Raw genomic sequence first — 72089 nt, forward strand, 5'->3', positions numbered from 1 at the left:
CAACTCAATCCATCTCCTTTGCCTAAGGTTCAGCTCCTTCTGAGTCAACAAATACTTAAGACTCTTATGGTCAGTGTATATAATACACCTTTCTCCGTACAAGTAATGTCTCCAAATCTTAAGTGCAAATATCATCTGCCGCCAACTCTAAATCATGAGTCAAATAGTTTCCCTCATGAGGCTTAAGCTATTGTGATGCATATGCAACCACCTTACCCTCTTGCATTAACACGCACCCAAACCCACGTGTGATGCGTCCATCGCACACAAGAAAATCCTTCCCAGACTCACCGAATTAACACAAGTGCTTCAGTCAGAACTTTCTTCAACTTCTCAAAAGCTTCCTGCTGTTTCTTAGTCCATACAAACGGTACTCCTTTCCTTATGAGTTTTGTCAAAGGTGTTGCCATTACAGAAAAACCTTCCACAAACCTTCTGTAGTATCCTACCACCCTAGAAAACTCCGTATTTCGACATCGACCTAGGCGGCGTCCACTCCAAAATCGCTTCAATTTTCCGAGGGTCCACCTTAATCCCTCACAGAGACCGCATGTCCTAAAAGGTTACCTCCTCAACCAAAATTCACACTTGCTGAACTTCGTGAAGAGTTCCTTCTCACTTAACACTCGTAGCATTATACGGAGATGCTCATCATGTTTCGCTTCAGTTTGAGAATATACCAGATATCGTCAATAAAGACGACTACGAACCGATCTAAAATGGTTGGAACACATGATTCATCGATCCATAAACGCCGCAGAGCGTTCGTCGATCCAAATGGCATAACCGAAACTCGTAATGACCATACCGAGTCACGAATGCATCTTATGGATATCCGCCTCCTTGACCCTTAATCGATGATCCAGATCGAAGGTTGATCTTGGAAAATACAGAAGCTCCTCTAAGCTGGTCGAACAGATCATCAATCCTTGGCAATGGATACTTATTCTTAATCGTCAGTTTGTTCAACTGGCGATAATCAATGCACATCCGCATCGTACCATCATTCTTTTTCACGAATAGCACCGGTGCTCCCCATAGAGACACGCTTGGCCTAATGAAGCCCCTATCCAACAAATCTTGAATTTGAGCCTTTAACTCCACTAACTCTTTTGGTGCCATTCTATATGGTGCGATAGACACTAGTGCCATTCCAGGCAATAAGTCGATTCTAAACTCCACTTCTCGGTTCGGAGGTAATCTTGGAAACTCCTCCTAAAAACATATTGGAACTCCTTTACGGTCCCTAACCTTATCCACCGTCGGTCCCTCCTCTTCCGTCGACTTACAAATGCCAAATAGGCCTTACAACCTTTCCGAATCCACTTTTCGGCTCTTAATATCGACACCACATTGGACAAATAATCCCTTCGCTCACCTATCACCATAACCTCCTCATCCTTTGTGGTCCTTAACACCATTCGTTTAGCAGCACAATCCAGAGTCGCTTTATGCTTAACAAGCCAGTCCATTCCCAAAATAAGATCAAACTCTCGAATGGTAACTCCATCAGATCTCCAGGGAAAATCTTACCTTGAGTTTCTAAGGGTACATTCCTATATAGTTTGTCTACCCTAACCGAGTGACCCAAGGAACTTAGTACAGATACCCCACTCACAATCTCCTCAGAGCAGTCCAAGTCGTCCATAATCCGTTCTGTGGCCTCCAACCAATATTCCGCCACATTCGGGGCTATACCAGACACACCCTTAAAGTTCTCCGTTCCGTTAGTCCCGAAGTCATTCAGAAATAGATCCCTGAATTCCATTGCCCGTACTTGCCCCGGTAACCCTTTCCAGAACACGAAGCATTGCTTGTGATCCTCGGCACCGCGGTCATGAGACTCTACCTCTATTGCCAGTGGTACCGGTGCATCCACCACCGGCATATGTCTCGAAGACGAAGATCTCGCTCGAGCACTTCCTCGGCCCCGTCCACGGCCTCTTGTACTCATATCGTATTATCTTGATTACGAATTTTTATGCATCAATTAATATTCCAGTGTTTATTATAGATGTTTTATGAATCAGACAGTAGTTCAGAGTTTGTCTTCGCAGAATCGAAGTCTAGCTACAGTTTCAATCTCTTATCAGATTTTCCTATGGTTTAAGTATCATCCTATCTAGAGTGTCCTAGTAGGGTTTCAGTATAGACAGATAATTCAGGAAAATATTCAGAAAAATTCAGAATGCTTACAGACTTGAGCCGGAGATTCGGAATGCCACCTTCTAGAGATCTAAATTTTAAAAATTGAGTTTTTCGCATTCTTTATAAAATTTTGTTTTCGAAAATCTTTGTTTTATAAACCCATTCCACAGTAGAGTTGTTGCAACCTAAGCTCGATACCACTAAATGTAGCACCCCAAACCCGGCCAGACGTTATGGCGGATCCGACATGCCACATCGAGCGCTCAAAACATTTTATATTGTTGATCCGAAAAACCTACTTAGTGTTTTAAAAGATAATTTCATTATAGGTTAAAGTGAATGGAAGTCATGCACCGGTAGGAAACCGGAAAAGAGGAAGTGAGTCTATCGGACTACTTAAGTACCAAGCTCCTTCGGATCTAATCCTAGACATGCACACCGCCATTGCCACACCTTAACATCATGTATATTTCTAGGAAACCGATTTGATTAAGTCATTTTAGGAAAAGTGATTAATTTTGGAAAATACTTTCATTATGGAAGCTTTGCTTGTTGTCGTGTTATTTTGAAATCAATTGTTGTTTTTTTTAAAAACATGCCCTAAAGCTATCCAATTTCAACAGCTTAAAATAAGTAATACCTATCTTAGTAATACATATTAAAACCATCAAAAATAATTAAGCGGCCTTATTACATTTAAAACCCAAACCTCAACGTAAATAATAGGATGTCCAGTTCACCGAAGAAAACCAAACTTTCGAATCGGGTGGCCACTCCGAATTTCCTCACACTCAAGCCCACTATGGTTGGGGATTTCTGCGTGGATGAAAATAAAAGGGTGAGTTTGGGAAACTCAAGATGTAAGAAAAGCCCATTCAAAGCCCAAGTCACTCAAGCCTATTGGGCCTAAGCCCATTCGTGTAACAGTGGTAATGGACCGAGCCCTTTTCAGATTATAATAAACGGGCCTTAGCCCTTATTCAGATAATGATGATGGCCCATAGGCCCATTTCAAAATACATGCAACATCAATAACATATGCAAGCCCATTTGAGGAGACTACTCAACCCACCAACCACTACACTCCACCGCACCACCCCTACACTCCATGTGGGAATAGCTCAACCCACCCAAATTTAACACTCCACACAGCTTGCCTTTGCTGCTCGCTTATCAAGAATTGAGGCAAAGCCTCCAGTACGTGGACAAGCCACTTTCAGTACTTCCTCCTTCAATATCCCAATCCCATGCATCAGATAATAACAACATGGCATGCAGTAAATAACAACAGTCAAACATGTATTTAGGTCAATTTAACCCTAGGGGTATTTCGGTAATTTATCTACTAGGAGTAAAACTGTAAATTTTTCACTTTTAAAGGTATTTCAGTAATTTATCTATTTTAGGTTTTTCATGCATATTCCTACCTTTCACGTACTACAGAATCACGTACCGAGGGTTCTTACCGAATTGGGCCCGTTGGCCCATCATTCCAATTTTCACCCATTAAGCCCAAAAATATCGAGGGCAGAGAAATCATGCACTTTGCAGTCCAAATTTTGCAGCTTACCAAAAACATTAATCGATTTACCTCACGTGCATTCGCACACTCGCAAATCTACAAAATACCAGTTTTTGGCATTTCAGCTTTTCGACTTTTGCCGATCCAGACTAAGAAAGAGGGTGTTAGTTACACACCTATTTGCGACGATATATGTCGATTTAGATCCACACACGAACCGCCTACAATTGGATTACTAACACGTTAATCTAACTATTCAAATACAAACTACGTATTAACCCCTTACAATATTCGGCCAACCACACCTATAGATCATAGTAAGCTTATAAGAAATCAATAAGCAACTCATTAACAAATTTTTGTCAATGTTTACCACATAATCATAATTTCACTGCAAGTTGTCTTCCTGAGCAATAGTCACTAAATCATTTATAACTGGAGGTACAAAACTCCAAATCAAGTGCCGTTAATTTTCCCTGAAAATAGACTCATATATCTTCTATCCATAAAATTTTCAGAATTTTTGGTTTAGCCAATCAATACCAGATTTTTCTCAAAGTTTCTCATGTTTCACTGTTTGACTAATCTGACCACTCTTCATTACGAATCAAATTTCTCATTGTACAGAATTCAAAATATGTTCTTGTTTATTTCATTAGAAACTAGACTCAACAAGCTTTAATTACATAATTTATTCAGCTTCTAATTCATCTCCCACAATTTATGGTGATTTTCCAAAATCACGTTACTGCTGCTGTCCCAAGCAGATTTATTACCAAATCACTCTTTCACACCTAACTTGCATGCTTGTTATTTAAACATGTATATCACCAATCAATCATCACATATCTATGATTTTTAATTAAGCATAATCTCCATTTCATCATTTTAAAGCACAACATGTTAGCCGATTTTTCCCTTTAACATCTAAGGCACATGCATGCTCATTTGTTTGGCTCAACTTCACCTATCTTCCATTTTTCATCAAAAGAACATGAAACAACAACCATTTCCTTCATTTTAATTCATGACTAAATGCTCACAACACAACTAAAAATCAAAATATACTTCAAGAGTTAAGGTAGAATCAAGAAGAACTCATGAACCTCAAAATAAAAGCAAGGTACCAAGAACTTACCTTCAATTTTCCTTCTCCTAATGACCGAATACTCAAGAGCTTTCTCCTCTCCTTTCTCTTCTCTAACTTTCAGCTATGATGAACAAAGATGGACAAAACTTTGTTCTTTTCACCCCTTTTTCTTTTAATAAAACTTCATATTTCATCCATTTAATTCTTTAATACAAAAGACATGAAATTCTTATCATGAAACATTTACCTAACCCATTATCATGAAACATTTACCTAACCCATTATCATGGAACATTTACCTAACCTATTATCAATTTGTATCAATTTGTACCATAAATTATGGATATCAAGTGCACATTTTGTCTACAACAACATGATGGCTGGCCACTTCATGTAAATGGGAGGTTTGTCATGCAAATCCTCCTATTTTGCACTCCTATTTATTTGGCCACTTCAATTTAGCCTATAGCATTTTCAAACATTTTCACATAGGTCCTATTTCATAATTTCACTCCCTTTTTCTTATGGAACAAAAATTAACTAAAATTACCGGGTTCTATCTTAAGCTTGGGCCTTCTAGAGGCCCACTAACATAATTAAACCTATGCCAACATTCACAGGATTCCCGAAAATTGGGGCGTTACAATGCATCATATTATTTAATTAATATAGATCATTAACTCATTTCAGTAATAATTTAATTTACGATAAAACTAATTATGAGTTAAAGGTGCTCATTAACATATCCACAATTGATCAAAGGCCAACTTGTATAGTTCATAAAAAATTTTGAATTGTCGTCATGACATTGGGGTTTCCACGTCGTGACATGGCGAACTTGTCCTCGTGACGTCGTCTCCATTTTCCTACAAGTTCCATGCTTTATTTTTATTTATTTATTTTTTTATATCATTACCTGAACTGTATTAAGCTATCATAATCACCACTTCATTTTACATATCATCCACTTACATCTATTTCTAATCTCAAGCCTTCATAAAAACATGATATTCAATTAAAGATAACAAAGTTTATAAAATTAACACAAATATTAAAGTTTTACAAATAAGACTATTGGAGGACTTGCACTTTCAAAGTAGTTTACCCACTTTATGTATATTTCATATTTAGTTCTAAATTGTGTCAATCAATTTAATTATTCATAAAATTTTAACAAGAATTCAATATCACATCAATTAACAATTATTCACTTATTATTTTATTAATTGTTTAAACATATTCACATGTATTAATCATTCCATCACTTACAACCATTTCGAAACATTTCAAATTCATCTACTATATATAGATTTATATTTTTTTCGCCCTCCTCCCCTCCATTCAACATCCTTTATGTATATTTTTATTAGAATCTTTAGCTTTTAGTATATAACATGCTTATATGTAACAGTCTCTATAATTCCACTATTTACTTATGTGTTCATATCAAAGTTGTCTACTTGAGTCATAGTCACTAAATTATTTATATCTTGAGCTACAGAATTCGAAATTAAGATCCGCTTGATGTTTTTGAAACTAGACTCAAATATATTTTTTTACCATAAAAATTTCAAAATTTATAATTTATCCAATTAGGACAATAAATTCTTCAAATTTGTCCCTGTTTTGTTGCTTGATAGCTTCAATCTTTCTTTACTAAAAATTAATTATCTCTTAGTACAAGGTTTGGATGATGTTTTAGTTTGTTTCTATTGAAAATAGACTAATTAATGATTTTAAAATTTAAATTTAAACCCATAATAAATTTTTTACAATTTTTTTATGATTTTCCAAAGTCAGAATAGGGGAACCTAAATCTACTCTTACCTTGTTTAACGAAAATTAATATATCTCAAACTATAAAATCTCGTTTCTTTCACCGTTTCTTCCATATGAAACTAGGCTTAATAAGCTCTAATTTCATATTTAATTAAATCTATAAATAAATTTCTATAATTTTAGGTGAATTTTTCAAAGTTAAGTCACTGTTGTTATCCAAACTGTTTTAATGAAAATATTTTCTTTTCCAAGGTTCTTTGCACTATCTTTCATTCAATCACACATAATTGCCATACTTTGGATTACTATACAATTCAGCCACTTGTGTTTATGTGTAGATTACATATTCATTTCTTAATCTTAGTACTTTTCACCATACAAATCACATTCTCTCTTACCAATTTAGTGTTTTAAGTCTCTATTCTTCATCAAATACTTTCTATTTCTAATATTTAGATTAAATTCATGTTTCATACATCTCACTCAAAACATCTTTTGACTCAATCTATTGAAATACAAGTAGGTTTAATATGAAACTTACCTCCTTTGTCAAGAATTTCTTCATTTCTTCTTCATTTCCATGCATTTCTCATCTTCACCACTTTCCTTCCTTTTTTTTTTCTCATTTTCTCCACTTTCATCTACTATTTTCTTGCTTCTAAATTGATGAACATATTTTCTAGAATCTCTACTTCATCTTCTCTCTTTAATATCTAAGGAAATTTTCAAAAATTTTAGGTAAAAATTTAAGTTTTCATAGCAAAAGACTAAATTGTAAAGAAAAAAAAAACTTACTTTCTAATCCTTTCACTCACGTTGGAAGGATGATAAATTTCCTTCATCCTTCCTTTCTTTTTACTACCATTTTCTAAATAAAATAATAACAAATATATAAGTAAAATATTAATAAAATAATATTTAACTAATTAATTAAAAAAATCACCAAAATATTATCAACATCATCATTATATTCTAGAATTCTCCCTTTTGCTAATTGACCATTTTACCCTTCATGATTTTTTAAAATTTCATCATTGAATCATCAATAATTTGGTAAAATTTATGATTTAGTCCCTCACAATTCTTCACATATTCAATTTGGTCCCTACATGTCAATTCCATATCTTAGTAAATTAAATTATTTTCACTTTTGGTCCTTCAAAATTTTCATTTTTACACTTTAATCCCTTAAATTTTGAATATTTAGACTTGAGCCAAAAACTTTTCACATATTTACGATTTAGTCCCTTCCTTAATACATCATGTCATGCTTCTTGATTTAACTCTCGTTTGATATATTGCAACTTTCATTTTCTTTGATCTTATAATTTATTTCGGTAAGATTTTATCTCATATTATTTACGACCAAGAGGGTTTTGAGGATATTACATGTCAAATGTTATTAATTTATTACATATAAATTATTAATTTTTTAATGAGTTGTTGTTGTGTTCTAGAAAAATAATATGATGCATGAATTTTAGTTTAATTAGTTGATTTTAGTTATGATTGTTTCGATCCTTAGTTTATTTATATTATAATAGTTTGATTCTACTTTTTGATTGTTTGAACTTGTATTTGTATTTTGGTTAGATTGTATTTATAAAATTTAAAAAAAAAAGCCAATGTTACTCAATTTTACTAAAATATAAGGCTTAAGTTCACATTTGGTACTTGAATTGGACACATCTTTTGTTTTTTCTAATTTGATGCCTAGACTTTTTTAACCCAATTTAGTACTTGAAGTTGATATTTTTTTTTTTCTAATTTGGTACTTAAGCTTTTTTTTTAAGGTTAATTTGGTACCTAAACTTGTCAAATGTCATACAAAGTAACTAAAAAACTAATGATGTTAATTTTTTTTTACAGGGGGACAAAAATAGCTAATATATAATTGATATGTGGCAAATGACTTGAAATTTAATAGTAAGAATTATTACATTTATTTGGAGTTTCTTATGTTCCGCTAAACAATATGGTCAAATTTTAATTTTCATTGGGGTTGAAGTTATTTTATTTTTTAATGCCATGAATGATTCAAGAGGGACTAATGCTTTAAAGTATAGTTTGATTTTCACAAAGCCCTCAATTCCACAAAAAGTATTGTCAGTTTTAGAGGAATTTTATGTTAAAAATTATGCATTGAGATATGCTTAACAAATTAATATTGAATAAAAATATAAATTTTAAAACTCCAAAAAGAAATTCATTATTTTAAAATAATAAATAAATATAAAAATAATTAAACATTTAAAATACAAAAAGGAAAAAATTATGTCATCTAGTATATGTAGGTCATACATAAATTATTTTTACTAGTCATAAAAAATAGCATTGCTGGTATATCGAAAATAATCTGTGTTACGTCTAGGATTAAATACCAAATTAGAAAAAAGTGTCTAGGTGATATTCAGGCCAAAATATAGGGATTAAGTTTTTAAAAGATTAAAATAGAGAAATTAATTCTCCATTTTTTGTGAAGTAAAGGATGAAATTTAAAATTAAACCATATATTTTTTAATTTGCTGTTTGACCCTTTTTAATTTCAAAGAAAAAAAGAAACTGAAAAGCAGAAGAAACAACTCTCTCGTTTTCGACAATTTCTCTCATCTTCTTCCTACACTTTGGTCTATAAGTGGCCATATGGTTTGAAGATAATTAATGGTGATTATTCCATCCTAATTGTATATAATTTATAATTTCTTTCTTTTCTCATTTTATCTCACCCTTTCTAAATTCCCTTTCAGGTTTTTTTACTTCTCTTAATTCGATTGCAAATTATTATGGATTTTGATGTGTGTTATTATTATTTTTTTGTTTTAAATGCTTTTTTAATGAATAAAAGAATCACCTTTGGAATATGTTTTCCCATTTTTATGAAGATCGAGCTTCAACTTTCTGAGTCTGGTTTCCAAAAAGAGTTCTGGAAAACATTATACATAGAAAAAGAAAAAAAAAATCTTGACTGTCTTTAGGTCCTCGAGAGGTTACGAGAAAAGAGATTTATGAAGCGCCTTATTATTTTATCGCTGTGTTTTTTCCTCCTCTGCTACTATTTGGTTGGATACGGAGTTTGAATTTCATCCTTGGGATTTACTATTTGCTTCGTTTCCCCCCATGTTTTTGATTGACATGTTCTTCAATATCGGGGCATAGCTTTAGGTTATTCGGTGGCTTGATTTGATTGTTAAGATAGTTCTTTTTGCTAGTTTGAGAAACTAAAGTCCCATGGGCATTAGGTTAGTTTTCATTATTTTCTGATTTTAGCTTTATTCATGGTTAAAGAATAGAGAATTAGGTTAGTTTTTGTTTAATCTTTGAGCTAATAGCTGCTGAATGATATTAATATTATTGTTTTCTTAGGTTGTTTTTGTGCAATTCTAATTTATGAGTTGAAATGGGGGTTTCCGATAATATGTTGCATAAAGAGATATCAATGGTGGCGAGTAGTAGCCATTCTGAGGGAAGATCAGGAAGGGTGCCAACTGAAAATGGACACGTAGCCCCTGCCCCCAGATTTAAGCAGCGTAAAGTTTCGGCTGTTCGGGATTTTCCGCCAGGGTGCGGCAGGGTGACTGCACCAATCACTAGACCAAGTGAGCAAGCACAAGGACAGGTAGTATCCGAGTCTGAAAACCCAGCATCATTGCCTGATTCTGTAGAGAGAGTTCAGTGTGAAACGAAGGTTTCAGGAGAATCTGAAATTGCGACGAGTTCAGTAAATGAAGTTTCTGGTTCGCAGAAGGATTTGCCTGAGGAGAATGCTGCACCAATCACTAGACCAAGTGAGCAAGCACAAGGGCAGGCAGTATCTGAGTCTGAAAACCCAGCATCATTGCCTGATTGTGTAGATAAGGTTCAGTGTGAAACAAAGTTTTCAGGAGAATCCAGAATTGCGACGAGTTCGGTAAATGAAGTTTCTGGTTCGGAGAGGGATTTGCCTGAGGAGAATGCTGCTATTTGTGAAGAGGAGGTTCCAGAAAATGGTGTGGAGTTCCATCCTGGTGAGAGCAGTTTAGCAAGAAACTATCGTCCTCGGAAAGGAGTCACTGTTGTTAGACACTTCCCTCCATTTTGTGGAAGAAATGCTCCACCTCTTAGTGATGAGGAGCGCATGAAATGGCTTACCTCTCTAAAGAACAAGGGTTTCAATCTAGATAAGTTTGTAAATAAAGAGAAGCCCTTGGAAAAGACCTTATGTACTGATGTGAGACAAGTGATAGAGGATGTTCAGGAAATAGATGCTCTGGATGGTAAAGTAGAAGGTAGTTCTCCTAGGCTCCCTGTAGAAGAAATTCAAACTAAACCTGAAGAGTCAGCTTCTGAAAAAGTGGGAAAGCGAGGTGCTTATGAAGAAGCTTCTTCCAGGAATAATGTGGAGGAGGATGTGGAAAATACGAATGAAAACAACATCAAGCCTTCTTGTGAAACTTTTCCAAATGAACCTGATAGCAACTCTAAGAAAGTAACTGAGCCTAGGGATGATAGTAGAAGTTTGGAGGAAAATCCTATACGTGATATTGTAGTCTATGAAGGGGGAGATAGTTTTGAGAAAAAGCTTTCTGTTTCATCTGCTTTTGAGGGTCAATTGATGGAGGAGGATTGCATTTTTGTCAATGAAGAAGGCAACAGTTTTGAGAAAAAGCTTTCTGATTCATCTGCTTTTGAGGATCAACTTTTGGAGGAGAATCATGGGAGTCAAGAAATTTTATCAAATTCTCCTCATCGGCAAGGGAAAATCACCTGTAAACCTGACCTGGTTGGTGGTTCATTAAAAAGAAAAAAGAAGAGCAATGCCACCAGGAAGAGTTCTTCCAGAAAAAGGGCTCATCAAGGTCAGGTCATTGTTTGGAACAAGGAAGACTCCTTAGAGCAGGATGAGCAGCACAAAAATGATAATTTTGCTCGGAGATCATACAGTTATGATGTGAGTCTTCTGCCTTGCCCCAGTAGGTCGGATCATGATAATGATGAAATGACTACTCGGAACAAAGTGAGAGAGACATTACGCTTATTCCAAGCCATTTTTCGAAAGCTCTTACAGGAAGAAGAATCCAAGATGAAGGAAAAAGGAAAGGCTCCTAAGAGGATAGATATTCTAGCTGCAAAGATTCTCAAAGAAAAAGGGAAATATGTTAACACAGGCAAACAAATCATAGGACCTGTTCCTGGTGTTGAAGTTGGTGATGAGTTTCAGTATTTTGTTGAGCTCAATCTTGTTGGCCTTCATCGCCAGAGTCAGGGTGGTATAGATTATGTAAAGCAAGGTGATAAGATAATTGCTACCAGTATTATAGCTTCCGGGGGCTATGAGAATGATTTGGATAATTCAGATGTCTTGTGTTACATGGGTCAGGGAGGAAATGTTATGCAGAAAGGCAAGCAACCAGAGGACCAAAAGCTCGAAAGAGGAAACCTTGCTTTGGCAAATAGCAGATTTGTTAAGAATCCAGTGAGGGTGATTCGTGGTGAAACAAAGTCTTCGTCTACTTTGTTGGAAGCTAGAGGTAAGACGTATGTTTATGATGGACTTTATTCGGTGGAGGAGTTTAAGCAAGAACCAGGACCACATGGTAAGCTGGTCTACAAATATAAGTTGGTCAGAATTCCGGGTCAACCGGAGCTTACATGGAAAGTTGTCAAGAAATCTAAGGTGCGGGAGGGGCTCTGCGTACATGATATTTCACTAGGGAAGGAGGTAATCCCAATTTCTGCCATAAACACCATAGATTGTGAAAAGCCTCCTCCATTTGAGTATGTATGCCACATGATCTACCCTGACTGGTGCCGCCCTATTCCTCCCAAAGGTTGTGGTTGCACTAAAGGATGTTCAGAATTAGGGAAATGCTCTTGTGTGATGAAGAATGAAGGAGAGATCCCGTATAACCATAATGGGGCCATTGTTGAAGCAAAGCCCCTTGTTTATGAATGTGGTCCTAACTGCAATTGTCCTCCTTCTTGCTATAATAGAGTCAGCCAACATGGCATAAAAATTCAGCTTGAAATCTTTAAAACTGAATCAAGAGGCTGGGGTGTTAGATCCCTAAATTCTATCTCTTCTGGAACTTTTATCTGTGAGTATGCTGGAGAGCTCCTCGAAGATAGGGAAGCTGAAGAAAGAAAAGGGAATGATGAGTATCTGTTTGATATTGGAAATAACATTGACAGTTCTCTCTGGGATGGTCTTTCAAACCTATTGCCTGATGCGCATTCAAGTTCTTGCCAAGTTGTACATGAAAGTGGTTTCACCATTGATGCTGCACGGTGTGGCAATATTGGGAGATTCATAAACCACAGTTGTTCACCTAATTTGTATGCACAAAATGTCCTTTATGACCATGAAGATACGAGAATCCCGCACATAATGTTCTTTGCGGCTGAGAATATTCCTCCTTTGCAAGAGTTGACATATCATTACAATTATATGATAGATCAGGTCCGTGATGAGAATGGTAACATAAAGAAGAAAATATGCTACTGTGGTTCTTCTGAGTGTACTGGTAGGTTGTATTAAGGCATGCCAGTAAAAACTGCTTGGATTCCTGAAGAAGCATTGAACGTTTGCACTGTATGTGTTTTTTCCCTCGTATCCTCTTCATTTATTAGGTATTTATGCATTGACATAGTGTTATAATATATACATGTGCGTGTATGTATGTAGTTCTTAATCAAATTAGTGCTGGCTGTCATTTAATACTAATCCTTGTTGCTTGCTGGAAATTACAGTCATATGACACAAGATGTCATTTCTGCATATGTTAGTACCTGCTAATGTTTCTGCTGCATATTTTTTTGCAGGCATTTGAATATTCAGAGGCTTTACTATAAGTAAGCTTCTTCTTGTTGTTCAAATTTTGTGCTTGAAAAGACCAGATCGATCATCCATGCCATCAATTGCTGGGATCAATTTTGAGGAAACGGTTTTACGTTCTTATTCTTCTCAGCTGTTTATGGTATTTTTTTTTTCTTTTAAAACTATTTGGCAAAATGCTTGTAGCAAGCATGTAAGGAAGGTTCGTTAATTGCAGTCTTGTATTAGGTTCTATCATCTAATGTTATGGATATACTAGTCACTAAGCAATTTGTATGCCCGTATCCATGTTGCTGTGTTTTGTAGTGTCTTATGTGTTTAGGCTATTTTTATTTATATAAATTTTGATATCATCTACGTTTTGAGATGATGGTTCTGTGCTTGTTTATTCTTTCACGTCATGTTTTATGGTTTCTTTTTTAATGGCATTTTCTTTTTAATTGCAGAAAATGATCGAATTTCGACGTGAAATGTTCCCTTACTCGACGTATTTGCCAGGGGATTTTGACCTGTATATTGCAAGGCTAACAGTTTTCAAGTGTATTAACAAAACTTCATAAATGCTACAGTGAATAAATAAACTTTTATTAATTTCAAATTTGTTTTTAGGAAAATTACACCACCAGTCATTAAACTTCGATTAAAATAACATTTCAGGCATTAAATTTTTAAAAATGATAAACCAATTACGATTACAAAAAGTGACAAATTAGTCACTAGCGCTCATTTTCTGTTATAGACCTAATGGGACAGTTGACGTGGCCCATTAGGTTGCTTCATTGGACATGACCGGATGCCTATTTAATGGATAATTAATTTCCATCGTATGATCCGAAAAAAATTATAATTAATTTCCATCGTATGATCCGAAAAAAATTAACTTAATGTGCCAAAAAAAACCAATTAAAACATGAGAAGAAATTGAATAGGCAAAAACAATTTCGTTAAAGAAAAAAAAGTAATTCAAGAGAAAAGGGAAATTCATTAAAATTTATAAGAAATTGTTGGAGAAGGGATTGAAAATATTAGAAATTGAAAAATTATTGTGCAAATGTTCAACATTGTCAGAATGGTTAATAGAAGAGAACTAGCCAAAGGTCTTTCATTGATTGTGACGAGTAAGTTTATTTTGAATTTGAGTTATTTTGGGTTTAAAAAGTATATAGTTTGGGCTTGGTATAGGGTTTTAATAATGATTCTAAATTGGGTTCATTGTTTTTTGATTTTAAGGGGATTTGGGTTTATAATTTTTTGGATTTGTTCATTTAAATATGTTGTATTTGCTTGAGCCTGACATGGGGTTATGCTTTTATGCTATCAATTGTTTAAATTCTTGAGAACAGCCATGAGTTTATGTTTTTTTTGGTGTAAACTATTCGAATTGAAATTTATTTAAAAATTTGTTTAGGGTCATAAGCCATTCTAATTTAATGGGAGTGAAACATGTTGTTTTGATATCATTTGTTTTGTGTGATGAAACAGGTTGTGGATGCATGCAAAATTTAGATAGTGCACCAAATGTAGGAGGGCTAAACTTAGGGCACTGCAATTAATTGACGAAAGATTTATGAGTATCAATTGGAGCTTAAGACCCAAAATCCTGGAACAATAACAATATGTTATTTGGATAACAAATTGTTTCAAAGGATGTATGTCTGTTCGTAGGCATGCAAAGATAAGTATAATGTTGGTTGTAAGAGGATAGTAGGTTTAGATTAATGTTTCTTGAAAGGCTACTTTGGTGGTTATCTACTGCCTCCACCAATGTCGCTCAAAACCATTGATCCAAAAAAAAAAAAACCATAAGTTGGTTTTTCATTTCAACAACCACAACAAAATTACAAATAACAACACCATCAACCATATTTTTCTCTCCCTCCTTGCATCTTCCATTGTCCTAACTTTTTTCAAAACACCTAATAACACAATTTGTAAACGGGGCATCAATGGTAGATCAAACCAGGTGAAAAATGGCATGCATTTTGAAACCTACTCTCATACTTCTTGCACCAAAAAGACCTCCTACCTAGGTTTTCATTGGATCAAGAAGTCCTTAAATTGGTTGGGTTTCAACAGTAGCACACCGGAATCACAATGGGTATCTCCATTTCTTCTTCTTCTTCCTGCTAGGGTTCTTCTATTTACCTGGTAATTCTTATAAACTAGTAAAAGGATTTGATATGGACATATGGTCATGCCCAACGTGGCACTCTAATGGGCCACGTCAGTTGTCCGTTACGTCTGTAATGGAAAAAGGGCTCGAGTGACTGATTTGTCACTTTTCGTAAATGTTAGTAATTGATTTGTCACTTTTGAAAGTTTAGTGACTAAAATATTATTTTAATCAAAGTTAGTGATTGTTGGTGTGTTTTTCCCTTATTTTTAAGTTAGCATTTGTTAATATTATTTGATACATTATTATAGAACAAGTAGAGTTTAAACGATATCATGTGTTCTTTGTCATTATCTTTTTTTATTGTACTTGATAATAATTCATACTTAAAATTATGTGTATTTGTTTTTTTATATTAATTTTCTTTCTTTTGTTTGCCGATTGAGTTTCAGTTCAATTGGCATCGTCATTATTGTCAGTGCAAAAAGATGTAGGTTTGATTGCGTTGAAGTGCATTATCCTCTTATTTAAGGGTTGGGGAGGGATTATGGGTAGTTTTAAGCATTGTATCAAAAAAACAAAGACTAAGAATCGTGATGCCATACTCATATGAAAGAAAATAAATAAATATTTCTTTTAGATATCAAATAATCAAATATAAATATTTATATTATAAATAAAATAAACACATAAAAATAATAATATTATTATGGAATATTATTTAATAGTTTAAAAGAATTTTAAATAAAATTTTTTTGAGCAAAATTGAACTGGGCTTTATAAAACAATAGCATAGTGTACAAGAAATAAAGTTTTAAAGGCCGAAGTCATTAGGGCGGCCCACTTGCCATTCTAGCAAAATAACAGAGAAATAAATAAAAGAGGAAACTTTTGAAAAAAAAAAAACAAAACACCTAATTTAAAGCCCACTTCCTCCGGAAATTCATTATCCGTCCCATCAGCTATCTTTCATAAGTGCCTGACGGTTTCACTTTCAAAAACTTCATTTTCCATTCAAAGCAACGCTCCCCTGATTTCCAAAGAATCATGTCCTTTTCAAAACATTTTACTCCGACGTTTTGATTCACATGAAGCAAACACTCATCTTCCTTACAAAGCTTTAGTCTGGTTCTCTGATCCATTCGTCTTCTAGCGTTTTGACTGCATGACTTGGTACCGCACCTTCCAAGTAAAACCCTTTCCTTTGCTTTAGATTGTCAGTGGCTATTATATCTACCAAATTGTTTACTGTGCGATGGACATGCTGAAATTTTATGGATTTGAACTCTCTCTTTATAGTCTTTATATCGTGTATGATGGAGCATATTTCTGATTTATCTCTGGATTTTGAAGTGCATTTCCTTATAACTGAAATCGAGTCCCCTTCAATAAAGATTTTATTTTCTTTCATTTCTAACCCCATTTTCACTGCCTCTAAACATGCATGTGCTTCTGCTGCGAAAGCCAAGTCAACATTCTCGTATATGGTCGCTCTGGAGGCGATTACTCTTCCCCTTCTATTTTTGGCAACTATTCCCGAGCTTGCTCTAAAAAACCCCGATTAAAACTCGCATCAAAGTTGATTTTTATGTCTTCTCCAGGAGGCAGAACCCATGAGTCTCTGATCGGTGCCTTGGTAAGTCCGTTTTCATCTAATCTATCCAGCTTCATTATGTATTTTTGAATAAAGAAGGCAATATCTTTACTAGATTTCTTTATTTTTTCATGCACATACTTGTTCCTCTCTGTCCAAAGGACCCAAAGGGATACGCAGATCATTCGCCTTTGGGGATTTGAGCAATTATCAAAAGCCCAAGTAAGCCATTCAAACCAGTCTGGAATAGATTTTGAAGTAACCATTGTAAGTTCACTAATTGCCATACTTCTGTTGAAGCAGGACAATGAAGAAAAACATGTGTTATGTTTTCTGCTGCTTCCCCACATCCTGGGCAGTTTGTTTTTGTTACTAATATCTTGAAATGTAGATTTGTTTTCGTAGGGATGTAATTTCTTGAGATGCGCTATACTGTAATCTTGATTTTAGAAGGGAGTTTTAGGCTCCATAGTTCTCGGTAGAAATTCCTAGTTAAGAGTTGTAATGTATTTAACGTAAAAGTAGGAATACCCATTTGTAATAGTTTATAGGCACTTTGCACTAAGAATACTCCTGATGGTTCACCCTTCCAGGCGACTTCATCTTCTTGTGGAATTGCTGCTAATGGGATACGAAGGATCGCACCCACATCAACCGCATTAAAGGTATTGGAGATTAGTTTTTCCCTCCATTCTCTTGTATTACTATCAATAATCTCTGCAACATACTCCAAAGTACAATTATCAATTGGACGACTTAACCTGTAATTATCAGAACCTGGTAACCATGCATGATTAAAAATGGAAACATTATCGCCCTCTCCCATTCTTCAACACGTTCCTTCCTGAAGCACTTTCTTCGTCGCCCATATACTCTTCCATGTGTAAGACGCATTTGTTTTTAAAGTTGCCTGCAAAAAATCTTAAATTAGGTAATATTTGGCTTTAAGAACTTTTGCCAATAATGAATTTAGGTTCGTAATAAGTCTCCATCCTTGTTTTGCTAATAAGGTTACATTAAAATTTGCCAAATTCCAAAAACCTAGACCCTTGTTTTCCTTCAGATACGTACAGCAATGCAAACCTCCTTTTCCTTGAGATTTTTGCCACCAAAACCCAGCCATTATTACTTCCATTTCATTACATAGCGATTTTGGGAGTAGAAAGCATGCCATGCGATAAGAATTGTGTGCTCCAGTTATCTATTTTCCTTTTCATCTGATCCTTTAAGCTTTTCCTTTTCATCTTATCCTTGAAGCTTTGAAAAGAGGGTTTTTTTCCTTCTACCGACTACATTTGGGAGGTCAAAATACTTCTCTAGGTTATTTGAGTATCTCACTCCCATATCGTTGGATAATTGCAATCTTACATTTTCAGGACTATTCGTACTAAAGAAAATTGTAGATTTGTCAAAATTTACACATTGCCCCGAGCAATTTTCGTATTCTTTCAATATATTTTTCAAGGCAATTGCTCCACTAGTTGTAGCTTCTCCAAAGAGAATGTAATTTTAGGCAAAAAGTAGGTGTGAAATTGAAGGCCCACTTTGACTTGCTCTAACCCCTTATAATTTTCCCTCCCTTCTAGCAAGACCCATAATAGTAGATAAGCCCTTATTGCAAATTAGAAAGAGAAAATGGCTTAAGGGATCCTTTTTCTTTTGCCCCATTGTAGGTCAAACGTGTGTCCTCTCAGCCTGTTTATGCTTATTGATTATGAAATAGTCGAAATGCACTCAATCACCGTATCCACCCAGGCCTTCGCAAAACCCATTTTAGTCCTCATTTCTTGCAAAAAAAAAAAACTCTAATCTATTCTGTCATAAGTTTTATTCATGTCCAATTTTAGGGCAATTAACCCTTTACTTCCTTTTTTTTAACCAAAAGTAGTGTTTCATATGCCAATAAGATATTATCTGATATTAGCTTGCCCAAGACGAAAGCACTTTGAGAACTGTCTATACATAAATCTAGGATCGTTTGTAAGCGGTTTGCCACAATTTTGCCCACCACCTCATATATGACCTTACGTAAGCTAATAGGCTAAAAACTAGTCATATTTAGAGGGTTTTGGGTCTTTTGGATTAGAATAATATTACTAACATTTAAATTTTCCATGCTTTTTTTTTTCCATAAAGGACACTTTAGCAAAATAGACTAACATCCTTTCCGACAATATGCAAGCAACGTTGAAAGAAAATGGCTAAAAAACCATCAATACTTGGTGCCTTAGTAGGTTTCATATCCTTTACTGCTACAAAAACCTCCTCCTCTAAATAGGGCTTCGTAAGCTCGTTATTCATGTCATTGGAGATGCAATTTTGAACCCTTGATAAAATATGCTGCATATTAGATTCCCCTTTTTTATGTGAAAAGACCTTCGAAAAAATCTTTTTCAATATGTGTTATCTTGTCCCTCGAGACCTTACCATCTTCAGTCTGAAGGCAATTGATTGTATTGGTCACCATCTTCAGTCTCAAGGCAATTGATTGTATTCCCTTTCTTACGTTGCGAGACAAAGGAATGAAAGAAATTTGTGTTTTTATTGCCCGACTTGAGCCAATTAATCCTCGCTCTTTGTTCCTAGTATAGATTGTACTTATCAATTTCCTAATTTAATTGGATTTTTACATCGATTAAATCATTTAAAATTCCATTTTGTAGATCTACTTTCTGTAAATCTTTTAGCTTGTCGTACAGTCACGCTTTAAGTTCATTTTTTTTTTCCATTTGATACATTAGCTCCATTCCATCAAACTTTTGCTTAGGCTTGCCAATATTTGTAATAAATCCCCACTTGTCACACTCCAAATTCTTTAAACTTCCTTTTAAACGTCTTCTCCATCATCTACCAAGCTTCAAAATAAGTCTTTTTTGTTCCTCTTTGTAACTTCTTATCCTAATTGAATTAGGAAGGGACAATGATCAGAGGAGTGTGGCAGATGACGAATTGAAGCATGTGTAAATTACACTAGCCAACTTGTATTCGCCACTCCCCTATCAAGTTGCTCCATTATATTGGTTTTTGTAGAATTTCCCTTTTCCCACGTAAATCATGGACCCGAAAAACCCACATCATAAAGGCCACAATTTGATAGTGTTTCTTGGAATTGCTCTATTCATTTTTCTTCTCTTAGTAGTTCGCCCTTTTTCTTAGATGCGTATAGAATTTCATTGAAGTGTCCACAAACTAACCATGGAAGATCAAAATTCATACTCAATCTTCATAATTCATTCCATAAGTCATTTCTCCCGTTTGCATATGGAGAACTGCAAAATTCTGTAAAAAACCATTTCAATTGCTTCTCCTCTGACTTGACTATCACATCTATATAGTTGCTAGAAAAACTCCGTAATGTCATATTTGTCTCATTCTTCTATACTAAACATAAGCAACATTTCTTTCATCTGCTTCCACTTCAATCCCGTTAATGAAACTGTACCTCTTTCTGACTGATTTTATCTTATTTTTATCAATTTTCGCCTTCATAAAGAAGACTAGCTAGGGTTGATATAACTTTAGTACATTCTAAAGTCTATGTATTGCCCGTAAATTTCCTAAGTTGTGGACATTCCAACATAAAATTTTTATTGTGTCCGTTCGGCAAGCCGACTGGCTGTCGTCGATTCTTTTGAGATGATATTTTTGCTTTTTCTATCTTATCATCTTTTCGAACCCTGTTTTCTTCAGTTTCAGATTCCCCGACTATTGCTTTTGCCCTTTTACCTTCGGTCGTATTTGGGAAGAATAATTTTATATCCTCAAGACCATCTCAATCCTTTTCTTTTTCTGAGAGATGAGTCTTCCCTCACTTTGGTTTATTGGTGTATTGTTTCCTATTCGTCTGCATCTTTTTTATGGCCCTTTGTTGACCTAAGTTGGAGGAGAATTGACCTAAGTTGAATGCCCATTATATTCCACTGTATCTTTAAGAGGACTTTTGTAACACCTCTAACTCGTATCTGTCACTGAATTAGGGTTACGAGGTATTACTGAACAAAAATGCAATTCCAAACATTCATATATTCACACAAGTCAAACTAATTTATAAAGAGCATATAGTTAATTTACATTTTAAAACATACATTGATTTTCACATTGTATACACAAATTATAACATAAATTTTCAACATTTTACTCACTTCATATTATGCATTAATTTACACAGCATTAATTATTATCAACATGGTCAAGCATACTTCTAATATCATACTTCTAATATCATTTATGTAATTATGCATATAGCCACCAAATCACATATCATTTCAATATGTAACATTACAGTTATTCATCAAATGTATGCCAATATGTCTACTTTTGTCGACTATCAAATATGACATTCCTTAACCAATATACATACACATTCTTAAAAATTAAATAAGTCATATTACACAACTTAAAAAAAAACCACTTACATATGCGGCATTAGTAATAGTCAATATGAAATTACATGCTTTGCACATTAGTTGCAAATTAAAACATCCATACGGTAATAGTCATACATATTTTCAATAAAATCTAAAGCATAGCGGAATTGACACTATAATTGACATCATTTACAAACCACAACTCAAAAACATCCATTCTCTATTAAATAAGCTTACTTAAAGCTATTTATAATTTATTCATATCATTAACCAAATATAAATATATATCCAAAACACAAATCTTATATACCATCTAATAAGCATATCAAAATAGATTCCTACCATGTTCGAACATAACTAAATATCCTTTAATACCAATTCACATAATAATACCTTAATCAATCATAACAACCAAATTCACATATAGTTTTATCTATGCAAAAACCATAACCGAATCAACTACATATACATCTAAAAGTCACCAACCATTTCCAAAGCATATAGCATATATAAACTTGGCTAAAGTTTCATACACTCACACAAAATATTAGCCATTTTCGCATGGCTTAATATATACATGCTTCAAACTTAACCAAATATACCTAGCTTATACATGCCATAAGTTCAAGTTTAAACTTATAAAATACCAAAAACAGTCGATAGTGTGATGGACTTTGCTGACGATCCCTGAGCTCGTAACTAATCTCCAAAATTTATAAAACAGAGACAAATATAAACACACACAGTAAGCTAACATAGCTTAGTAAGTCATAAGCAAATAAACAACTCAATGACATAATCAACTTATTTAAACCAAACCAAATCATACTATCATAATCACATTAAATCTCAAGCTTACAATTTCATGTAAAACATATACTTTCACATATAAACTTATTCATGGCCGAATGTACATATGTCATTATATAACCAAGTACATTTACACTCATATACATATACTCATGAATCAAAATATAACATCACTTATATATACATAGTATATAGCCAAATATACTACACAAATGTATCTATGTTTACATTAGTAACTTGTATAATTTGAATCACATATAAAATAGCCAACTTACCTTACTTTTAAATAAGTAATCAACTAATTCATACCTGATCGTTTTAACTCGTTTTACACAATCAATTACAACTTATCATTGCCCGTTGAACCATTCAGAATTGAATAGGATACTCGGATAATCACATATATCATACAATGCCAACATCCTAGACGTGGTCTTACATGAAATCACATATCGATGTCATTGTCCTAGATAGGGTCTTACACACACATATATCGGAGTCACATATCGATGCCAACGTATTAAACGTAGTCTTACTTGCATACATATATCGATGCCATGGTCTTACTTGTACATCGCATATCGGAATCTTATGTAATGACATGTGTATCCTAGCTATTCTTAAAGTTCATATGGGGCTTTCGGATGTCATAACTCAGTTGAAACGAACTTGTAAACATTGCTCCCATGTATATAACCATTCGACCATCATATATATATACTCATAAAAATCAATTCATCATTTTAAATTGAAATATATTCAAAATTAACAGCATTTATTTGCTTATAAATTTACCTCGGACGATAAAAATCGGAACGGAATGACTAATCCCCAACTTTAGTTTTCCCCCGATCTAAATCCGATTTCTTTGGTTCTTGATCTAAACATATTCAAATTAAACTCATTTAATGGGCAAATTACTATTTTACCCCTGCCATTTTACACTTTTTATAATTTGGTCCAATTTATAAAAAACACAAAACATGCAAAATTTGCACACACCATGCTTAGGTCGAATGCTCCTTGTGTTCATACAAATCCATATATTTCATTTATTTCACATTTTAGTCCCTTAATTTATTATTTTTGCAATTTAGCCCTTAAATCATCAAAAATTCCAATACAAAAACATATTAATTCAAAACATATCATTCATAATTCATCAACTAACGTCACAAAACTCAAATATTCATCAATGACATAACTCAAAATATTTATCAAAATCAGAAATTCAAGCATGGGCTTTGTACATTACACTGCAACGATCTCAAAAACGTAAAAATTATCAAAAACCGAGCTAGTTACATACCTTAATCAAGCTTCAACAATGCCGAATGCCTTAAGCTTTATTTCTTTCTTTCTTTTGTTATTTCAGCAAGAACAAAGTATTTCGCAAGCTTATTTTAATTTTTATGTTTTATTATTTACATGTTATTAAATAAATTACCATATTAACCTTTAAACATAAATATAAAACCATTATAACTTATGGTCACTATCGTTCAGTAAATATTATCGTGGGAAAAATGTATCTTAAACTCATCAAATTACAAAGAAAATCACAATTCGGCCCTGACATATTAAACCATCAAATTTTTATTTTACGCGATTAAGCCTTTTTTATTAAATCGACACTCAAACGGTAAAATTAAAACAAAAAAATTTTACAGATATAAATTCATACATATTAAACACAGAAAATAATTTTAAAATATTTTTCTGACTCGGATTCTTGGTCCTGAAACCACCGTTTCAGATAGAGTCTAAATCAGGCTGTTACAGCTTTTAGAGAGCAAGACTTCTCCATTGTGTTCCCCATTATCGTTGTACCGAACTTTATCTTTATCTTTTTCCTTAACATCCTATCATAACAAATTTGAGTTCAAGTTGGTTTTGACCTCCCTTATTCCTAAATTGTCCTTTTTCGACGTCCACTTTCTTCCTTGAACAGTATCAGGATTCGTGTTACCTTCCATTCCTTCATCAGATCTCCCTAAGTAGTAGTGTTGTGGCATCAATTTCTTCATGGTAACTCCTAGCCGCATACTCTATTAAGTTTGATTCTACTTTCAAGGCTAGAGAGAAAGGCAGATTATCTTTCGACAATTCCTTAGATTCATTTAGAGTGTCATTGCAATCCTTTATCCTGTGTCCCATATGCCCACATCCAAAGCAAAAGCTAGGCAAATTTTCATATTTAAAAGAAATCCAAGATTTTTCTTCCGTACTAGCTAGAATGAAGATTCCCCTACGTAATGGCTTTTGGACATCTAAGTCCACTTTTATATGGCAGAATTCCCCTATTATTTCTAAACTAATGATTCCTCCAAAAGCCGATCCAATTGCATATGTAAGGTCTTTCTTATCACGTTGAGGTGGACAAGGACCTATTTTGAGCAAAAAAGAAGACTGAACCAAACAAAGATTGCTTCTATCTATCAGTTTTTCCATTTTTTTTAAAAATTAACAAATTTCTTCTAAAAATCCATGGTCTTCCTGCCATTATTGATTCCAGATCTCCTTCATCTTCAAATTCAATCATGAACAAGTTTTGAACGGTAATTTAATCTCAATTTTTTTTTTGTTTTCCAAATACTCTTCAATTGGGCTCAAAAGCTATCTAAGTTGTAGGTTTTCGTCGTCCATACTGTCCCTAAGAGAGTCGACTTTCCATTGGGGACCACTAGTGAACTTTTGACTGTTAAATGTACCAATTCTTCTTCCAAGAGAGATATATAGTCTCTTGTCATAGTTATCTTTGTCATCGCCCTACTCACGACCCAACCACAATAGACTTGTTTCTTTGGGAGACTTACGAGTGAGCACTTTTGACTTGAGTAGAGTACTGTAAATTTCTTTAATGAATTTTAAATAATTTATTACATGAATTTTAAACAAATATAGCAAAATTTTATTATCAACCTAAATGTACATTTTATGTTTTTTTAACAAATCCCATTTCCATAAATTTTCGGGCACTACTATTAACAATTATTTTCATTTTGATTACTTACAGTTAATTTAATATTAGTAAATGTTATTGTACATTCATTTTCATCACCCAACTTTAATAAAATAAATGAATGCACAACAACTTACCATACCTCAAAGTAAGGGCAGGTGATCAAAATGAAAATAATTTTTATTACAAAATTTTTTGGCAAAAATTTGGGTAATTGTAGTTAACTAGAAAAATTGATAACTGAACTAAATTATTGAGGAATTATTTTTTGAAGTTTATGTTGATGTGTAGCGAGCCTAACTTTAAGACTTTAGCACCACCCTTTAATATGGATATTTTTTCAGCCATTCCAATTGGGCTCTGGAACAAGAAAAAGAAAGTGTAAAGGAGAATAACAAAAGAAGTTGAGATGGAGTTTAGTGTCCTCAATGAAACATTGATCTCCATATATGCGATAATCTCATGCTTAAGGTGCTTTTCCTTTTCTCCCCCCTTTTCTTATGCTTGATTCAACTGATTTTAGATACTTCAAGGTTTTTCCTTTTTGTTTTTTATTTCTTAATTTGATCTTTCTAAAATAAGAAAATTTGATCTATATTGAAAAAAAACTTGCAGTGGAGGGCGTTGCTTTCCAAAACTAATGGCCTTTTACAATTTGTTGAGAATGTGTCTTAGACTTGCTGAATAATAGGTTTGTAGACCAAGTTTTTAGGGATTTTTAATTTTTTTTATTTTTTGTCACATAATTTTAGTAGTATGTTAAGTGTTTGTGGCATGATTTTGGGAGTAAGTTTAACAGGTTTCTGTTTTCTTTTCTTTCTTTTGCCTATATAATCTGAACAATACAATAGGTTATAATGTGCTTCCAATGTATCTTTCTTTCACATTTTCTATGTTTCATATTTTTTTTTGTTAAAAAACCAACAATTGGCATCGGAGCTTTTATCTTAAGGGATCTGTGAGTTGAAAGAAACATATAAGTTTTAGATATGGAAGCTGAAACAATGCCATTTTCTCATATTGTTCCACCAATTTTTAATAACGATAACTATCAAGCTTGGGCTGTTAGAATGACGATCTATCTTGATGCGATAGATCTTTGGGAAGCAGTAGAAGAAGACTACGATGTTTTGTCGTTGTCAGCAAATCCAACAATAAATCAATTAATGACTCACTAAGAGAAGAAGACAAGGAAATTCAAATTCAAAGCATGTCTTTTCTATGCTATTTCAAGCAAAATATTTACAAGAATCATGAATTTTGGGTCAGCAAAAAAAATTTGGGACTAAGTCAAGAAAAAATATCAGGGCAATGAAAGAACAAAAAATATGCAGGTGCTCAATTTGATCAAAGATTTTGAAATGCTGAAAATGAAGGAGATAGAAACCATTAAAGACTATTCTGACAAGTTGGAGGGAATAGTAAACAAGGTAAGATTGTTGGGTAATGATTTTTCTGATGATTGAATAGTGCAAAAAATTCTTATCACTTTGACTGAAAAATATTAGTCTAAAATTTCTTCATTAGAAGAATCTAATGATTTGTCAAGTATATCCTTAGAAGAATTAGTGAATGCATTGCAAGCTCTAGAACAAAAGGGAAAGATGAGACAAGAAGCATCAGTAGAGGGTGCTTTTAGGGCAAAGAATTCAAGAGGCAAAAACAAGAAAATTGAAGATAAGACCAGCAACAATAACAACAACGAGACATATCCTCCATGTCCACACTGTAAGAAGATAAATCACTTACCAAAGAAGTGTTGGTCGAGGCCTGAAATCAAATGTAGAAAATGTGGCAATATTGGGTACATAGAAGGGGTCTGTAAGTCTTAACAACATGAAGAGACAAAAGCATCTATTGAGCAACAAGAAGATGAGTTCCTTTTTTTGGTGACATGCTTCTCCAATAATCTTGGTTGATCGAAAGTAGCTGCAGAAATCACATGTCCAATGATCCAACAATTTTCAAAGAACTTGATAAAACTATAATTTCCAAAATAAAAGTTGGAAATGGTGAGTTTATTCTAGTTAAGGGAAAAGGAACAGTGGCTATTGAAAGTTTAACAGGTTTGAAACACATAATTGATGTTCTATATATGTGCCTAACATTGACCAAAATCTTCTTAGTATTGGGCAATTGATTGAAAAATGTTTCAAGGACATATTTGAAGACAAATGGTTTTTGATCAAAGACTTAAATGGCAGAAATGTATTCAAAGTAAAAATGAAAGCAAAAAGCTTTGCTCTAAATCTAATAGAGGAGAAGCCTACAACGAAGCAATTACTAGAGACTCCTCAGTACTTTGATGACAACATAGATGATGTCTAGTTCATGACACATGAACTTTATCTAAAATTTATGAAAGGTGCAATGTTGTTGTATTTGAGTCTGTAGAGTTTAAAGAATCTGAGAAAAATGACAAGTGGATTGAAGCAATGAAAGAAAAACAGCTCAAGGCATTCCAAGTTAAGGGACATGAGGAGAAAGTTTGCATGTTAAACAATGCCTCATATAGTCTTAAACAAACTTCTAGGCCTGGTACAATAAGATTGATGAATATCATTTGGAAGAACAGAAGATTGGAAAAATCAAGTCTGTTTTTTTACAAGATTGAAGATCAAATAGTAGATATGTTAATAAAGGTTATTCCAAAAGTTAGATTTAAAGTTTTAAGAAATAAATTAGGCTTTTACAATTACTAAGGTAAGGAAAAGTGTTGAGAATGTGCATTAGATTTGCTTAATAATAGGTCTGTAGACCAAGTTTTTAGGGATTTTAATTTTTTTTTTAAATTTTGTCACATGATTTTAGGAGTAAGTTCAATGTTTGTGTCATGATTTTAGGAGTAAGTTCAATGTTTGTGTCACATGATTTTAGGAGTAAGTTCAATGTTTGTGTCATGATTTTAGGAGTAAGTTTAACATGTTTTTTTTTTGCTTATATAATCTGAACAATACAACAGATATGTTTTTTTTTTGCTTATATAATCTGAACAATACAACAGATTCTAATGTGCTTCTAATATATCTTTTTTTCACATTTTAAGTGTTTCATATTTTTTTGTTAAAATACCAACACAATTCATCTTCTTCGCCACATCTACGTTGATGCTATATATGTAAGTCCATTTATTCTTTCTTTTTTTTGTTTGAGCAATAAAGCTATGTTTAGGGGGCTATATTCATATTAGGGGGATGGATTTTGCAGTAATAATGCAAGGTTCCTTTGGAGATCAATACATCCAGCGATAAAGGAGAGCCAACCAGAGTTGGTGGCAGCCTGGAAAATAGGTCAGAAGCTGTGGACAAGGGACTATGCTGGTGTCTATGACGCTTTCGTGGCTTTGATTGGACTCAAGAAACTAAAGTTCTTGTTGCTTCTTTCTCAGGCAAGTTTCTTAATCTTATATTAGTTCTAAGAAGAGCTAATTATAAAATTTAATGTATAATGATTCAAACGCAATGGTATGGTACAATAGCAATGAAGCGTGGTTCCTAGTTCAATTCTTTGCTTTGATTGAGATGCATGACATAGAAGGAGCAGGATCATGAAAAAAGTAAAGGGCACTCAGTATCATAGAATGTCTAATTATCTAGGACTCTAGGCTCATTTATTTGCTGTCTTTTCTGTAGAGCTTTACACTAAGAGGATGTTTAAACTGTTGCTATCTGCTTATTCAACAATAAGTATCCAAGATGCAGCTCAATTTCTTGGGATGAGTGAGGAAGAATCCACAAATTGTAAGTACATGTATTGTAATTATGCTAATGCTGTGAAGTTTCTACTATTTAATATTTATTTTTAAATGTTTAACTGCCTTACTGCAAGACTGAGACATGTCTGGTTTATATCAATAATAATAGGTGATAACAATGTCAAGAAGTATCTAATGGTTATGGTTTCAACATCTCTAGACTTCAAAACCTCTTCCTTACCAAAGATTAGTAACATTTGTGCTCTTCATACATTCAAAATGTATAAAACATGAGACTCAAAAGAATTGTGGCCAAGAAAGCTATCTTTTTTAATCTACTATTACTAAGAATATATTGCTTTTACTTCTTAGTTTTATGAAACCTAATTGATGGCCATAAAAAAAAAAACCTAAATTGCTAGTAGAAAACCACATGATAATCAGCATATGCCAAACTAGGGTAAATGATAACCATATGGACTACCATCCAAGTCCAACTATACCAACAGATCATGTGCTATTAACCTTGCATGTCCAAAATGGATATGCTTTTTGTTACGAAATATTGCGATTGATGGTTCAACTCATCAAAGGGGACTAAAACTTTAGGATTCATTAGAGAGAGACCCAAATCTCTTCTAAGTTTCTTGATAGAAATTCTACTTAGTTTTTATTGTTCCATATGTCCCTTTAAATGAGGATCACTCTTATCACAAGAATCACACTCTTATTCTAGAAAGGAAATAAGTTGACTAAAATAAAAGCACAACAAATCCTAAGGAAAGAAATAAAATCACAACCTAAGCCTTAATTGAGAAATCAAAATTAGAACCTTTTCTAACATAGATTCTGCCCATAACACTTTTCCTCTTTGCTAGAATGGCACTAGCAAAGCTTATCCATTATGGAATTAAAGAATGCATCACGTGGAATAGAGACAAAGGTAATAAAAGAATTATTGAATCATAATTTACTAGAATGCATTGGTCAATACAACCATTTGCCAAGGACATTCAGCAGATGAAAACTTTCTTCATCAACTTGACTTTGAGGAATGAATGACATGCAGGAAGATGGTGGACAAAGGAGGCGACTTTAAGGGAATTTAATAGAAGTGCTTTGACTGTGCAAAATTATAATTTTATGTGTGTAATGAACTCTTTTAATTTCACTTGTCCTTATGTTCTGCTTGTTGTGTTTCCATATAAAAAAAAAGTTTTGGTTGATTAGTCTGGCAAAAGAGGATCATAGACTTTGTAAAGAGTCTCCAATCTTCCAATGTACTCTTTTTTCAAGGGTTGTTTTACCTTGCTTTAGTGCTAAATCTTCTGCATTTGGGCTTCTAAGAGATCAAAGATAAGGTTAAAATTTTGTCAACATGTTAGAGTATTAAATGAGAGTAGTTGTGGGTTGTTATAAGGTAGTTACGGTAGTCAGTAGGATGGTTAGCCAAAGTCTGTTAGTCACTCTCCTTTAAATCCAAGTCATTGCACACAGATAAGGGAAAGTTAAAAAATACAGAATTCAAGATTTCTTTTCAAGTTTATTCTCTTTAGAATTGTACCTAGATTCTAATATGGTATCAGTCGCCTAGTACCTGGTGGTTGCTTCTGCTCCGATCTCATGGATTCATCGATCGACTCTCCTCCTGGTGACTCTGCACATGTCTATTTTTCTCGTTCGCGGTTGATTCATAGCTTTCCTTGCCATGAAACAGTGAAGTTGGATAAGACGAACTTCATTCAGTGGCAACTTCAAGTGCGCCTTATTGTTGAAGGTTATGATCTTCAAGGCTTTTTGGATGGCACTGTTACTGCACCGCCACGGTTGGTGGCGTCGTCTGATGGCAGTCTTATTTCGAATCCAGACGTAAGCTTGTTCTTATAGCAGGATAAACTGCTCGCCTCCTGGCTCCTTTCTACGGTTAATGCTTCTTTGCTATCCTACTTTATTTCTTCTAAGTCTGCCTTTGATATTTGGAAAACTGCGAGTTATCTCTTTACAGCGTCGTCCACTGAAAAAGTATCCTAGATTCGGCATGATTTGCATGCGCTCAAGAAGGGTGGATCTACTATCAAGGAATATGTGTCGAAGACTCAATCTTTGCGCACTTCTTGAGTCGTCGGGCGCTGGTGCTTCAGAGGCTGAGAAAGTGGAGGTCTTTCTTGCTGGTCTTCTACCTGAATTTGATTCGGTGTTTATGCTTGTGTCTGTTTCATCTGAGCCCTTGTGGTTTCAGAAACTTGTTGATGTATTGCTAGGTTTTGAAACTAGGTTGATGTGGGCGGTGCGTTAGATCCCACTCGTTGCGAATGTGGTGGAAGCATCTGGCGTTGAGTCTGATCCACGTGGTGCACGTGGTGGTCGACCCTCGTCGGGATGCGTGGTGGTCGTGGTTTTCGACCTCGAGTGCAGTGTCAGATTTGCCATTGTTTTGGCCATGTTGCTCAGTGGTGTACTATCGTTTCGACAGAGATTATGGATCTTCTGTTGATGGTGCTACTGGTGGTGATGGATGTGGTTGGTTTCGGGGTGTTGCTCCTGAGCAACGTCTTGAGGGCAGCTCCTAGGCGCCACCTCGCCGAATAGATCCAGGTGATCTTTATTTTGGGGTCTTTCAACCTGCTTGGGCCGGTCATTTTAGTGGCTCATTTTTTGGCGATTTCTCTCTACATGCTGTACAGTATGCTAACCGCCCATATTTTGGGCCCTATAGTTGTCCTTTTCGGCCTAATGGTGGTCAATGCCCTTCACATGATCTTGGCCGCTCTCAAGGAGACTTACATGCTAGTGGTGGTCAGCCGAATGTAGTGGGCCAGTTTTCTCGGCCTGCTCCGCCACATGGGCCTGTTCGTGTTGCTCCGTATGTGTCTCAACAATCCCCTGGTTCACCGGTTGTAAATTGTGTCGATGTTGAAAGCACTTTACCCAATGCTCTGCCCGAGGTCCCGTGGCGAACTAAGCCCCATGCTCGGGTGTTTGATGTTGATGATTCACGTTGTATTGGATTGCCCAGGATTCCTGATGTTCGTGCTTCTGATTTTTTCGATATGTCCCGTTACGACTCTAGTTATGGTAGTGGTGATCCATATGTTCCTACATCCGTTGGGAGTGCGTCCTAGTACCCGGATTCTGGTACTTCACATCATGTGTGTCAGAAAGCTGCAAATTTGAATTCCACCACTCCGTATTCAGGTACTTCTGAACTTTTAATGGGTAATGGGGCTCGTACTAAGATTACATATGCTGGGGACACGGTTATTTCCACTTAGTCCAAGCTGTTACGTATGAGAAATGTTTTGTCTGTTCCAAGCATTCGTAAGAATCTTATGTCTGTGTCACAGTTTGCTAAAGATAACAACGTATTTTTTGAATTTCACCCGCTTTATTATGTTATTAAGGATGTCTAGACACAGGTAATATTGCTGCAGGGCCGAGTTCGTGATGGGCTGTATCATTTCTCTATTGACGGTTCTGCTCAGATTCCTACAACGTCTAATGTTCATAATGTTGCTATTCCGGCTAGCTCTTTTGTTTCGTCTGATGATTTTACTTTATGGCATAATAGGCTTGGCCATCTATCGTCTAAAGTTGTTCATGCTGTTTTAAATAAATGTGGCATTGTTGTTGATAAAAAGTTTTCCTCCAATGTTTGTATTGCCTGTCAACAAGGAAAATCTCATAAATTGCCATTTACTCATTCCACTACTGAGTATACGGAATTATTTGAATTAGTGGTGTCTGACTTGTGGGGCCCTGTAATGAACCGAAAGTTACGGTATCGGAAATTGAGTCTTGAGTACTGTTTCCGTGAAATTAATTCATGAATATTTATTAGAAATATTTATGAATTATAGTTGAATGGTTATTTAGTGTTTAATTAAGTGAAGTAGCTTGAATTTAGTTTAAAAGACTAAATTGCATACGGTATAAAAGTTTAATTATAGATTAAAGATTAGTAAAGGGACTAATCTAGCAATTAGACCCTAAGTGCCATGTGTGTGAATGTATGATATAACATGTGTAATAGTTGGTAAAGATATTAAATGTGTTAAAGTAGTTTTTCTTATAGATTAAGTTATTTTATTAGAATAATATTATATTATTAATATTATTATATTGAATATAGATTTATGAGTAAGTTAAAAAAAGAAAGAAAGATAGAAAGAGTTACAGAGAGCAAACGTGAGAAAGAAAGAAAGAAAGAAAGAAAGAAAGAAATAGAAAAGGGAAATTTGAGGATTAAAGCCCTAAAGCTTGATTGGTAAGATGTTTTAGCTTATTTTCTTATAATTTTTATGTTTATGGATTCCTTATTGAGTCTATTTTTAATTGACACAAATGGCATAGTCATTGGATTTCATGACAGAAGAAATTTGATTCAGAGTGCACAAGGGTCGAGTAGCCGAACCTCAAACAGGGAGACTTTTTCTAATAAACTGTACTAATTGGCCTGACCAAAAATTTTAGAAAAAAATTAGTAAGTAGATATATGAGTCTAGTTTCAGGAAAAATTTACGGAATTGGATTTTGAGTTTCGTAACTCGAGATATGATTTTTTAGCGACCGTGACGCAGATGGATAGTTTACTACAAAAACTGTTTAAGTGCTAAGATAAGTTTTGTAATGTCTCCTGCTTGACTCCGACAACGGTCTCGGGGAGAGGGACGTTACAATATTGATTGGTATTAGAGCTAATTAGGTTTAGTCGGTTCTAGGACTAAATCGAATGTCAATGTGAATCTAGAGGTACATGCCATTACTGAGTCAAATTTGATTTGGGATTGGATGCTGATATGTTTGTTGAATATTTTTGTTTTATAGCATTAAGAATGTCTGATAAAAGCATTGAGGATACTGATCAAGAGATGTATAGTGAAGATGATGAACCGTATAATGTGAATGAATCGGAGTCTGCAACTCCAAGTGTGAATCCAGTAGGAAATCAACCGAATGTTGGAAGTGATAATACTGAAGTCTTTAGAATAATCGCCGATGCCCTTCAAAAAGCGGTAGGAACTATTCTTGCTACGTCCTCTATCCCTACTACCCGAAGAGCTCCAATTAAAGAATTGAGAAAATATGGAGCTACAGAATTTTTAGGTGCAAAGGGAATTGATTCGACTACTGCTGAAAATTGGTTAAAGACTACAAAGAGAGTTCTGAAGCAACTTGAATGCACACCACAAGAAAGCTTAGTGTGTGTTGTCTCATTACTGCAAGAGGAAGCTTTAGTATAGTGGGAATCAGTGATTCAGAATGTACTTGAGGAACAGATAAGTTGGGACTTCTTTCAAAAAGAGTTTCAAAATAAGTATTTGGGAGAAATGTACATAGAGGACAAAAGACAAGAGTTCTTAACACTGAAACAAGGTGAGATGCTTATAGTGTATTATGATCGAGAATTTCTGAGATTGAGCAGATATGCCACTGAGTTTGTACCGACTGAAGCCGACCGATGTAAAAGATTTTTAAGAGGATTACATAATGAATTTAGACTACAGTTGATGCCTCATAGAATAACTGAGTTTGCGGATTTAATGGAAAGAGCTAAGATGATTGAACAAATTCTCGGAAGGGATAAAAAGTCTGAAATTGCTCGTTCGACTGAAAAACGTCCCGGAATGGTTAGTTCAAGTCCGCAGCCTAAACGGTCAAAGGAATCACGAGGTAATTGGAGATTTAGTTCTCGATCGGAAAGAAGTGATCGAGGTCGAAAAAGACAGACTACTGTGTCTACTGGCAGTATCCAAAGTCCAGTTTAGAATACTGAAATTCCAATATGTGAGCATTGTGGAAACCGACACAAATAGGAATGTAGAAAGTTGACTGGAGGTTGTTTCCGTTGTGGAGCTACCGATCACTTTATTAAAGATTGCCCAAAGATATCTAGAACAACACCGACAATAGTGCAAAGATCTGAATTTGCTTCCAGAGGTCGGGATCGGTCAAGTAGTTCGTTGCTAGAGGTGGTACTAGAAGAACTAGTGAGAGTGCTACACAACAATCAAGCTAGAGCTCCAGCTCGAGCGTATGTTGTGAGGATCGGAGAAGAGAAAGATACTCACGATATGGTGACAGTATATTCTTATTGAATTCAAACCCGCTTATGCTTTAATAGACCTCGGTCATCACATTCATATGTTAATACTGAAAGTAGTTGAGACAAAAAATTAGAGTCCTAATTGTCTAAAGTTATGATAGAAGTGTCTAGTCCACTGGGACAAACTACTTTAGTGAACCATATATGTCGAAGATGTTCGTTAATGATCTGTTGATTATGCCATTTGGCGACTTTGATGTTATTTGGGGAATGGACTGGTTATCAGAACATGGAGTGATTTTAGACTGTTATAAGAAGAAGTTTATTGTTCAGAATGAAAGTGAAGATACGATTGAAGTAAATGGTATTCAGACTAATGGATCAATTCGTATTATTTCGGCCATTAAAGCTAGCAAGCTTCTTCATCGAGGTTGTAATGCTTTCTTAGCATATGTGATTAATTCGGATTCAGTTGAAAGTCAGTGTAGTAAAATTCAGACTGTATGTGAATTTTCTGATGTATTCCCTGAGGAATTACCTGGATTACCCCTTGATCGAGAGGTAGAATTTGTGATTGAAGTCTACCCAGGTACAGATCCGGTATCGATACCTCCGTACCGTATGGCACCTACTAAGCTAAAGGAATTAAAAGTATAGTTGCAAGACTTATTGGACAGAGGTTTTATACGACCTAGTACATCACCATGGGGAGCTCCAATGTTATTTGTTAAGAAGAAAGATAGGTCGATGCGGTTGTGCATTGATTATCGACAACTTAACAAATTGACTGTCAAGAACAAGTATCCACTTCCCCGAATAGATGATTTGTTGAAAGGAGCTTCCGTATTTTCAAAGATTGATCTGAGGTCGAGATACTATCAGTTGAAAGTAAAAGAGTGCGACATATTGAAGACGACATTTCGTACGAGGTATGGGCATTATGAATTCTTAGTAATGCCATTTGGACTGACAAATGCCCCTGCTGCTTTTATGGATCTTATGAATCGAATTTTTCAGCCATACTTGGATCAGTTCATAATAGTTTTTATCGACGATATTTTGGTTATTCCAAGTCAGAAAAAGACCATGAGCAACATCTCTGGATTATTTTGCAAATACTACGAGAAAAGCAATTGTATGGAAAATTGAGCAAGTGTGAATTCTAGTTATCAGAAGTTGTGTTTCTTGGTCATGTCATATCAGTGGATGGAATTAGGGTGGATCCAAAGAAGATTGAAGCAGTTATTCTGTGGAAAGTTCCTAAGAATGTATCAAAGGTACGAAGTTTTCTCAGATTGGCTGGTTACTATCGAAGATTCGTCAACGGATTTTCAAAGATAGCCTTACCGATGACCAAGCTACTACAGAAGAGTATTCCATTTGTTTGGAATAAGCAATGTTAGAAAAGTTTTGAAGCATTAAAACGAATGTTAACAGAGGCACCGGTGTTGACTTTACCAGAATCAGAAAGAGATTTTGTAGTGTATAGTGATGCTTCATTGAGTAGACTGGGATGTGTACTGATGCAGAACGGGAAAGTCATTTCTTATGTTTCACGGTAACTGAAATCGCATGAACGCAACTATCCAACTCATGATTTAGAATTAGCAGCTATAATTTTTGCCTTGAAGATTTGGAGGCACTATCTTTATGGTGAAAAGTGCTATGTTTATACGAATCATAAAAGTTTGAAGTATCTGCTTTCGCAAAAAGAATTGAATCTGAGACAAAGGCATTGGATAGAGCTTCTGAAAGACTATGATTGTGTCATAGACTATCATCCAGGGAAGACTAATGTAGTAGCCGACGCACTAAATAGAAAAGCTGCGATTGAATTACGAGCAATGTTTGCACAACTTAGTATCATCAAGATGGAAGTCTTTTGACCAATTAAGAATAAAGCCAGAATGTTTGATCGAATCGGATCAAAGACAGTTAGAAGATGATAAGTTGTTAAAGAAAAGAGAGATGATTCAGAATGGTACAACAGAAAATTTTAGCATTGATGGAAATGGTTGTCTAAGATTTCAGAATCGACTTTGCATTCCGGATAATTCTAAGTTGAAAGAGTTAATTCTTCGAGAAGCTCATAATAGTCCATTTGCATTTCATCCTGGAGGTATAAAAATGTATCGTGATTTGAGTGAATTGTATTGGTGGTCGGAAATGAAAAAGGATATAACTGAATATGTGGCAAAGTGTTTGACTTGTCAACGAGTGAAGGCAGAACATCAAGTTCCATCAGGATTACTTCAACCTATCAATATTCCTGAATGGAAATGGGACCGAATAACGATGGACTTTGTGAAGGGATTACCGACGTCTACAAGTAAAAAGAATGCTATTTGGGTAATAGTTGATCGACTTATGAAGTCAGTTCATTTCTTTGCTGTGAGAACCGATTGGTCGTTAAAGAAACTTGCTGAGGTTTATGTTCGGGAAATCATTAGATTACATGGTATTCCAAAATCAATAATTTCTGACAGAGATCCAAGGTTTACGTCAAGGTTTTGGAAGTAATTACATAAATCTTTCGATACTCGACTTCACTTTAGTACAGCTTTTCATCCACAGACTGATGGTCAATCTGAACGGGTAATACAAATTTTAGAAGATATGCTTCGAGCTCGTATGATTGATTTTGAGTCTAATCGAATATTATTTTCATTAGCCGAATTTGTATATAATAATAGTTTCAAATCAAGTATACAGATGGCACCGTATGAGGCTTTGTATGGACGAAGATACCGATCACCCGTATGTTGGATAGAACTGAATGAGAAGAAGATGATTGGACCTGAATTGGTTCAAGAAACGGAAAGTACAGATTAAGAAAATTCGGGAAAGATTGAAAACGCTTTTGATAGACAGAAATCATATGCAGATTTGAAACGACGAGATATTGAATACTCGATAGGGATAAAGTATTTTAAAGGTTTCACCTTGGAAGAAAATTCTAAGATTTGGTCAAAAGGAAAATTAAGTCCTCGCTTTATTGGGCCTTACGGTTATTGAGAGAATTGGACCAGTAGCGTATCGATTGGCCTTACCTCCTAAACTACAGAAAATGCACGATGTCTTCCATGTTTCTATGCTAAGAAGATATCGATCGAATCCTTCACATGTTATTACGACCGAGAATGTAGAGATTCAACCTGACTTATCGTATGAAGAAGAACCAGTTGAGATTCTAGCACGAGAGGTAAAAGAATTATGTAATAAACGTATTCCTTTAGTAAAAGTGTTATGGCGAAGTCACAGTGTTGAAGAAGCTACATGGGAACCAGAAGAAACGATGAGATCTCAATACCCCCATCTCTTTTCAGGTAAATTTCGAGGACGAAATTTATTAAGGGAGAGAGAATTGTAATGAACCGAAAGTTACGATATCGGAAATTGAGTCTTGAGTACTGTTTCCGTGAAATTAATTCATGAATATTTATTAGAAATATTTATGAATTATAGTTGAATGGTTATTTAGTATTTAATTAAGTGAAGTAGCTTGAATTTAGTTTAAAGGACTAAATTGCATACGGTATAAAAGTTTAATTATAGATTAAAGATTAGTAAAGGGACTAATCTAGCAATTAGACCCTAAGTGCCATGTGTGTGAATGTATGATATAACATGTGTAATAGTTGGTAAAGATATTAAATGTGTTAAAGTAGTTTTCTTATAGATTAAGTTATTTTATTAGAATAATATTATATTATTAATATTATTATATTGAATATAGATTTATGAGTAAGTTAAAAAAAGAAAGAAAGATAGAAAGAGTTACAGAGAGCAAACGTGAGAAAGAAAGAAAGAAAGAAAGATGTAAAGAAATAGAAAAGGGAAATTTGAGGATTAAAGCCCTAAAGCTTGATTGGTAAGATGTTTTAGCTTATTATCTTATAATTTTTATGTTTATGGATTCCTTATTGAGTCTATTTTTAATTGAAACAAATGGCATAGTCATTGGATTTCATCTGACAGAAGAAATTGGATTCAGAGTGCACAAGGGTCGAGTAGCCGAACCACAAAGCAGGGAGACTTTTTCTAATAAACTGTACTAATTGGCCTGACCAAAAATTCTAGAAAAAATTAGTAAGTAGATATATGAGTCTAGTTTCTGGAAAAATTTACGGAATTGGATTTCGAGTTTCATAACTCAAGATATGATTTTTTAGCGACCGTGACGTAGATGGATAGTTTACTACGAAAACTGTTTAAGTGCTAAGATAAGTTTTGTAATGTCTCCTGCTTGACTCCAGCAATGGTCTCGGGTAGGGGGATGTTACAGGCCCTGCATCCGTTGCATGTGAAGGGAATTTATATTACATTTCGTTTGTGGATATGTGCAGTCGGTTTACATGGGTTTATTTAGTTAAAAACAAGTCTCAAGCAATTGATTGTTTTCTTCAGTTTCAGAAAATGGTCGACACTCAATTTGGGAAACGTATTAAAAAGTTTCAAAGTGATTGGGGAGGAGAGTTTCGGGTGTTTGCCTCTGTTCTTGCTCAACAGGGAATTATCCATCGTCTGACATGTCCTGACACCTCTGAGCAAAATGGGGTTGCTGAGCGTAAACATCATCACATAGTGGAGACCGGCCTCACTTTATTGGCACAAGCTAATCTTCCTATGAAACACTGGGGTTATGCTTTCTGCAGTGCTATTCATCTTATCAATCAGTTGCCTACTTCGGTTCTTCAAGGACAATCTCCGTATCAGAAGCTCTATGGGTGTGAACCCCGGTATGATCATCTTCGGGTTTTTGGTTGCTGTTGTTTTCCATATTTGCGACCGTTTGTTCGCCAAAAGCTGAGTTTTCGGTCTCAGTCTTGTACATTTTTAGGATATAGCTCTCATCATAAGGACTATTTTTGTCTGACTCTCGATGGAAAGGTGGTCGTTTCTCGTCATGTTGTGTTTGATGAAACTTGATTCTTATCTGTGACTTCAGTGGAGACTGATACTGGTAGTTCGAAGCAATTTACTACATTTTTTCCCGTTGTCTCTACAGCGTTTGACCAACCCGTTACTCGTTCCCTCGAGGTGGTCTCTCCCACTGCGTCTTTGTCTATGTCGTTGCCTGAAGTTGTGCAAGATGGGTCAGAAGTGTCACCTGTGGTTCATAGTCAACCAACTGACGTCTCAAATACTTCAGGTTGTGATGTGCCGGCGTCGTGTCCTGTTCATCAGTTACCATCTATACCGTCACACGATCCTTCTGTTGCTTCGGGAAATGTTCATGCCATGGTTACTCGATCCAAGGTGGGCGTTTTTAAGCCAAAGGTTCTAACCGCCGAGGCTGTTGAGTTTGAGCCCTCCTCAGTTACGGAAGCGCTTACTCATTCGGACTGGAAGTTAGTTGTGCAAGCTGAGTATGATGCGTTGATGGCTAACTCTACCTGGGATCTTGTGTCTTTACCTCCTGGTTAGAAGGCAATAGGGTGCAAGTGGTTGTTCAAAATAAAGAGAAATCCTGATGGCTCCATTAGTCGCAGAAAGGCCCGCTTGATTGCAAAGGGCTACTCTCAAGTCCCTAGCTGTGACTTCAATGATACGTTCAGTCCAGTCGTTAAACCGGCTACTATCTGAGTCATCCTATCTATTGCGGTTTTGAGAGGGTGGTCACTTCGGCAGGTTGATGTAAATAATGCTTTCTTGAATGGAGACTTTGATACTGAAGTCTTCATGCATCAACTCCCAGGGTTTGCTCAGCTTGACTCTATTGGGAAGCCATTCGTATGTCGCTTAAAGAAGGCTCTGTATGGACTTCGGCAGGCTCCACGGGCTTGGTTTGATAAACTAAAGCATTTTCTCGTATCAGTTGGGTTTGTAGTCTCCAAGTCTGATGCGTCCCTATTCGTTAGGGTTACGATTGACTCTACCTTATATGTGATTGTTTATGTGGATGATATAATTATCACAGGTGATGTTCCGACGGCTATTACTAGTTTTATTCAACTTTTGAATGCTGAATTTTCGCTTAAAGATATGGATGACCTACATTACTTCCTTGGGATTGAGGTGACACGCTCATCTACTGGGTGTCTTCACTTGTGTCAGGAAAAATACATTCGTGATCTTCTTACTCGAAGCTCGTTGATACATGCAAAGAAAGTTCACACTCCAATGGTGAGTTTGGCTCATTTTTCTAAAGACGATGGGAATAGATTGTGTGATCCTACGGATTATCGTAGTTTAGCCGCTGCCCTAAGTATGTGGTTCTGACTCGTCCTGATATTGCTTATGCTGTGAATCGTGTTTGCCAATTTATGCATAGTCCAACTACTACTCATATGGTTGCTTTGAAAAGAATTTTGCGATATTTATGTGGTACAATTGACTATGGTCTCGTTTTTCGTCCATCTAGTCGATTGTCACTTGTGGGGTATGCAGATGCCAACTGGGGTCTTGATTTTGATGATCGTCGCTCTACGTCTAGTTATTACGTGTATTTTGGTGATACACCTGTCTCCTGGTGTTCTAAGAAGCAGTCCGTTATTTCTCGGTCTACGGCTGAAGCCGAATATAGGAGTGTTGCTACTGCTACTAGTGATGTTATTTGGTTAATGTCATTACTTCAGGAGTTACATATTTCGTCTGTTGATACACCCACTGTCTGGTGTGATAATTCTAGTGCCGTTGCTGTTGCCGCTAATCCTGTTCTTCATTCGAAGTTCAAGCATGTTGAATTGGATCTGTTTTTTGTTCGTGAGAAGGTTGCTAGTGGGTCCATTGTTGTTGGTGAGGTTCCTACTTGTGACCAGGTCGCTAATATTCTCACTAAACCTCTCTCCGTGACATTTTTCAGTCGGTTTCGACATTCTCTTAGGATCTTACCCGTCGAGAAGATGGGTGAATGTTAGAGTATTAAATGAGAGTAGTTGTGGGTTGTTATAAGGTAGTTACGGTAGTCAGTAGGGTGGTTAGCCAAAGTCTGTTAGTCACTCTCCTTTAAATCCAAGTCATTGTACACGGATAAGGGAAAGTTAAAAAATACAGAATTCAAGATTTCTTTTCAGGTTTGTTCTCTTTAGAATTGTACCTAGATTCTAATACAACAGAACTGTTTGGGGCTTGTTTGTAACCTAGTCAAGGCTTTCAAGTTTTTCCGAGTGTTGAACTAGCTTTAGTTTTATGTTCATGCATTTGCTGCATTTATTTTAGCGCTTGGGGTGGTATATTTGGCAATGGGCTCTTACTGTCAAGTCTAAAACCTGTTTTCAGCTTAACGTTCCACATTCTGTGTAGACAGAATGTAGTGTGTTACTGTGCGCATTGTTTTTCAGGTTGTTGATGGTTATATGCGTTGGCTTCAAGGTGTTTATGCCTGTTGCATGCAGATGCCCTCCAACGAGGTTGGATAATCGATCCCGCTTCTCAAATGCTAATTGTGACAAAGCAGTGTATCGTGAAAGAGCAGAAACTAGACCCTAGCAAATTGCAGCGACTGACGGAATACGTCTTCCACCTGGAACATTAAATCAGATTTGTAAACTTCCGACTTTTTGACTGCCTTGTTGAATCGAATTCTTCAATCAAATTAATGCTTTCGTCCAGAATTTGGGAGGTTCTGCAAATTTCATTCATCTTTGTTGTCTTACATGCCCTCGGTTTATGTTTGGAACAGTTTACTCAAATATCAAATCTAGGTCTTACTAGCAGAAAAGAATTGGGAGCAATTATGCACGCTCTTGGAACCACATATTGGCATCTCCAAATAGAACGGCACGCCATTTCAATAAATTGATCTTAGTATTATTAGGTAAATTTACCAAAAGTTTGTTTTACACTGAATTTAAACAGGTTATTTTAATCCAACTAGTGGTTAGGAGACAAATTAGTTTAGCTTAAGCTATTGACAGGTGAAAATGAGACGATATTCATTTACCATTTTTTGTTTGTTCATTTTTTCATTTCTATATGTTTATTTATATTAAATCAAAGTTTTTAAGTTTAATATCACGATTTAAGAAAATACATTAAGCTAAATTATCAAAATAGTCACTTTTACTTATTTCAGATTATATTTTAGTTATTTATGTTTGAAATGTTACGTAATAGTCACGTTAACGTGTTGTAACATTTTAGTTACTGAGTCGTTAATTGTTGTTAACGGTGTAACGGTAAGTTGACGTGGCACGTTAAATCATCATTTCAAACAAAAATTTTAGGTTAAATTATACAATTGGTCTCCATATTTTTTCATTTTGAGCAATTTAATTTTTTCTTTTATGTTCTTTTAACTTTCTTTTTTTTTCTTTATTTTCCATTCTCTTCTGTTTCTCCCTCTATTTTCTTCTCTTCTCCATCTCTTTTAACATAGTTTTTCTATGTTTTCAATTTGCTAAAACTTTTTTAAGTTTATGAAAAAAAATGGTGAAAGCTAAAACCAAAATAAAACTTGTTTCGCTTATTCTCACCCACAGTTACAAACCCTAATCATCCATCATTGCTTTAGCAAACTAATTTCGATCTCTCAATGGCTTCGTCCACAAGCTCGGCTCACTCGAAGACCTCGCTAGTTGTGACTTATGGCAATCCACCCTCAACAAAGTTTCGCGAGCTCGTTCCCTTAACCTCCTAACCAACCTCCACGACCACCTCATCTATCTTACCTACAACATTCTCACCCTCTCGAAACGACGTTGTTTCACTAATTCTTCAAACGAGTTCTATACTCTCGATGACTAAAACGACCACCATACTAAACTTACCATCAACTTTACCCATATCAGTTTGGTTCCATGCTCCCTTTCTCTCTTCAGTTCATCCATGCTAATATCCAAGAAGATTTAGATCAATTTTATCGTTTGCTTAAATTTATTTGTCAGAAAATAAAAGAAAAGGAAAAAATAATTTACACAATTCTGTAAAAGTTTGGAAACGGAAAAAAATTGTTTTGAATATAAAGAATTCAATTTATGTTTCGATTTGATTAAGAATATGGTTTATTTTTTTTATATTTGACTAGTTAGATCCAATTTTAGTTTCAAAATTAGATTATATTCAAATTGATATTTGATTAAGAATGATTGATATTGGGTTTCGAGTGAAATTCAATTTAGGAATCATGTGAAAAAACAAGGACTTAGTTTATTTGGTGAGCAAAAATTATGTTTCTACAAAGAAGAATACGAGAAGAGAGAAAAATAAAGGGGAATAAGAAAATGAAAATAAAGAAAAAAAAAAGAAAAAAATTAAATTGTTTAAAAAATAAAAGTATAGGGACTAGTTTTAACAAATAGAAAACCTAGAAAAAACTACGTTAAAAGAAATGAAGAGAATGAAAAAAAAAAAAAAAGAAAAGGAAAGTTTAAAGAACGTAAAAGAAAAAAAATTAAATTGTTCAAAATGAAAAAAAATATGGGGACCAATTGTATAATTTAACTTAAAATTTTCATTTGAAATGATGATCTAATGTGCCAAGTCAGCTTACTTATACCGTTAACGACAATTAACGCTCAGTGACTAAAATGTTACAACATGATAATGTAAGTGACTAAAACATAACATTTCAAATATAAATAACTAAAATGTAATTTGAGACAAATAAAAGTGACTATTTTAATAGTTTACGCAAAAAAAATTATTAAGTGTAATATTAGGTTATTTTTGGGATAATGCAGATGCAAATGTTAAGTCAAAGTTTTTCTTTATTGAAAATTTGAAAGTTTAAGAGAGTAAAAAGTCCTCAAACTTTTTTGAAAAAGTAATTAAGCTTTTTTTTCACTCAATTGGGTACTTGAGTTGTTAAAATGCATCAAAAAGACTATTTGACTGTTAGCTTTAACGATGTAACATGTGGCAAAAAATTATAAATAATATAAATAAATAAAAGTTATAAAATTATTAAAATTTAATAAAAAATATAAAAATATTAAAAACTATAAAAATTTATAAAATTATATAAAAATTGTAAATTTTATAAAATCATAAAAAATTATAAAATGTATCAAAAGACCCTTTAACCATTAAAATTTATTTTCTGAAAAAGTTTGAGGACTTTTACACCCTTAAGCCAACTTTACGTAAGTTATTATGTATACTTATTATAAAGTCCTCGAGTTAGTTGGTATTACAAGTTAACTGGTGTTAACTCGCTTGGAAAAAGACAAAAATAAGCTCAAGTAATCCTATTGTATTGAGGATGTTTTTATATTTTATATTTTTATACAGAAAAATAAAACACATAATGACTCTTTAATTTTTAACATTTATACTTTACCATTCAACCCAACATTCATTTATTTGTAATATAACTTTGTTATATATATATATATATATATATATCTTCTTTAAACATAATTACAATACAATAAAATAATAAAAATACAAGATAAATGTTAAATTTGTAATATTTTTATACAAAAGTCCAAAACCAAAAATTAAATCGAGAATGGAAAATTTGCAAAGATAAGGATGAAAAGTCAAATTTGTAAAAGTAATGGGAAAAGTGAGGAAATTATCATTTAGATTGAAAGTTGAAGTTGTAGTTAGAGATTAATATTAATAATAGAAATTATTTTAATTAATGATTAGGTAAGCTATAATTTGAAATATCAGGTGTTTACTTAAGAAAAATGAATAGGTTGGCAGATGCTTTCTACATTCTAATAGAAATATATAATAGTGATTGTTAAGTTAAGAGAGTCAAGTGAGTAAGTCTTTGTTTATATATATACATATAAGCCTCAAGTTATGCAAAGTCAGAGTAATGTTTAATGCCTGTTTCCTACAACACATGTACAGCATGTGAATGCTTAATGCTTTCATCTCTATGTATTCATTATCACCTTGAATCATGTGCTTATGAATGCTTTAAATATACTAGACTTATCAAATTTTTGCAGTTTCTGAATTATTAATAATAAAAAAAAAAAAAAAAAACTTGCCTTCATTACACTTTCCATTAGCTGGCATGGAGGATTATATATATTGCAGTGTAAACAATGGATGATTATTTATATATATAGCAGTGTAGTCAACGCAGCTTCATGTATGAACATCAAATATTCAGTCAAGAGAGTGTAAGTACTTAAATTTTATTTATTTTTTTTTTGTTTTGCCGAATATACAACGTAGGTAGATTATGGAAAACTGGAATCCAAAACATTGTTAGAAGGATATCCACGAAATTGGAAAATTGTTTTAAATTTAAGAAGGATTGTTAATCTGTTGTGGTGAGAGAGAAATTGACTAAGTTTTCAATTAATCATAAAATATATTTAATATATTTTGATTTCTATAATTTAAGGTGACAGTGTATGTGCCATGGACCATATCCTACTCCTTATATTACAATACTAATTCAGCTGAAGCAATCTCCAGCAAAACCAACTCTAGGCTAAGATAGTGTTCTGTTTCAAATGGATATACATATGAGGAAAGCTGCTTTGGAAGGAGATGTTGAGAAGTTATATAAAATCATAGATAGAAATCCTAACGTATTGGATAATTTTGATAAATATCCCGTCGTTGAAACTCCTTTGCACGTTGCTGCAAGTGAGGGACATACCAGTTTTGCTATAGAGATCATGAGGCTGAAGCCATGTTTCTCCCAGAAGCTAGATAGCAGAGGGATGAGCCCCATGCACCTTGCCTTGGAAAACAACCGGATCTCGACTGTGCTTCGTCTCCTGGAGACGGAGAATGGGGCAGACCTCGTCCGCAACAAGGGCAAAGACGGTATTACTCCTTTGCTTCATGTGGTGAAACAGGGAGATCTCCGTCTCTTGGATAAATTTCTCTCGGCTTGCCCCACTTCCATCGTTGATATCACCAACCAGGGTGAAACTGCATTGCACATCGCTGTGAAAACCGGCAACATCGAAGTTTTAGATTATTTATTAGCATATCTTCAAAGGTCTTGGAAAAGAGAGGCCCTGAACCAGGAGGAAAGAGTCCTCAATTGGAAGGACGAAAACGGTTGCACCGTATTGCATACTGCAGTGGAATTGAATCAATTACAGGTGATAATCTTAATTACCAATATATATATATAATCATTTTATTGCTTAATTTGTTGCTAATTATTCCTTCTCCTCCTCCTGCAGATGGTGACCTCGTTACTAAAGACTAACATCAATGTGAATGCGGAAAACCTGAAAGATTTAACAGTTCTGGACATGGTTAACAAATCAGAACCAGTTAATACACAGATGAAAGGCCTCTTGATTCAAGCAAGAGCTCTAGAATTTCACTCGATTCAGATCAAGGGTACTACAGATTCCATGAATCAACCAAGTACCAAATCAAAGGTTAGCTGTTTCGGAAACGTGATAGGATTATTGAAAGGGCAGAAAGCAAGTATCTCAACGGAATCAAGGGATGCATTGCTTGTGGCAGGTGCACTGATAGCAACAACCACATTCCAAGCGATTCTGAGCCCGCCAGGAGGGCTTGGTCAGGGTGAGGACAATGAAGGGAAGGTGGTGATGAAAGCTTGGGTATACATGATATTCATAATCTTGAATGGTACTTCGTTTTGTGTGACAGTCATAACCATATTTCTTCTTCTCCCACACGGCTTCTTTGGTTGGCTATTGACGGTATCCTTAGGTCTGCTGTCTGCTGGTTACCTGTTCAGCTCAATGGTCATATCGCCAAACCTGGAATGTGCTTTGTTTAATTTGGGTTTATTCATACTGTTTGTAGTGTTACTAGTTGTGGGTATTCTGCTTTCATCAAAGCGTCAACGGTTCATCTCCATCAGAAAACTCTGCAAATGCAGCAAGTAGGACCTTCCATCCGTGGACGGATCTTTGAGTCCAATTATTTGGGTACAAAAAAGATATCTCCTCACTTTGTGTGAAGTGCATCTTCTTTGCAATTAAACTTTTTCTTTTAATTTTCTATATCTGAAGTAAATTGGTAAGATAATGACCAAAATCATTCAAATTTATGACTTCGACATTTTCTTTGATAATAAAGGAAATATCATCGTAGAAAAAGGGACAACCAGCAATTGGACCCAATACAATAGTTGCAAAGGCTCAAACCGAGCCAGAGAACTTAGCCCAAACAAACGCACAGAGCCCTAGTTCTTAAAACATTCGGCCGCCGCCGCCACATCTAAACATATAAACCTTGCAGCCTGCCGATGTTCACATTAAATTATTAACTATTACTTTTTCACAAAATTTACGTATAATGAAATAACAAATTCATCTAGAATCAAATTATTACACTGCAACACGTATAATTACACACATGTTCAAATAAATTTACAATATAAATGAACTAAAATTGAAATAATCTAAATTACACCAACTAATCATACTATAATCTCATCTATTACATCAGTATATAATGAGATTTTAAAACCTGTACATATAATCGCATATGATGAGTTAACAAGTCTTTTATTTATTATTGTATTTGTGCAATAAAATTTATAGTAAAATTAATCTGAATTTTGAAATATAAAAAATTAAAAATTAAATTCATAAAAATAAAAACATAAACTAAATTCTATTTTCGTGAAGAAGAAGGGGAATTTTAGCTTTCAAATAAGCTACAAGCTTGGGGTTACAATCGAATTTATTGAATGTTTTGCCCTTTTAAACAAATAGAAAAGAGAAAAGGAAAAGTTTAAAAAGTAATGATAGGTCTATACACTACAACAAAACAACCCTATCGCGACACTTTTTTTGACCTAAGACGATTCAAAAAAGGTTGGCATAGATTTCGTGATGCTTCTCTTAACGCTTCCAAAAAAGTTGTCTATAGTACAGTTGGCATAGGCTCCGTCATAAGTTAACATAAACCGACTCTTATTGAAGGGTTGTGAAAGGCTTAGTCAATGCTGACCTTTAAAAAAGGTTGGGATAGACCCATTTAAAGCAACCCTAAAAAGGCTGGAATAGACCTTGTTTAAGACAACCTTTAAAAAGGCTGAGATAAAACCGTCTAATACAACCTTAAAAAAGTTAAGATATACATTGTCTAAGACAACCTTTAAAAAAGTTAAAATAAACCCGTTTAAGGCAACCTTTAAAAAATTGAGATAAACCCATTTAAGACAATCTTAAAAAGGTTGGAATAAACACGTCTAAGGCATTTATTTTCTTTTTTTTATTGTTTCAATATTAATATATATTCATAAACATTTACAGTGGATAGAAATTGTGCTTTAAATACAACTAAAAAATATTAAACTAAAATTAAAATAAAGGTTGAATATTTATTACAAAAATCGATCCAATATCAAAATACACTAACATTTAGGCAAAATTTATACCACCAACATTTAACCCAATGTACAAAAGTAAACAAATAAAAAAGTTCCTAAGACGATGGACATTGATATTGATGTTATACTACATAATAGCTAATACAGTCTGAAGTAGCAATTTCAATTCCAAGAAACTCTGCTGATCTCTTATTTCTACAAGGGTAGCCTCAGGTAGTGAAACATCTCCAGATCCAAGTATACCATATACCTACTTGTAACATATGCAATCTTCTCTCATTTCACCATTATTGCTTCCTAACTCTTCGCTATATTTAGCGTTATCCCTCAAGCCCCAACCTTGCTGTAAGCCAATTGCAGACCTCATTCATCTCTTTAGGGATTGTGTAATGACCAATCCTGCACAAACCGGATCAAAAACTTAAAACTTTGTCTGGTTTTGTATTTCCTTTAAGATCAAAAAGACTGAGATTAGAAAGGCTTTAGGAAAACAAAATATTAACTAAATGCCGCCATCATTTTTACTCTAAAAGAATTTAAATAAAACATCAAAGCTTAACAAGTGGAAAAGACATATATGTTCCTCTATTTACAGTAATGAAAACATTGGGGAATTCTCAATACACTCAAGTTTAAGCCAGAATAGAAACTCAGGAATGGCTATTTAGACAAAACAAAGCTTCACATTGGATAAGTATTATATGTCCATCTATTTTACCTTTTACAAGGTATAATAAATTATCTTCATATTTTTCATTCACAAGATAAATTAAAATGAAAATGAAAGATAACAAACTTACCCAGCATTGAATATAATAGGGGGCAGAAGATAGATAAAGAACAGATGTTCACTAAAGACTAAAAGATGAGAGCTTTTACCCCCACTTGTCAACAAAATAATGACCCCAATAAAAACACCCTGCAAACAAAAGTAATTTAAATCAAATATATCAAACAAGAAAAACATACAAAACCAAGCAATCAAAACTTAGCTGAATTGTCCATGAATGACAAAATCCACGTCAAAAGATGTCAATAGAGAAATTCACAATGATAAGGGCAGTAATTGATTCGTTCATCCATCTATTCTACTCCAAAAGATGACCAATCACAATGCAAGCACAAAGAAGCGCTACAAATATGTTCATGGAGACCACAGACGCATGGTCTAAAGTAGATAGTGTCTGCAACTTAGTAAAGACAACAGCTAACTCCGGCGCCACCATATTGATTTTTTTAATCAAATTTTATTAAACAACCAAGAGAATCTTGAGAGTCAAATGATTTTGGGGGGAATAGGCAGAGAAGGGGGCGCAAGAAGACAGATATAGACTCAAATTAATGATGCACACCAGAATCCACAGCAAGCACCTCTCGCTCCATCGCTTCAAGTTTCACAAGGGGTGAAATTAAAAATTAGGAGAATCTGGTAAAGACAAGATACCGACATAAGTCCAAAATTCTGATGACTTAGGGAATCAGTATAAACAATGAAAGACCAAACGATTACTCCATTAAAAATCCCTATAGTGAAGCTCGAATCAAGCAATGGAAAGTAAAAGGAAAAAGAAAATTCAATAACTAACCTCTGCCCTTTACAATTTAATTACCTTCTCAAAGCACCCTTGAGAAATTCTCCTTCAACTTCAAAATGGTAGCATGTATGCTTAGCTTCAGTTTATGCATTTGATGAGCCTCCATGTTTGGATAAGTAACTATCATACTAGCAAAGAAAAGTGTCAATGGAGGTAGGCCAAACAATTATTACATCACCAACTAAAAATAAACACACCGTTTAGAAGTACGATAAGAAAAAAAAATACAGTTTAAATTGACAATAATAGAAGCAGGCAAAAAAAAAATTCTTGTGAATATCATTTCTAAATTCTGATAGAGTAGCAAAAGAATGACAAGTTAGGCATCTAGAATAGCAATGGGAAAGATTATGGATGAACAGACCTCGTTTTCATCGGGAAATTCAATACTACCAATGAATAGCATGTGTTCTACAAAGAAATAAAGAAACTTCATGAATATAGGCAGAGCAGAAATAAGTGCAGTTAAGCAGAATGGGAAATGAATAAATGTAAGTAACGAAACCTAGAAAATGAGCAAGACCCTGCGCCTCAGGAGGGCCAGAGAAGCTGCCAAATCCTACACACATTGCTGCCGCTGCCTGCGACCTAATTCGCAATCGATGAATCAACTAATGTCAGGACTTCAATCAATAAAAGGAGGAGAAAAGACGAACCTTTTTAGTCTGAGCAATCTTCTCTTTCTCATTGTCGGCGTCGGCTTCATCTTCGTCTTCGTCTTCTTCTTCTTCTTCGTCTTCTTCATCTTCTTCATCCTCATCCCCATGTGCAGATGACAGCCAAAGAGCAGATGGAAGAGATATCAAGCTTGGTCATGATGGTAGCCAAAAGGGCTGTCGGCAACTGATCCAGCCTCTCCACTCTTCAACTTTCCATCCCCTTTTTCTCTTTTAGTTTACTTTGGGAAAAATAAATTGGGGAAAGAAAAAGAAGAGATTTCAGGTGAAATTTTGGGGGTGGGGGGAAAACGATTTTGGGAAAAAGAAGAGGGAAAAGAAAGCTTTAAATTTTTTCTTCTCTTTTTGTAATTATATATTCTTTCAATATTTTGGGAAATTAAATTAAAATTTTCAATTCACTAATTAATTTTGTTTCTCTAGATATGCATGAGTTAGCAATTTTTAAATTTTAATATATATAAAGTTTATCTATTATCTCTTAAATAATTTAAACTATAATGATAATTTTAATATATTAAAATTAATATTATCTCTTTATAATTATATAAGAAATCATTTAATATATAAATTAAAAACAATTAGTCATATACCAAAAAAACTTTAAAATTATTTTAAATAATAGTATTTTATTTTTTTCATTTTAACATATATTTTCTATGTTTTTCCTTTCAAAATTTTTCTACGACATAAATTTTTTTTGAAGATTTTAAATATTAAATTAAAAATAAGTTATATTTTAATTAATATAAAGAAACTAGTTAAGTAATAACTAGAAGATGATGGGTGAGAATGAAGAGAGCAAAACGATGCCATTTTGTTTTAAATAAAATAATTTTTTGCGACATTTTTATCAAAACCCCTAAACCTAAACACAAAACCCTAAACTCTAAAAAACTAAAACAGAAACCCCAAACATTAACATCTAAACCCTAAACTATAAAACATAAGCCACAAAACCTTAAAACTCTAAAACCCTAAAATCATGAATGTAACGTCCCCCTACCCGAGACCGTCGCCGGAGTCGAGCAGGAGACATTACAAAACTTATCTTAGCACTTAAACAGTTTTCGTAGTAAACTATCCATCTGCATCACGGTCGCAAAAAAAATCATATCTCGAGTTACGAAACTCGAAATCTAATTCCGTAAATTTTGCCTGAAACTAGACTCATATATCTACTTACTAATGTTTTTCTAGAATTTTTGGTCAGGCCAATTAGTACAGTTTATTAGAAAAAATCTCGCCTGTTTCAGGGTTCGGCTACTCTGACCCTTGTGCACTACGAATCAAATTTTTTCCTGTACAGAAATCCAATGACTATACCATTTGTTTCAATTAAAAATAGACTCAATAAGGAATCCATACAAATAAAGTTTGAGTCCTAATTCTTAATACACAATTTATGGTGAATTTCTAAAGTCAGAACAGGGAATCCAGAAATTGTTCTAACCCTGTTTCACCAAAATGTAAATATCTCATAAAATACAACTCTTTTACCTATTTTATTACTTCCATATAAAAATAAATTCATTAAGCTTAAATTAAAATTTTTTTTCATTATCTAATTCACTTTATACTATTTTTGGTATATTTTCAAAGTTGGACTACCGCTACTGTCCAAATCTGTTTTAGTATAAAATGTTGATAACTAAATTTATAACATCTTCATTTCTTCTCTCTACAATATTTACCAACATTTCCTCTTATTACTCTTCACTAACATATCAAAACATACCATACTTAAGGTTTTGGTAACATTTACAAAACATACCAAAATATCACTTAACAACTTAGATACTTTCAAAATGACCAAAAGACATCCTAGGTACAATGCCATTTTCCAAAAAGATAGAAACTTCACCAATTTGAGTTTGGGGATCGACTTGTATGCTGATTCCTTATACTTTCGTACCTAGCCTGCGCACGGAAACAAACCGTACGTTGAGAATACTCTCAGTGGTATTTCTATAAACAATAGCTTAATCAACTTTAAAACATGGTAATTCAAACACATTATTGCTATTATTCAATATCAATCAGTATTTTAATAATCTTTACTTTATTTACCCTTATTAACATAACTCGGATACTGACGGATACACGGATCCAACCCACACTCTGGGATAAGCACATAGTGTTTCATCGGAATAAATCCGGAACTTTAACATTATAGTACACAAAGTACTTCATCGGAACAAATTCGAAACTTTAACAGTAGTCGACACATAGTGTCTCATCGACTCAATGTCGGAATATCCCAATACTTCCAATTCCTATGACATGTCAACTATATCCGACTAGCTCGACACTGTTAATAGGGTATTCAAAATCACATTCATTTCAATATGGTAAAAATACTTACCTCATTCACATTTTCATACAATATAAATATCAAATATAACAATAACGATTAAGCTCGGTTTATAGAAATACAAACCACTATTTATCGAATTTAATCGATATCTTCGTTCACTTTCTCTTTTCCCTTCTTTGATGACGTATCCGGTGCTACGTTTGCTACTAACAATCATATAATTAAAAATCATCAATATATTAATTCATAAAACACATTTTCACTTTCTACCAAACTTTTACAAAAATTCCAATTTCGTCCTTTTTCCATTACTAATCTTTTTTTCTTTAACTTAAGCTTCATATTCTCTTTTAATCAACTCATTAACAATTTCTAACTCATAAAATTCATTATAAAACATAAATTTTGAGCTCTATTCAACTTAGTCCTTATTTAAACCTAACTTACAAATTCCTTTAACTAATCACTTCTAACTTCAATTTCTATCAATTTAACCCATAAAACCTTAATTTATTCAACTAAATCAATATCTAAAAATTCTCTATTTTTCTTCATTTTAACCTCATACATGTAGAACTTTGAATTAGGCATCCATAAACATAAAAATCATAAGAAAATGAGCTAAAACAACTTACCAATCAAACTTTAGGGCCTTAATCCTCAAATTTCCCTTATTTATTTATTTCTTTCTTTCTTCTTTCTTTCACGTTTGCTCTCTGTTAGTCTTTCTATCTTCTTTTTCTATTTTATCAATTTTACTTATTATACTATTATTAACCTATAATAAATATAAAACTAACATGTGTAATAGCTATAACATAAAATATCTTATAGCTATTACACATATATACCAACTATTACACACGTTATTCAATATTAACACACACATGGCACTTAGGGTCTAATTACTAGATTAGTCCCTTTTACTTCTTTAATCTATAATTAAACTTTTATTCCTTATGCAATTTAGCCCTTTAAACTAAATTCAAGCTACTTCACTTAATTAAACACTAAATAACCATTCAACTATAATTCATAAATATTTCTAATAAATATTCATGAATAAATTTCACGGAAACAGTACTCAAGACTCAATTTTTAATACTGTAACTTTCGGTTCATTACAATTCTCTCCCCCTTAATAAATTTCGTCCTCAAAATTTACCTGAAAAGAGATAGGGGTATTGAGATCTCATCATTTCTTCCGATTCCCACGTAGCTTCTTCAACACTGTGACTTCGCCATAGCACTTTTACTAAAGGAATACGTTATTACGTAATTCTTTTACCTCTCGTGCTAGAATCTCAACTGGTTCTTCTTCATACGATAAGTCAGGTTGAATCTCTACATTCTCGGTCGTAATAACATGTGAAGGATCCGATCAATATCTTCTTAGCATAGAAACATGGAAGACATCGTGCATTTTCTGTAGTTCAGGAGGTAAGGCCAATCGATACGCTACTGGTCCAATTCTCTCAATAACTTCGTAAGGCCCAATAAAACGAGGACTTAATTTTCCTTTTTGACCAAATCTTAGAATTTTCTTCCAAGGTGAAACCTTTAAAATACTTTATCCCCGATCGAGTATTCAATATCCCGTCGTTTCAAATCGCATACGATTTACGTCTATCAAAAGCGCTTTTCAATCTTTCCGAATTTTCTTAATCAGACTTTTCGTTTCTTGAACCAATTCAGTCCAATCATCTTCTTCTCATTCGATTCGCCAACATACGGGTGATCGGCATCTTCGTCCATACAAAGCCTTATACGGTGCCATCTCAGATACTTGATCGAAACTATTATTATACACAAATTGCTAATGACAAATAATATTCCCGTTAGACTCAAAATCAATCATACAGTTCGAAACATATCTTCTAAAATTTGTATTACCCGCTTCAGATTGACCATCGATCCGTGGATGAAAAGTCGTACTAAAGTGAAGTCGAAAATCGAAAGATTCATGTAATTGCTTCTAAAACCTTGACGTAAACCTTGGATCTCTCGAAAATTATTGATTTTGGAATACCATGTAATCTAATGATTTCCGAACATAAACCTCAAAGAAGTTTCTTTAACGACCAATCGATTCTCACAGCTAAGAAATGAGCTGACTTCGTAAGTCGATCAACTATTACCCAAATAGCATTCTTTTTACTTGTAGACATCGGTAATCCCGTCACAAAGTCCATCGTTATTCGGTCCCATTTCCATTTAGGAATATTGATAGGTTGAAGTAATCCGGATGGAACTTGATGTTCTGCCTTCACTCGTTGACAAGTCAAACACTTTGCCACATATTCAGTTATATCTTTTTTCATTCCCGACCACCAATACAATTTACGCAAATCACGATACATTTTCATACCTCCAGGATGAAATGCAAATGGACTATTATGAGCTTCTTAAAGAATCAACTCTTTCAACTTAGAATTATTCGGAATGCAAAGTTGATTCTGAAAGCTTAGACAGCCATTTCCATCAATGCTAAAATTTTCTGTTGTACCATTCCGAATCATCTCTCTTTTCTTTAACAACTTATCATCTTCTAACTGTGCTGATCTGATTCGATCAAACATTACTGGCTTTATTCTTAATTCAGTCAAAAGGCTTCCATCTTCAGTGATACTAAGTTGTACAAACATTGCTCGTAATTCAATCGCAGCTTTTCTACTCAGTGTGTCGGCTACTACATTAGCCTTCCCTGGATGATAGTCTATGACACAATTATAGTCTTTTAGAAGCTCTATCCAACGCCTTTGTCTTAGATTCAATTCTTTTTGCGAAAGCAGATACTTCAAACTTTTATGATCCGTATAAACATAGCACTTTTCACCATAAAGATAGTGCCTCCAAATCTTCAAGGCAAAAATTACAGCTGCTAATTCTAAATCATGAGTTAGATAGTTGTGTTCATGTGGTTTCAGTTGCCGTGAAGCATAAGCAATGACTTTCCCGTTCTGCATCAGTACACATCCCAGTCCACTAAATGAAGCATCATTGTACACTACAAAATCTCTTTCTGATTCTGGTAAAGTCAACACCGGTGCCTCTGTTAACATTCGTTTTAATGCTTCAAAACTTTTCTGACATTGCTCATTCCAAACAAATAGAATATTCTTCTGTAGTAGCTTGGTCATCGGTAAGGCTATCTTTGAAAATCCGTTGACGAATTTTCGATAGTAACCAGCCAATCCGAGAAAATTTCGTACCTTTGATACATTTTTAGGAACTTTCCACTGAATAACTGCTTCAATCTTCTTTGGATCCACTCTAATTCCATCCGCTGATACGACATGACCAAGAAACACAACTTCTGATAACCAGAATTCACACTTGCTCAATTTTCCGTACAATTGCTTTTCTCGTAGTATTTGCAAAACAATCTGGAGATGTTGCTCATGATCTTTTTCTGACTTGGAATACACCAAAATATCGTCAATAAAAACTACTACGAACTGATCCAAGTATGGCTGAAAAATCCGATTCATAAAATCCATAAAAGCAGTAAGGGCATTTGTCAGTCCAAATGGCATCACTAAAAATTCATAATACCCATACCTCGTACGGAATGCCGTCTTCAATATGTCGCACTCTTTTACTTTCAACTGATAGTATCCCAACCTCAGATCAATCTTTGAAAATACGGAAGCTCCTTTCAGTTGATCAAACAAATCATTTATTCGGGGAAGTGGATACTTGATCTTGACAGTCACTTTGTTGAGTTGTTGATAATCAATGCACAACCGCATCGACCCATCTTTCTTCTTAATAAATAACATTGGAGCTCCCCATGGTGATGTACTAGGTCGTATTAAACCTCTGTCCAATAAGTCTTGCAATCTGTACTTTTAATTCCTTTAGCTCAAGAGGTGCCATACAGATGCGGAGGTATCGATCTGGGATCAGACTGGTAGACTTCAATCACAAATTCTACCTCTCGATCAGGGGGTAATCTAGGTAATTCCTCAGGGAATACATCAGAAAATTCACATACAATCTGAATTTTACTACACCGACTTTCAACCTAATTGAATTAATCACATATGCTAAGAAAGCATTACAACCTCGATGAAGAAGCTTGCTAGCTTTAATGGTCAAACAATATGAATTGATCCACTAGTCCAATACCATTTACTTCAATTCTATCTTCACTTTCATTCGAACAATAAACTTCTTCTTATAACGGTCTAAAATCACTCCATGTTCGATAACCACCCATTCCCAAAATAACATCAAAGTCGCCAAATGGCATAATCAATGATCAACAGGAATATTCTATCTTGAATCATTAACGAACATCTTTGACATATATGGTTCACTAAAGTAGTTTTTCCCAGTGGACTAGACACTTCTATCATAACTTTAGACAATTCAGACTCTAATTTTTTTGTCTCAACTACTTTCGTATTAACATATGAATGTGATGACCCAGGGTCTATTAAAGCATAAACGGGTGCTGAATTCAATAAGAATATACCTATCACCACATCGTGAGCTTATTTCTCTTCTCGAGTCCTCACAACATACGCTCGAGCTGGAGCTCTAGCTTCAGATTGTTGTGTAGCACTCTCACTAGTTCTTCTAGTACCACCTCTAGCAACGAACTACTTGGCTGATCCCGACCTAAGCAAATTCAGATCTTTGCACTACTGTTGGTGTTGTTCCAGATATCTTTGGGCAATCTTTAATAAAGTGATCGGTAGCTCCACATTGGAAACAACCCCCAGTCAACTTTCTACACTCCTCTTTGTGTCGGTTTCCACAATGCTCACATATTGGAATTTTAGTATTCGAATCGGACTTGGATCTCGCCAGAGAACACGATGCTTTGTCTTTTCTGACCTCGATCACTCCTTTCCAATCGAGAACTAAATCTCCAATTACCTCGTGATTCTTTTGACCGCTTAGGCTGCGGACTTGAACTAACCATTCCGGGACGTTTTTCAGTCGAACGAGAAACTTCAGACTTTTTATCCCTTCCGAGAATTTGTTCAATCATCTTAGCTATTTCCATTAAATCCGCAAACTCAGTGATTCTAAAAGGCATCAATTGTAGTCTAAATTCATCACGTAATCCTCTTAAAAATATTTTACATCGGTCGGCTTCAGTCGGTAGAAACTCAGTGGCATATCTGCTCAATCTCAGAAATTCTCGTTCATAATCCACTATGAGCATTTCACCTTGTTTCAGTGTTAAGAACTCTTGTCTTTTGTCCTCTATGTACATTTCTCCTAAATATTTCTTTTGAAACTCTTTTTGAAAGAAGTCCCAACTTATTTGTTCCTCAAGTACATTCTGAATCACTGATTCTCACCATACGAAAGCTTCATCTTACAGTAATGAGACAACACATACTAAGCTTTCTTGTGGTGTACATTCAAGTTGCTTCAGAACTCTCTTTGTAGTCTTTAACCAATTTTCAGCAATAGTCGAATCAATTCCCTTTGCACCCAAAAATTCTGTAGCTCCATATTTTCTCAATTCTTTAATTGGAGCTCTTCGGGTAATAGGGATAGAGGACGTAGCAGGCATAGTTCTTACCGCTTTTTGAAGGGCATCGGCGATTATTCTAAAGACTTCAATATTATCACTTCCAACATTCGGTTGATTTCCTACTGGATTCACACTTGGAGTTGCAGGCTCCAATTCATTCACATTATACGGTTCATCATCTTCACTATACATATCTTGATCAGTATCCTCAATGCTTTTATTAGACATTCTTAATGCTATAAAACGAAAATATTCAACAAACATATCAGCATCCAATCCCAACTCAAATTTGACTCCGTAATGACATGTACCTCTAGATTCACATTGACATTCGATTTAGTCCTAGAACCGACTAAACCTAATTAGCTCTAATACCAATCAAGCTTGTAACATCCCCCTACCTGAGACTGTCGCCGGAGCCGAGCAGGAGACATTACAAAACTTATCTTAGCACTTAAACAGTTTTCGTAGTAAACTATCCATCTGTATCACGGTCGCAAAAAAAATCATATCTTGAGTTACGAAACTCGAAATCTAATTTCGTAAATTTTTCCTGAAACTAGACTCATATATATACTTACTAATTTTTTTCTAAATTTTTTGGTCAGGCCAATTAGTACAGTTTATTAGAAAAAGTCTCACCTGTTTCAGGGTTCGGCTACTCTGACCCTTGTGCACTACGAATCAAATTTCTTCTTGTATAGAAATACAATGACTATGCCATTTGTTTCAATTAAAAATAGACTCAATAAGGAATCCATACAAATAAATTTTGAGTCCTAATTCTTAATACACAATTTATGGTGAATTTCTAAAGTCAGAACAGGGAATCCAGAAATTGTTCTAACCCTGTTTCACCAAAACGTAAATATCTCATAAAATACAACTCTTTTACCTATTTTATTACTTCCATATAAAAATAGATTCATTAAGCTTCAATTAAAAATTTTATTCATTATCTAATTCACTTTATACTATTTTTGGTATATTTTCAAAGTTGGACTACCGCTACTGTCCAAATCTGTTTTAGTATAAAATGTTGATAACTAAGTTTATAACATCTTCATTTCTTCTCTCTACAATATTTACCAACACTTCCTCTTATTACTCTTCACTAACATATCAAAACATACCATACTTAAGGTTTTGGTAACATTTACAAAACATACCAAAATATCACTTAACAACTTAGATACTTTCAAAATGACCAAAAGACATCCTAGGTACAATGCCATTTTCCAAAAGATAGAAACTTCACCAATTTGAGTTTGGGGATCGGCTTGTATCTTTGAGTCCTTATACTTTCAGATTTAGCTCATGACGAAACAAACCGTGACGCTGAGAATACTCTTAGTGGTATTTCTATAAACAATAGCTTAATCAACTTTAAAACATGGTAATTCAAACACATTATTGCTATTATTCAATATCAATCAGTACTTTAATAATCTTTACTTTATTTACCCTTATTAACATAACTCGGACACTAACGGATACACGGATCCAACCGACACTCCGGGATAAGCACATAGTGCTTCATTGGAATAAATCCAGAACTTTAACATTATAGTACACAAAGTACTTCATCGGAACAAATCCGAAACTTTAACAGTAGTCGACACATAGTGTCTCATCGACTCAATGTCGGAATATCCCAATACTTCCAATTCCTATGACATGTCAACTATATCCGACTAGCTCGACACTGTTAATAGGGTATTCAAAATCACATTCATTTCAATATGGTAAAAATACTTACCTCATTCACATTTTCATACAATATAAATATCAAATATAGCAATAATGATTAAGCTCGGTTTATAGAAATACAAACCACTATTTATCGAATTTAATCGATATCTTCGTTCACTTTCTCTTTTCCCTTCTTTGATGACGTATCTGGTGCTACGTTTGCTACTAACAGTCATACAATTAAAAATCATCAATATATTAATTCATAAAACACATTTTCACTTTCTACCAAACTTTTACAAAAATTCCAATTTCGTCCTTTTTCCATTACTAATCTTTTTTTTCTTTAACTTAAGCTTCATATTCTCTTTTAATCAACTCATTAACAATTTCTAACTCATAAAATTCATTATAAAACATAAATTTTGAGCTCTATTCAACTTAGTCCCTATTTAAACCTAACTTAGAAATTACTTTTACTAATCACTTCTAACTTCAATTTCTATCAATTTAACCCATAAAACCTCAATTTATTCAACTAAATCAATATCTAAAAATTCTCTATTTTTCTTCATTTTAACCTCATACATGTAGAACTTTGAATTAGGCATCCATAAACATAAAAATCATAAGAAAATGAGCTAAAACAACTTACCAATCAAACTTTAGGGCCTTAATCCTCAAATTTCCCTTTTTTATTTATTTATTTCTTTCTTCTTTCTTTCACGTTTGCTCTCTGTTAGTCTTTCTATCTTCTTTTTCTATTTTATCAATTTTACTTATTATACTATTATTAACCTATAATAAATATAAAACTAACATGTGTAATAGCTATAACATAAAATATCTTATAGATATTACACATATATACCAACTATTACACACGTTATTCAATATTAACACACACATGGCACTTAGGGTCTAATTACTAGATTAGTCCTTTTACTTCTTTAATCTATAATTAAACTTTTATTCCTTATGCAATTTAGCCCTTTAAACTAAATTCAAGCTACTTCACTTAATTAAACACTAAATAACCATTCAACTATAATTCATAAATATTTCTAATAAATATTCATGAATAAATTTCACGAAATTGATACTCAAGACTCAATTTCCGATACCGTAACTTTCGGTTCATTACAATAAATCTTAAATCTTAAACCTTAAATCATAAATTATAGACCCTAAATCCTAAAATAAAATAGATTTTGTGGCGCTATTACTTATCTTTTATGCGTTTTTCTCATAAACTCAGCTAATATTTGACTTTTTAATAACATATGAGCAATTTTTATATTGAATTATTATATCTTTCATATCAATTTTAAATAAACAATTTTGAAAATTTCAGTATTATTTAAAAGAATTAGATAAAATTTGAAAATTTTATATAATTTTATGTAAGAAAACAAAAAACTTTCAAAATATGAAAAAAAAAAACAAAATAGCTTTAAATTTTTGTTTCTCTTCGTAATTATATATTCTTACAATATTTTAGGAAATTTAACTAATTTTTTCATTTTACTAATTAATTTTGTTTCAGATACATGCATGGGTTAGCAATTTTTTAAATTTTAATATATATAAAGTTTATCTATTATCTCTTAAATAATTTAAACTATAATGATAAGTTTATCTATAAAGCGATGATTCGATAATCAGTACAATGGATAATGTAACACCCCTAACCCGTATCCGTCGCCGGAGGGGGTAAGGAATATTACCAAATAAGTACGAAAATTCATTTGACAATACTCAGGTAATTTCCGATAGCATACCTTCGAATTCGAATTTCGTTTATACACTATGCAAAGCAGTCTTCTCAATTTAAATAGTACCTTAATTCATTCCTAAGTTTAATTCACATCAAAACATTTAAAACATTAATCGATTATCATCCACACATACACATTAATTATGTGGAGCGCATATAATAACTTAACAAGCCATTTTCGCATGGCTATACATATATACATCACCAAAAAGATACGTAATTAACATCAAAAGTTAATCCTATACATGCCATTATCAAGGTTCATTTACTAGAGTACCGAAAGGTTTAGAAAGTGTGGACGACTTTGACTTTGGATCTCCCGAGTCCGATAGTTCACGAACAAAATCTATAAAATAGGGAATGAAGGCAAAAAGAGTAAGCATTTCGATGCTTAGTAAGTCTTAAGTAATGAAATCATTTATAACTAAAGCATAGCATTCATAAGGCTCATCATCTTTCTGACTAAATGTAGTCATGATTAAATATACCCCTATCGTTCATACATGTCATCTTAAATTTTTCCTTAAACATGAATTCGTATCATGTAGATAATCTCTTTTTACCCAACTAACCTCATAATTATGCCGAATACATCTAATTCGATTACAAGGCTAAATAAATGCAAATACGCAAAAATCACATACTTATGTTACTTCACACTTCAACCCATTTACTTACATGCTCTTAGTCAATCTTAACTTAATTTCAATGTATATACGGTGCATACCTGATCATCTTAGGGTTGTAAGCCCATCAATAGAAATTATTACGACAAGATCGCACATTTCAACCCAATTGCCTTGATTTAGCCGGATGTAACAACCAAGACAAATGCCTTCGGACTTAACCGGAAATAGCGACCAACACGAATGCCTTCGGGCTTAACCGGAAATAACAACCAGCACGAATGCCTTCGGGACTGCCTTCGGGACTTAACCCGGAAATAACAACCAGCACGAATGCCTTCGAGACTTAACCCAGAAATAGTAACCAGCACGAATGCCTTCGGGACTTAACCCGGATATAATCCTCAATTGTCATGCACAAAATATATTTATATTATAAATAATTAACAATTCATTTACATTATTAGATCACAAACACAACATGATTATCCATCATTCATTTTCGGCTCAACAGCTCATACAAATGACACGATTCCGTTTCACTACTCTACATGAGTTTCTATAACCATTCGATTACAAGCCGATGCACTACCCATTTATTTCAATATGTAAATCAAGAGAAACCATCAGGTAACAATTTATTTATTGTGCTATATATATAAATATATAACATTGTTTAATCAAATCATAAGCTAAGTTCCATTACTCAAAGACTTACCTCGGATTTATTTGAACAACTGCGGATAGACTACTCGATTGCTTTCTCTTTTCCCTTATTCGAAATTGCCCCCCTATGCTCTTGAGCTTTAATTCAACAAATTTTAAACTAAACATTAATCGACTATTCAAATATTATTTTCAGAATATAATACATATATATTCGACTTTCACACATACAAATTATAGTAAGCTTATAAGAAAACATTAAGCAACTCCTTAACAAATTTTTATCAATGATTACCTCATAATCACAAATTCACAATAAGCTGTCTTCTTGAGCAACAGTCACTAAATTATTTATAACTGGAGCTACGAAACTCCAAATCAATTTCCATAAAAATTTCCTGAAAATAGACTCATATATATTTTATCCATAAAATTTTCAGAATTTTTAGTTTGGCTAATCAATACCAGATTTTTCTTAAAGTTTCCCTTGTTTCACTGTTTGACTAATCTGACCACTCTTCACTACGAAATAAATTTCTCATTGTACAGAATTCAAAACATTTCCTTGTTTATATCATTTGAAACTAGACTCATTAAGGAGTCTAAGCATATAAATTTCATCATTTTAATATTTTTATACGTTTTATAGTGATTTTATAAAAACAGAACAGGGGATCTAGAAGTCATTTTGACTCTGTCCCACATTACTTCAATTATCTCATTATCGGAAATTCTTTTGCTTTTATAGTTTCTTTTATAAGAAACTAGACTCATCAAGCTTTAATTACATAATTTATTCAACTTCTAACTCAACTCCCACAATTTATAGTGATTTTTCCAAAATCACTTTACTGCTGCTGTCCTAAAGAGATTATTGCCAATTCACTCTTTCACACATTCTTTGTATACATATTATTTAATTATTTATCACCCTAGATATTATTAGCTAAATAGATCAATTGTACATATATACCACCAAGACCGTACCTAATAATTTTACTTATACATAACATTACTCAAATTCTTCGAAATCATACTAACAAAAATATCATGTACTATGCCGAACCTTTAGGAAATCAAGCACCTAATTTATCCATTTCAAAACACCTAATCGGCATTTGTTCAAGACATTAAGCAAAGTCTAGGTTCGGCTATTACACATATGAGTATTAGAAATTATAGTTTTTAACAATATCAACTTCTTTCATCAACAATTTCTTCATCAAAACTTAAAGATAAAAATCAAATTCCTTCCTTATCTACCATAACCGAATGTTCAATTCAACCATCCAAATTCAAAGTTTTGGCATGGGCTAAGTAAGTAGCATGATGAGTAACCTAAAACAAACTAGAATTTCAAAAATCTAACATGATTTACTAACCTTCCTTAGGTTTCAAATGGCTGAATGTTTGCTCCCCTTTTTCTCCCTTTTGGTTCGGCTAAGAAGAACAAAGTTAAGACTTTGCTTTCTTTCCATTCTTTCTATTATTATTTTCATTTTATTCATCTATACTATAAAATATTAAGCCATTAACTAATAATTAATACATATTTTTATCTATCACTTCATCATGGCCGGCCACTACTTGTCAAAAATGGATATTTGACATGCAAACCCATCCTTTTTCTAACATGCATTATTACACCACTTTGAGATTAACCTATCATCTTTCACATTTATTTCACATGAGTCCTATTTAATCTATTTCACATACAAATGATAAAATTAAAACATGAAACTTTCACACGTGCATGTACACATACAATAAGCATAGATTATAACGGTTAATTATTTTTATGACTCGGTTTTGTGGTCCCGAAACCACTTTCCGACTAGGGCCAAATTAGGGCTGTCACAGATAAATACATGTTGATAAGTAGAAGAACATACTTTATATCCAAGTTGATCTAACGCTTATGTCGAGATAAAACTAAACTATAAAAGTGAAAGGGAATAAGAGTTTTCGATTGGTGCACGTGGTGAGAATAGAGAATGTCATACAACAGTGATTTTAGTAGCTCGATGACTTAAATGAAAACTTTTGAGTAGTTCATTTATCATTTAGTAGCTCGATGTCATACTACAGTGAAACTATTGTCAATACAAATAGGAAAAAAAATATCATAGCAATTCTTTAATTTCTAATTTGATTATGAAACTTTTTCCATTAACAATGGTCATTAAACATGTTTTAACCTTAAATTAAAATTCATATTTAAAGAAAAAAACAATTATGTCTAATATGAATATGGCCTTTTCTATTCTTGTCATAAAAATGCAGGTGAAGATATATAAATCTTAAACCTTATTCTCACTCAAAGCTATTAAGTCATTTTTAATTTTACTATATATAATTACTAACACTCATTATGTAAAATTTTAAGAATATTCATATTTTAAATCTAAAGATATTATTTAAAATATTAATACCACAATTTTTATTTAATATAAAATTAATTTATTAGAAAAGTGATATATACAATTATAAAATTAGTGATTGGTGGTATAGGATATAAGAGTTTTTCTTTTCATATGGCAACACTTTTATATAGTTGGGAAAGGTATAACACAAGTCGGCATAGTGTTGGACAAAAATGACTCTTATTTAAGCGTTGCCTTAGACATGCATATCCCAACCCTTGTCCAAAGAGTTGGCCAAAGCATATGTTGGCAAGTCTATCCCAACACTTAAGAAAGTGTTGCCCCAAAAGTGTCCGCATAGTGTTGGACAAAGCCGACTCTTATTTAAGTGTTGCCTTAGGCATGCATATACCTACTATTATACAAAAAGTTGGCAAAAACATATGCCGACAAGTCTACCCCATCACTTAGAAAAGTGTCGATATACTGTTGAACAAGTGTTGTCTTAGGGATGCATATCCCAACTCTTATACAAAGGGTTGGCCAAAGTGTATAACGACAAGTCTATCCCAACACTTAGGAAAGTGTCGGTCCAAAAGTGTCGACATAGTGTTGAACAAAGTCGACTCTTATTTAAGCGTTGCCTTAGGCATGCATATCCCAACTCTTATATAAAGAGTTGGCCAAAGTGTATGTCGTCAAGTCTATCCCAACACATAGGAAAGTGTCGGCCCGAAAGTGTCAGTATAGTGTTGGATAAAGCCGACTTTTATTTAAGCGTTGCCTTAGACATGCATATCCCAACTCTTATACAAAGAGTTGGCCAAAGCGTATGTTGATAAGTCTATTCCAACACTTAAAAAAGTGTTGCCCCAAAAGTGTCGCATTAGGCATGTTTTGTTGTAGTGATATTTTGATTGTATAATTAAAAATTAGTAAAAGGAAGAAAAATCTTAATACTATTTACTATTGAAGTTGAAAAGTGATTTAAAAAAAGTACTGAAAAAGAATTTTTAAAAAAAACTTTTAAAAAGTTTAATAATATTTATTGTTATTGTTAGAAAGTGCTTTTAAAAATATAAAACGCAAATTCTAAAGAAAGAGCAAGATTGAAATTATTGAATAAGGAAAATATCTCTTTAAGGAGCAACTTTATTGATCATTATAATCAATACCCAAACATCTTGCAAAACTACAAATACCCAACTCTTTTTTATTTTGTTCATTCAGCATAAGGCCAAGTTTGAGCACTTTGCTGTCCTATAATAAACAAACACTTAATGACATGATAACAATAACAAACCAACTATAATTGAGAAAGTAATCCACTTAGTGCTAGTCTGAGGTTGTTTAATAAAGCTGAATGTCCGTTTCATAAGCAACTCCAGCTTTCCAGTACTTAGGAATGACATTCGGTGCCTGCACCCATGTCAATCCGGCGCTGCCCCGCACTTGGAACCTCAAACTGATGTCTCCCGATGGCGGATTTGCCATGTCGAAAACGGCCCCATATGCCCTCCTCATTCCTATCCATTCTTTACAATCCTCCTGCATATTTATATCACCATCAAAACTAAATACGTCAACTCCTTTTAATAGCAATGTAAACATCAAGGGTTGGCATAAAGTTAAAGCACTTTGATTACCTGCCAAATATCGACGGATAGGATTTCACTTTTACCAGCTTGGTATAACACTACAATGGCCAAGTAATTTGGGTATTTGCTATGCTCATGAACCTTAACCTGGGTCTTGTAACCACCGTATTGGCAGGGGATTCTTTGGTACTCTACATCAACAACGCCGTAAGCAAACAGATGTGCCGCGGTGTCTGGTCGCGCCATCCTTGCATATGCGCGGGGACTAAGGATGAAATCGGTGTTGTCGCCTTCGCCATAGTCGGTCACCACTATGTTCACCCCATTATCAGCACATATTTGAGGGTTAGTGCACCTAACCTGACATAGTTATTTCATTAAACAAATACCAAAGTGCCACTAGTTAGCAACATAAAATAACAATCCACTTGTTTATAATTTGATTAGTCCCAAAGCTATAATTAATCATACGTACATGTAATTTAAGGGTGTTGAAGATTTACCTGATAACAAGCACCGCAGCCAGTTCCATTCTTGTAGAGCCTGGAAACCCCGGCGACATTGGCATCATTGACACTTTTTCCATATTCTCCAAATCCGCAAGCTCCACCTAGATTCACGTGATTATTAGCTCATATATGCAAATATTTAATGACAAAACAAACAAGCATATATGAATTATAGGAGAAATGTATGTACTTGGAGTGCCTAAGCAGTCAGGACTGCCATAGTAAGTTGCTCTGGACTTGACGAAATAGTCCTGAGAGTAACACACTGCAGGTAATAGCACCATGACAGACACTAGGCAATACTGAAGTTTCAGTGAGAACCCCATGTTTTTTTTTTTCCTACAAAACGAAACCAAGAAAAGAAAAGAACTTAAAAGTAGAGTGAAGCTGAATGAGGTTTGAGATAAGATGGCAAGCTAAGCAACCAGAATATCCCATATTTATAGCAAAGCAGAGGGGAAAGAGGCTGCTGTTGAGCAAATTGCAAATACCTTTTTCCGTCCACTACTTAGCAGTAGTTAGGCCAAAGTCCAAATGGGTTTTTAAGGCTTGTTGGATTAAGATGAATGATGTGTAAATTGTAAATGCATGTACCTTATGTAGACCCCGTTATTGACCCCCCCCCTTTTAAGACCCTTATTTGAAGTTAGGATATGTATTATATTAGCAAATCTTCTGCCTAACTTTTTTGAACATTCCCTTCGCTTTTTGGAAGATTCGTGTCTGTATCTGCAGGTTCATTTTGTAAGTTTACGCATGACTTGGTTTTGGGACTAAACCAAAAAAGCTATCTTGTAAGGCACTACCATGACTGTGAAACCAGTAAGCAAGCAGCTAAGATCACTGAACACTGTCACTTAGAGGTGGAGAATTTGAAGTTAAAGACTTGAAACATTAGGGGCGAGAGCACTCACTGATTTTCTGTTCTCTTGTTTGTTGTACTTTGTAGAACAAATTGATGTTGACTGGTTATTTTTTCCAAAGTCTTGGCACGTTTGAATAAATGTGAAGGTATATGTAGGAAACAAGATTACAAGCGTGAATTTACAATAGGATAATTGTGGATAATAAAAAAAAGGAATTAAGTAGTATTTTTATTTGTTAAGTGGAGGTGGGTAGGTACCTCATCTTCCCGTTCTTCCATTAGTCGATTGTCAGCACATTGGGTTGTAAATACCAGAGAAAAACAAGTAAGATATTAATTTTGCTAATCAAGGACTTTAGAATGACAGGTTTTCATTATAATTAGATTTATCTACGAATTAACCATATCTATATTCCTAAAAACAAGATTTATAAAGCAATTCTATTTTAGCAAAATAAATCTTAGTATATTTATTTCAAAATGTTATAAATTTAAGATTAAAAGATTTTATATATCTAAATAATTAATAAATAAATAATATTATATATAATAATACATAATAATTTAATTGATGTTTCTGATACATAAAATTCATCAGTCTAAGAATATACGGGATGATTCGATAGTGTGGCAAGCTGAAAACTCTGCTGATTACTTGATTCGGAGCGACTATAAGCTTCTCTTGGAGGATTCGATGGGGGTTGATGATGCTGGGGCTCATAAACAAATTTACAACAAGCTCTGGAATTTACAACTACCGGGGAAAATTAAGATTACAATTTGGTGCCTACTACTAAATTACATCCCAACCTATGTTAACCTATACAACAGAAGAGTGGCCCTGCACAAGTAGTGTGGAACTGGTTTTCAATACATTGGCTAGGGAACATACAAGAAGCAAGATTTTGGGACTGGTTCGAATATGTAATAGGAAGCAGTTCAACTATTAACAGAAGCATAGTGGTGATTACATGGTCCTACGGAATTCTCGAAATAAACATGTTATGGAGAACACTATTCAGTCTACATACAAGCTACTCACAAAGATCCACTTGATGAACTGGGAACTAAATTACTTGTTATGGGGATAATCAATGTGATGCGATAATCTCTTCCAGCTCTTACGGTGGTAAAAGTTAACTTCGATGCAGCGTTCAAAGGGAACCTGGAAAAAATCCAGATCAGGTTTTGTAATAAGAGACAGGGAAGGACATGAGGGGTGGAGATTAATACTCACATCTATAATGCTTTCATGTAGTGATATAGTCAGAAAATTTGTTAGGGGTTAAAATTAAATTGTATATTTTTATAATAATAAAAATATAATTTTACTATTTTATTATTTTATATTTTATATTTTTTAAATAATTAAATTAAATTTTTATTAAGAAGAATAAAATATAATTTTATTTTTACTAATTTAAAATTTTATAAATTATACAATATTTAAATAAAAAAATTATTTTAGAGGTCCCGGACCCTACAACCCCTTGGCTGACCAACTGTTTTCATGGCTGAAGCATTGGCCTGTCTCAATTTTACCAAGGACATGGGGTTCACCATGATGCATGTGAAAGGAGATTCTCGAACACTAATCACAAAGGCAATGCAAAAAACACTGGACAAATCAATAATCAATGCCTATTTTTATAATATTTTGGATTTTGATTTACTATGATATTTATTGTATTAATTACTACTTATAAGATTTGTCTGCGCGTCCTAAATTATTAAATTCAAAGGGTAACCAATAATTAAAATATAAAAATTTTTAAATTAAAAATAAAACTATCACTTATAATGGAATCACTTATAGACATTTTAAATATTTTAGAAAACACATTAAATTTATTGTTATAATTTCTTTAATTTTAAAGAACTTTGCACAAAGAAATATAAGAAAAATATCTCTTCAAAGAGTATTTTATTATTATTATTATTATTAGAGAGAAAGAAAATCACAAAATTTAAATTTTAGTTAGACTGAATTTTTATTAATTACACACAAATTACACATACACATCACTTCTAAGGAGATTTACTAATACTATAACTTTTTAGTATGACTTTTGAATTAAATTTTGAGTTTTATATATAAATTTTATATTTATTTATAAAATATAGCTACATTCAAATAGTTACTTTTCAATAATTAATTTTTAATTTATCAAACGCACTTTAAATAATGTATAATAAGGTTTTTACCTTAATAATATAAAAAAAAATACCAAAATGGTATGTTGCTAAGATTAAGTACAAAAATGGTATATTTAGATGGGTGGAGGGTGTCAGATAGGCGGCATCAGTTGTGCCTATCTGATAGGCGGCACACCCAGTGTATTCCCCCCTTACTCTCCCATTTGGCTCGTATCAGTTTATTTTTTTAAATTTTTTAAAATTTCTTTAGGGTTTTTAGGGTTAGGGTTCTGCTACAATAATCTAGGGTTAAGGGTTTTAGTGATTTTTAAAAATAAATCAAGATTTAGTGTTAAGGGTTTTAGTGATTTTTAAAAGAAAGTGGAAGAGGGAGTAAGGTGCACTGTAGTAAAACAGACTTTTAGCGGCGTTTTTTTATGCCTATAGCGATGCTTCTAAAACTATTTGCGACTATTCGCAAAGTTTTTACAAGTATTGCGAAAAACGCCGCTATAGACAATGCCGCTAAAGTTTTCGGCGTTTATGTGAAAAAATACCGCTAAAGAACATGACCTTTAGCGACGCTTTTTCCATAATCGCCGCTAACGAACATGATCTTTAGCGGTGCTTTTATCACAAACACCGCTAAC

General features: G+C 33.9%; 4 protein-coding genes, 3 long non-coding RNA genes and 1 pseudogene across 18 annotated transcripts; 4 read left to right on the top strand and 4 right to left on the bottom strand.

Moving 5' to 3' along the window:
• Positions 1-9031: 9031 nt before the first annotated feature.
• On the top strand, positions 9032-13948 carry LOC108470114 (histone-lysine N-methyltransferase, H3 lysine-9 specific SUVH6-like). 3 transcript variants are annotated; one of them, XM_017771337.2, is made up of 4 exons: positions 9032-9203; positions 9903-13145; positions 13338-13492; positions 13797-13948. In XM_017771337.2, exon 2 carries the CDS (start codon positions 9937-9939, stop codon positions 13051-13053), a length of 3117 nt encoding a protein of 1038 aa, XP_017626826.1. In that variant the 5' UTR covers positions 9032-9203; positions 9903-9936; the 3' UTR covers positions 13054-13145; positions 13338-13492; positions 13797-13948. The 3 variants fall into 3 exon arrangements, with proteins under 3 accessions (XP_017626826.1, XP_017626824.1, XP_052874209.1); XM_017771335.2 differs by having other exon boundaries at positions 9038-9203; positions 9903-13107; XM_053018249.1 differs by having other exon boundaries at positions 9200-9286; positions 9903-13107.
• A 2463-nt stretch (positions 13949-16411) lies between these two features.
• LOC108469205 (uncharacterized) lies at positions 16412-17645 on the top strand. Of its 3 annotated transcripts, none has more exons than XR_001869056.2 (4): positions 16412-16652; positions 16928-17099; positions 17219-17279; positions 17361-17645. It is a non-coding gene; the product is annotated as an uncharacterized LOC108469205 (long non-coding RNA). The 3 variants fall into 3 exon arrangements; XR_008269632.1 differs by having other exon boundaries at positions 16412-16636; XR_001869055.2 differs by having other exon boundaries at positions 16412-17099.
• A 7672-nt stretch (positions 17646-25317) lies between these two features.
• On the top strand, positions 25318-42456 carry LOC108468687 (COP9 signalosome complex subunit 8-like; annotated as a pseudogene).
• A 3478-nt stretch (positions 42457-45934) lies between these two features.
• Positions 45935-47827, top strand: LOC108469089 (ankyrin repeat-containing protein BDA1-like). The gene is made up of 2 exons (XM_017769979.2): positions 45935-46899; positions 46984-47827. Exons 1-2 carry the CDS (start codon positions 46297-46299, stop codon positions 47665-47667), a joined length of 1287 nt encoding a protein of 428 aa, XP_017625468.1. The 5' UTR covers positions 45935-46296; the 3' UTR covers positions 47668-47827.
• A 1233-nt stretch (positions 47828-49060) lies between these two features.
• On the bottom strand, positions 49061-51705 carry LOC108469488 (nardilysin-like). 8 transcript variants are annotated; one of them, XR_008269545.1, is made up of 6 exons: positions 51222-51705; positions 51081-51127; positions 50708-50836; positions 50474-50547; positions 49922-50040; positions 49061-49520 (listed from the first exon to the last, which is right to left on the bottom strand). XR_008269545.1 is itself a non-coding variant. In XM_017770367.2 (4 exons), the coding sequence occupies exons 1-4, from the start codon at positions 51480-51482 to the stop codon at positions 50800-50802; spliced, it is 285 nt and encodes a 94-aa protein (XP_017625856.1). In that variant the 5' UTR covers positions 51483-51703; the 3' UTR covers positions 50707-50799. The 8 variants fall into 8 exon arrangements, 1 of the variants encoding a protein (XP_017625856.1); XR_008269544.1 differs by having other exon boundaries at positions 50732-50836; positions 51222-51704; XR_008269542.1 differs by having other exon boundaries at positions 50732-50844; positions 51222-51704.
• A 1387-nt stretch (positions 51706-53092) lies between these two features.
• Positions 53093-54586, bottom strand: LOC128296467 (uncharacterized). Its single transcript, XR_008287080.1, has 3 exons — positions 54346-54586; positions 53834-53913; positions 53093-53313 (listed from the first exon to the last, which is right to left on the bottom strand). It is a non-coding gene; the product is annotated as an uncharacterized LOC128296467 (long non-coding RNA).
• Positions 54587-62721: 8135 nt separating this feature from the next.
• LOC128296416 (uncharacterized) lies at positions 62722-65444 on the bottom strand. The gene is made up of 3 exons (XR_008287036.1): positions 65351-65444; positions 64021-64106; positions 62722-63022 (listed from the first exon to the last, which is right to left on the bottom strand). It is a non-coding gene; the product is annotated as an uncharacterized LOC128296416 (long non-coding RNA).
• Positions 65445-67446: 2002 nt separating this feature from the next.
• On the bottom strand, positions 67447-68847 carry LOC108469268 (expansin-like B1). The gene is made up of 4 exons (XM_017770160.2): positions 68629-68847; positions 68433-68539; positions 67978-68289; positions 67447-67879 (listed from the first exon to the last, which is right to left on the bottom strand). The coding sequence occupies exons 1-4, from the start codon at positions 68762-68764 to the stop codon at positions 67682-67684; spliced, it is 753 nt and encodes a 250-aa protein (XP_017625649.1). The 5' UTR covers positions 68765-68847; the 3' UTR covers positions 67447-67681.
• Positions 68848-72089: the final 3242 nt, after the last annotated feature.

The sequence above is a fragment of the Gossypium arboreum genome, chromosome 8 (assembly GCF_025698485.1).
Source record: "Gossypium arboreum isolate Shixiya-1 chromosome 8, ASM2569848v2, whole genome shotgun sequence".
In the NCBI taxonomy this organism is placed as follows: domain Eukaryota; kingdom Viridiplantae; phylum Streptophyta; class Magnoliopsida; order Malvales; family Malvaceae; genus Gossypium; species Gossypium arboreum.

What these genes read in the sequence shown, in the direction of transcription:
- LOC108470114 (XM_017771337.2), top strand. Translation starts at nt 9,937, where the DNA reads ATGGGGGTTTCCGATAATATGTTGCATAAAGAGATATCAATGGTGGCG.
- LOC108469089 (XM_017769979.2), top strand. Translation starts at nt 46,297, where the DNA reads ATGGATATACATATGAGGAAAGCTGCTTTGGAAGGAGATGTTGAGAAG. An exon ending in TGGAATTGAATCAATTACAG is followed by an intron (nt 46,900 to 46,983) that starts GTGATAATCTTA and finishes CTCCTCCTGCAG; the next exon opens with ATGGTGACCTCGTTACTAAA.
- LOC108469488 (XM_017770367.2), bottom strand. Translation starts at nt 51,482, where the DNA reads ATGGGGATGAGGATGAAGAAGATGAAGAAGACGAAGAAGAAGAAGAAG. An exon ending in AGATTGCTCAGACTAAAAAG is followed by an intron (nt 51,305 to 51,372) that starts GTTCGTCTTTTC and finishes ATTGCGAATTAG; the next exon opens with GTCGCAGGCAGCGGCAGCAA. An exon ending in AATTTCCCGATGAAAACGAG is followed by an intron (nt 50,845 to 51,080) that starts GTCTGTTCATCC and finishes TTTCTTTGCTAG; the next exon opens with TATGATAGTTACTTATCCAA.
- LOC108469268 (XM_017770160.2), bottom strand. Translation starts at nt 68,764, where the DNA reads ATGGGGTTCTCACTGAAACTTCAGTATTGCCTAGTGTCTGTCATGGTG. An exon ending in TGACTGCTTAGGCACTCCAA is followed by an intron (nt 68,540 to 68,628) that starts GTACATACATTT and finishes ACGTGAATCTAG; the next exon opens with GTGGAGCTTGCGGATTTGGA. An exon ending in TATCCGTCGATATTTGGCAG is followed by an intron (nt 67,880 to 67,977) that starts GTAATCAAAGTG and finishes ATAAATATGCAG; the next exon opens with GAGGATTGTAAAGAATGGAT.